Here is a 72,089-nt window from a genome sequence, read left to right on the forward strand (position 1 = left end):
GTTGTAGCGTAAGGAAAGTCATGTTCATCAAACGTGACGTGCCGAGACAAAATGATTTTACCTGTAGCAATATCAAGACACCGGTACCCTCGGTAATTGGGTGGATAGCCTAGGAAGACACATTTGGTGGATCGTTTTTGAAGTTTGTGGTCTCGGTTGGCGGAGAGGTTAGGATAGCAAAGACAACCGAACACGCGAAGATGGTCATATGTTGGTTGGCGAAGGAAGAGAGCGGAAGCAGGGGATCGATATTGTAGGAGATGGGAGGGTAAAATGTTGTGGAGATATGTAGCTGTATGGAGGGCTTCGACCCAGAAATGTGGAGGGAGTGACGCGTGGGCTAGGAGGGCAAGGACAATTTCGTTAAGGCACGATTCATTCTTTCGGCCTTCCCGTTTTGTGAGGACAGGAGAAACGGAGTATGAGTCCGTTTTCAGTGGACAGGCGGTGAAAAGAGGAGTTATCAAATTCTCGTCCCATATTGCATTGGAAGCTTTTATTTCTTTTTCGAATTGTGTGCGAACATAGTTACGAAATTGGAGAAATTTAGAGAACGCCTCTGATTTTAGCTTAAGAGGATAAATCCAGACATATTGAGAAAAATTATCGATTAAGATCATGTAGCATTTAAATCCACTTTTGCTTAAGACAGGAGAAGTCCACAAATCACAATGAATAATATCAAATAATGCTAAAGACATAGAATGCGACGAAAAAAATGGTAAACGTTTATGCTTGCCAATTTGACAAGCATGACATAATTTGGAGCGACGCTCCTTATTGCAACTGATAGTATTTTTATTTCTAAGACAATCTAAAATATTATGGCCTGGATGGCCTAAACGAGGGTGCCATAGGTCGGAGGATGACTCAGCAAGGAAGGCATGGGGCGGCTCATTCGATGATATAGGTGACACGGGATAGAGAGTACCGGTGCTATTGCTCCTCATTAGAATTTTCCCAGTCCGGATATCCTTCACAGAAAAACCATTAGGGTCAAACTCGACAGTCACGTTATTGTCTTTGGTGAATTGTCGAACAGAGATTAAATTTTTGATTATCTGTGGGGTATAAAGGACGTTTTTAAGTGTAAAGCTCCGGGTGGGAGTGGTTATGGTAGATTGGTAGTATTGTAAGATCCGTGAACCGAAATTGACTTGCCATTACCAACATAAATAGACCGAATTTTACTCTTATTAAACGGGGGAGAAAGCATATCTGACTCGGATGTCAAATGTGAAGAGCCTCCCATGTCCATATAATAATTGGTGTCCTCAGGTTGATAAAGTGCCATTGCCTGGAACGCCTGACCCAATTGCGTCGGGTCGAACCCGTCTTGCTCGCAACATACGCATGACCTTTCTGACCTTGTTGCGGAAATCGACTCTGCGCATGCTGCGGACCCCGAGGCTGAGGCTGCCATGGGCTAACCCAGCCTTGTTGAGCCGGATATGGGCATGGGGGGACAACCCACTGCATAGGCCAAAACTACGGCGGACCAGCGGCGACCCACGTCTGAGTCATGGGCGGGCGACCACCGGTGGAATTTCCACCCCCGCGCTGCTGGTTGTGCCAACCACCGCCGCCTCTGCCTTGTTTCCCTTTGTAACCCGACTACTTACCATTATTGCGATTGGACTGACCCGTATTCCCTGACCCATTCGGCCCTTCTGACCAACTGGAGTTATTAGGTGGAGCGACAGCAGGAGCGACCAAGGCAGTGGCGGCAGCATTACTGTCCTCGATGCGCGCAGACCGGCGGTGCTCCTCTAACTGCAGCATACTCCGAGCCGTTTCGAATTCGGGTAAGATTTGATTGATATATGCCCCGACAGTGTCATAGGAAGATGGAAGTCCACGAACCAATTGCAACACCAACCTCTGATCGGAAACAGTACTACCGACATCGGTTAATTGTGTGCCAAGGTCCTTCAATTTTTGGCAATAGTCATCCATGGAGTCGCATTTAACAAGCGTAAGATTGGTAAAGTCATGCTCCAACACTGCAGCCCTAACCCCTTTATTATTGTGGAAATGGTTCTTTAGACGGGTCCAGGCCTCGTAGGCGGTTGAATTCATCTCAAGAATTCGAAGGAGGAGATCTTCATAAACGGAGCCGTAGATCCACTGAAGAACGTGTGCATCAATTTCACACCATTCCACGTAATTGGGGTCGGTAGCAGCCGGAGGATGAGTCCCATCAATATGATGAGAGACCTTATAGCGTCTTGCGTGAAGGGTAAACAGTTTTACCCACGATGAGTACGTAATTTTAACGCCGTCAAGCATTCGCACTTTGTGAAGGATATTATTGACGGAGTAAACAGGGTGCAATCCAGGCTTGCCGGAGTTGCCACCGGAGGTTTCTGTGTCTTTGTTTTCTTCCACCATGGTCGAGAGGGAATGGGAGGAGATGATTAAAAAAAAATTTTTTTTCTTGATAGAAAACCTAGGTAACTGATACCATGTAAATGATTGAATCCCTGAGTAGGGTATTTCATTGATACGGTATATATAACATGTGTACATGTGTGAACGGAATACAAGATAAAACTATTTACGAGATAATACTAGCCTAGAATACAGGAGGATAATATCAACATAAAATACAATACATATTTACTGACTAATACTTCATTTTTCGATGAAGTGGTAATTAAACATTGCTTTCGTGAAGCCAACAAGGTTACTGACTTAATGGCTTCTATTGGACATTTATGTCCAACTTTTTCGAGTTGGTTTGAAAGCCGGTGGTTTCAACTTACCTCTCTCATTCAAAAGGATGAGATAATAGATCATATCCCAGATGATCAATCTAGTTTTCTTACCTTATCAAAAAAAAATCCAACAAGGCTCCAAGACTAACGGTCTAACACAACAAGAGATTTGATCGACTTTCTTAGTCTCTTACTGTGAAATACTCCGTATTACTAGTTAACAAGTCTAATCTCAACTTATAACATCAATTTGAACTCAATATGTGCAATCGGCTCTATAACGTCAAAAATAACGTGGCAGATCATCTACGTTTTTATTTTGGGTCTCGTTACTTATACAATATTTGTTACGACATAAGCAAGAAAGACGAATAAAAAACAATAAAGAAAGCAACGCACTGATTTACGTGCTCCACTAACGGTGTGTTAGCTACGTCCACAAGACAGAAGGGAGAGAGTTTACTAAATTCTAGTATATAGAATTCTAGATCAAATTGCAAAGAATTACTCAAGCTTAATGATGAACAACTTGAGTAAATAAAAGTGAAATTTTATTATATGATCAAAACTTAATTTACAGAGTATGTGTGTTTGTATATATAGATACAGTAAAGATCTATACAAAAATATTTGTAACTAACTCTTTGGCAGGTTGTTGTCAGCTGGAGTTTGTTACATTCAGACGAGGATCTGACTAGGAGGAGAGGATGGAGCTTCTGGAACTTGAATGGCAGCAGTTCAAACAAGCACCAGTGCAGGAACCAGCATCTAAATGATGAAGCCATAGCATGATATAATCAACAGAGTTTTATTGATATGTGAGGAGTTTTCAGATTACAGATACAGAAGGTATGATAAGCATGACTGCTAGGGGGAGGCTTAGAGAGTTTATATAATACTCTCTAAGACCTAGCTACTACAGAATGACCTAATAAGGCCCAAGACAGACCCCCCGCATAGTTGTTCAAAGTTGCGACTAACAGAATCAAGGCACAAACCCAACAATATTATTTTCTGTAATACAATATCCACTTAATACTTTTACTTAATAGGGTGTATGTTAATGTTAAAAAGAAAGGTAGCGGTAACATTGAGATATGGAAATAAGACTGATTTTCTTCATGGTTGAGCAAGTTCATTCATCCTTTGATAAGAAAAGTCTTTATGTATTGAAGACCCTAATACCATCATGTTTACGCTTCATGGAGCATAGATTCGAGTCAAAGTTGTCGGCCTACGATCATTGATAAGCAGCAAAGACGGTTATTAGGTATCTCAAGAAAAACATGGCTCTCAGTACATCTGAAATAACATGGCTTATGAACGTACTCAAAGACCTGGGACGACATGGGCTCGTGGGTGCGGGGTTGGTCTAGACGGCTTCTTGCTCCTAACCCCTTCGTTGGTGAGGTCTTAGCCATTAGAGAGGGTCTGAGGGCCGGTCTTGCGTCCATGAATCGTTTTATTATTGCCTCTGATTGCCTTAATGCGGTTACTACTATTTTGAGCAAGGCTCAGCCTTGTGGTCAATTTGCTAACGTTATACTTGAGTGTAGGCCGTATGGACCTCTTGGAAAGCTCTCCCCGTTTGAAGATTGTCTTTGAGAAAAGATCTGCCAATGCAGTTGCGGATGCTCTTGCCAAGGCCGGTCTAGTTGATAGTAGTTCTAGTAATGGATGTATTAATTGGGACGTTGCTCCACCTTTCGTTCTTCGTTTATGTACTAATGACTAGGGATGGCAACGGGCCGGATCTGGATCGGGTCCAATAGGATCCAGATCCAGATCTGCATGTTCCACACTAGATCCATATCCTATCCATATCCAACAGGTCCAGTTTTCCAGTTCCATATCCAACGGGTCCGGGTTGGATCTGGATCCCATGCGGGTCTAAGTTATGAGCCAAACCAAAAATTTAAAAAGCAAAATGATAAAAGCAAAAAGTTAATACACCAGTAGCAATTTCAATAGCCAAGTACGTAAACATTACTAGCATTCACAACCCCTAACTACAATGTCTATATAGCTCATTACCAAAAAAAAAAAAAAAAGTCATATGAAGCAAAAGAAGAAGGTCTGGTATGAAGAGGATGAACAACTATTGTGTGAAGTGAATGAAAGATTCAAGGCAGACTTTAGATGTAGGGCGAGGGTATAGAAATTAAGAGTTCGTAAAGTCATTATGGTGAATTGTTTTTTTTTTTTTTTTGAATGTATGAATTAAAGAAATCAGTAAGGTGATTAGGTGAGTAAACAAGCAAAAACAAATTTTTTTAATTGAAAACGGATCCGCGGATCGGGTCCGGGTCCAAGTGATGAGATTCATATCCATATCCGCTTTATAATTAATGGATCCATATCCGACCCGTATCCAACGGGTCCTAAAAAATAGGATCCATATCCGATCCATGCGGGTCGGATCTTGCGGATCCGGAGCAGATCCTGGATCCATTGCCATCCCTACTAATGACTTTGTAGCGGCTATCGAGCCGCTCCCCCAGACCCGCCCCCTTGATGTATCAGTACTCTCGGTTTGTTTAATTTATGCACTTCCCCTTTTCCAAAAAAAAAAAAAAAAAGACCTGGGACGTAAAAATTTGTCACCTTGCCTTGAAATGTGGCAAGAAGGCTACATTTGTATTTGTCTACACTATTAGTTATAGGATAAGGCCTATAATAATCAGGGGCGGCCAATGGAATATTGAGGCCTTGTTCCAAATATTAGATGAAGGCCCTTTCGATAAATATCTCGTATTTTTTTTATAGTTACAAGAACATATGAGATCTTTAATATATGAGGAGGCGCAGTATTCAAAATCTCGAATACTATGAATACAAAAAAGCACGTTATTTTGTTGATTTTAATCATAAACTTTAATCGTGCTTGTATTGTTCTATTTCTCGTAAAACATATATGATTATATTCCCTCCATTTTTTCACTTATTCCATTTAGATAATTTGTTTCTAAGACTAATTTAAAAAATAAGGATATATGGGAAAATTTGAGTAATGGTGTTGTTTTGAATTTATAAATGAGAAGCATTAGAGAGATTAAAAGAAAGAATGAAACCAAAATGTTTAATTTAAAGTAAGTAATAAAGAAGAGGAAAGATATTAAGTTAGAACAAAAAAAAAATGATGTAAAAAAGACAGCAAGGGGAATCGAACCGTGGACGTCAAGTGGAGGTTATGTAAGTGGCTACCACTATACCAAAGGAAGCCCAACTAATATTAATGAACAGTCAATTTTAATATAATGACTTGGGTATTAGATGTGGCCCCAACCATGTTGGGCCCCGGTTCCGCGGGCCGAATTGCTCTAGTTATGGGCCGCCCCTGATAATAATCTTCTTTGTAATCTTTTCTAGTTCAGGTAATCTTCTTTATAATCTTTTCTAGTTCAGGTTCGACTACTACTATGGCTGTCCGTTTTTGTTTTGATGAACCTTTAGTATTTGAGCTAAGTTAAATATAATTTTATCCCGACGGTCTTTATACTTTAATATTATTATGCACCTTAAATTAATATAAAACTTATAAAGATGGTCTCTTCTTTGTACCATCTTAATTTAATAGGGCTTTGATACCTTAGTAGTCGGGATTAAAATTATACTTTAAGTTGAAAAATACTATATAGGACCCCGATTTAAGTTTTTGCACAGGGCCCTGAAATCTCAGAGACGGCCCTGCTTTTCTTATTGTGATAAAAAAAAAAAAAAAAAAAAAAAAAAAAAAAAAAACTGCTATTTAATTTGCAATTCAACTATGCATTGAGTGCCATAGGCCATAGCATGCAGTATTGACCCAATAAATACTACGGGAGTATTTTAACATTCTCCTATTCGAGATATAACCTTGTACGTAAGTTCCTTTCAATTATACAATCAAGGGCAAAATGTAACGGCGTAATTAGTACCATTAGGACAGGTAAAATCCTACCTTTTAGCATATTTTATAAGCAATCCGTGATAAGCAAGATCCCGTCTTATAAAACCGTCTCATCCTACATAAATTACATAATAACCATCACAACACCTTCTATATAATTTTATTATGTAAAACCCTTTATTGTTACTGATAAGATTATAGATGGGGAAGTATTTCATAATAAGGGAATCGTATTATTGAATTGTGACTGATCATAATACATAGAGGATATATATATTAAACCACGATACTCTAAACCCTAGACGGTAGCCGTCATATCTCGTAACCTAACCCTAATGGGCCTCCTAATATCCTAATACCCTCCCGCAATCGTAAAGGTAGTACGTAGTACGAACTTTACGATTGGAGGAATACAAGAAAAAAATCATTCTTCGTCAACTTCTCCATCTTCATTTCCGAAAGGTTGGCAAGATAAACGAGTATAAACTCGTCAGAAAATTTCTTCGAACGAGAAATTTAAGTTTTTCGAACTTGTCGAATATCAAGTAATTTGTTAGGAACACTAATCGGACCTAAATAAATTTCAGTAAGACGGAAAATTATCCGTTAATTTTAAAGTTTGGAGAACGCTAAGTTTTTCGAACACCAACTAGATCTGAACCACCATCATGGTGATTAAAAGTGCGTAACTCGCCAGTAAATTTGTGCCACCTTGAACGAGAAATTGAAGATTTTAAAGATTCAAAGAAACAACAAATATGTTTTTTTTTTATTCAACGAGAGAACGAGGGAATTAGACCGGATCATTAAAAATGCAAATCCATAGGCAATCGACTCTCGCTCGTCGGTAGAAATTAGAGGATTGAAAATAGCTTTTGGCCATGATATCTCACGGCAAACTTCTTATTTTTCTTTTTAATGAAAATTAAAATTAAACTAATCTTTATTATTAGAACAACGGAGAAAATCTCGCCGGTGGGTGTTTTACATTATCGACCCACCGGCGAAGTAGCGGAAATTTGTTTTTAGGCCTCAAGAGCGTGAGGCTCTGATACCATGATAAGATTATAGATGGGGAAGTATTTCATAATAAGGGAATCGTATTATTGAATTGTGACTGATCATAATACATAGAGGATATATATATTAAACCACAATACTCTAAACCCTAGACGGTAGCCGTCATATCTCGTAACCTAACCCTAATGGGCCTCCTAATATCCTAATAGTTACCCATGAAACTCATAATAATTACTAATTAATAAATCCAACAAAAATTCCCAAAAGTTAGGGTTAACATGAAAGAAAGAGAAAAGGTAAATCCTAGCTTAAGGTGAACGGAAAAAGGGAAAAGGGTGTAGATCTTCAAACCCAAACTTAGTAGCATCCATGGAGAACGTTTAAGGAGAGTTTTAGAGAGAATGGAGAGGATTTGGAGGTTTAGAGAGAATGGGATAAATGATTTAGGGTTAAGTAGAAAGGGATCCTGACATAGGTTATATCGCGTCCTGACACAGTGCACTCGGTCAAGTGTTGTATCCATCCACTCGGCCGAGTACCACTCACTCGGTCGGGTATAGTATGTACTTGGCCGAGTGACACCTACTCAGTCCACTACACCTCTCACTCGGTCCACTGCACACTCAATAAGTGTAGTATAGGTTACACTTGGTCCATGGCATAACCATTTTTATCTAGCCTATAGTCCTATCACACATCCCAAAATTTCTTTACAAGTCTCCAAATATCCGGAAGAACTCACTTTTTGTAATTAACCCGAATCAAAATAACAATTATTTTTGTAATCACTTTTTCGAAAAAGAATTCGAAATGTGACCATCCACGTTCCACGACATTAACTTGTAACCTAAGCATTCCCAATAGAAGAACAAGAGAGAATTAAATTCAAAAATTGAGAGTCAACACTAGACATACAACTCACTATTTCTCATAATTTCCCGCTGTTTTTCAATCCCTAATCCAAAACCCTAAATCGCAGCCCTAATTAAAAAAAAATAATAATAATAATTACATCCACGAATTTTATTACTCTTTTTTTTTTCCTTAATTAATTTAATTTATTTAATCGTCTTTAGCCGTTACAAAATTCCACAAATTTATCCGCATAATAAAAAAGCTAGCGATTTGCGTATATTTGGAGGTTAGTTCATAAATCATAATAATTCTATATAATGCAATTAATTTTTAATGAAATGTTATGAGTTTAATTATGATATCTTGGAAGATTTTGATTTTATTTATTAATTCTTAGTTTTTGTAACGGTTGAAATTTTCCTGTCGGTTTCCGTGGAAACTGAATTAATTAGAACGATTTCAGTTCATAAATTTCTCTGATTTTCAACGTGGATTGTTTAGTCTTTAAATTCGATTCGATATTCTGTGTTGCGATGTTTTTGTAAAGTGGGTGCAATGGGATCATGAGTTTAGTGAACTAGTAATTATAATGTAAGTTGTCTCCTAGATTAAAATGATTCAGCTTGTGTGTAATGATTATTGAGGTTCGATATTGATGCAAATTAGTTAATTTGTTTTTAATTGTTTTTAATTGTGATCAGTTTATCTCGCGGGTGGTGTTGAAGATGAAGATGATCGAGGTAAAGGAGGAGAATGAATGGAGTTTACGATCCCCTGAAGTCGTTACGATATCTTCATCGAGTAATTCTTGTGACTATGTCACACCTAAATCGCCTTCTCCTTTGCTCGGGTAATTTTTTTGGCACTTGCCTTGTGTTTTTAACCTTCTCCCGGTGTAATTTTCGAGTATGTGGCCTTGTTTAATTTCTTAGAAAGATATCGGCTTTTTGACTCTTTAATCGTCTGTTGTTTGAGCAAATTTTGTTATTTTTTCATCCTGATGCTGTAAAATGGACGTCTAATGAATTTGAGAGGTCGTGTTCAACATATCAAGTTGAGGGTCCAAATTACAAGTAAATACGATATTCATTTCTTTCAAAGTAGGAGTCTAAAACGTTTTAGGGCCCCTGAATGCAAACCCGTTAATCTGAGGACATATTCGCCACTGTATTAGTCGCGACTGTGCTGCAAAATGAAGATTAGCTCTTGTAGTTTATGTTGTTGTTGGATGATGATGATTATAATGATTTGGAGCTGAACTTTGGTCGATTATACTGTTAATCAGGAGGTCTAGTGGTCATACAAGACGTTCATCAAAGGGAGGGTGGACGGAGGAAGAGGTCAGTAGTATACTTTCAAGACACTCTGGATTGCATTCCCTTGGGGGGCATTTACAAATGTAATATCTTTTGATGATTTCATGATATTGTAACAGGATAATAATCTCACAACTGTCGTGAGGAAATTCAACGCGAAGAACTGGAGGCAAATAGGTGGAACACAATATCATCTTCTTATGCATTCTTTAGTGCTACTAGTGTGGTTAACATTAAAGGATTCCGGTCTAATTTATAGAACATTATCATGAGAATTTACCTTACATCTAGACGCTAAAGTTTGTACGATGTGCTTTCTTTTGTTAATGCAGCTGAGCATTTTCCTGGAAGAACAGATGTTCAATGCCTACACCGCTGGCAAAAGGTTGTAAATCCTGAACTAATAAAGGGACCCTGGACAAAGGAGGTACGCATTGTAATCCTCTTCCATTAAGAGCTTCTGTTTCCGGGTATGAGGGTTTTGTGGCTGGTATTACTGCTGCAGTGGTCACGTTAAAACACAAAAACTTACAGAGTATATTAGATGGTCTTACATGTGAGTTCAACCCATTAACCTTACGGAGTACAGTATAATTTAAAGAAGAATGCAGAAGTTTTTGGATAGTCTAGCATTTGAGACCTCTCATATAGAAGCCACTGCTGTAAATAATACTGTGAGCCTCTATGTTGCTCGGTCTCTTCTGTATTACATCGCATACCCGTGTCAGACACTCGACCCTCCTACATGGGTAGGACACTTGGACATTTCATTTTAGACCAAAAACATGTATTTTTTTTCGTGAAATAGCCGAACATGAATTGATACTTTGAATTTACAGGAGGATGACTGTATCATTAAGTTGGTACAAAAGCATGGTTCCAAGAGATGGTCCATCATAGCAAAGTCTTTGCCTGGTCGGATAGGCAAACAATGTCGAGAAAGGTAATTTTTCTTTTTCTTCTCTTGCTGCACTGTGTTTTTGACGGTTGAAAGAATGTGCTACCACGAGTTTGTAGACATAGATTTCTTCATTGGCATGAATCTGCAGACTATCTGACTTTGTCCCTAAGTATACTTTTCATTATTTGTTTATGTGTGCTGCGAATAAATCTAAGTCGTGAGTTGTTAACTGAGGGGTTCTCTTCTAGGTGGCACAACCATTTAGACCCGGCGATAAGGAAAGATGCATGGACAAAAGAGGAAGAATCTCTTCTAGCTTATTACCACCATATATATGGAAACAAGTGGGCAGAGATAGCGAGATTTCTTCCAGGACGGTAGGACTATTAATCAGTTGCATTCCCTAATTGAATAAGAAATTTGATTGAAATTCTCTTGTTCTGATGGAAATATTTTAAAAATTCTACTCGCAGGACGGACAATGCGATTAAAAATCACTGGAACTGCTCTTTGAAGAAGAAGTTGGATGTAAAAGTGGAAGAATCGAGATTGAAAGATTATGCCATGGTTTCCAAAGAGATTTCCTTGGCATCAGATTCCAGTTCCGAGACTTGCCTTACAGAGTTGTCTCTCGGAAGTACTCCTACGCTTAGCTCAAATCCTAGAGTTGATAAATATGATGATGCCGTCAGTGGACTTAATCTTGAGTTGTCTACGAGGATAAACTACAAGGAGACTTCTCAAACAAGAATGTCACTGGAATCTCCCAAAAGGCCGCGGAGTAGTAGTTTCACTGATGATCTGGTTTTCCGAGACATAGACAAGTCATTCTTGAGTTTAGCAACGCCTGATTATTCCAGAGAGTATAATAATAGACAGGACAATAAGAAAAACAAAGTAGAAAGGGTACCTGGTGACTTGAATCAGGGCCGACAATGTTTCTCCACACCAACTAGATGTATGAGAAGTACCCCGACTAGTAATGGCAGTCCTGAATCTATGTTGAGGAATTCAGCAATGAGCTTTACCACACCTTCTATTATAAGGAGAAGTTCATTGAAATCGAACACTACTGTGGGAAAAGGGATTGACGGTGCTTATAAATCTATTGAACGGTGTCTAGAAGCCTCGTTTGACATGGAAGCGGACCTAGATCGAGTTCAATGCCACACTTCTTGTGCAACTGCAGTCAATGCTATTAACATGTTGCCTTAAAGATGTGCATATTGAAGATATCCTGACAGTCGCCTTTCAGGTAACTACAACTTTTATTTGCCAGTATCACGAATTCACGATTAATAAATTGGTGGCAACATTCCTTTAGGTGGTGAGTTAACTCAGGCTACGTTATATTCTTGTAGGACTTTGGAGGCGAACCTCGTGCTTGATATGTGACTTGTCTTATTCAAGAAAATATGACGAAAAATTCAACGTGGAAACAAATCAGCTTTCGTAAAGAAAAGAATCATCACCGTTCAGCTCAGGAGGTCAAGGGCAAGGCTGAATGTGTTGCTTCCTAATAACCAGGCAATAATCTCATAAAACTTGGGAAGGGGTAATGCAAGATCATGTAAAGATGTATCTCCCAATGTTTTTTTTACTGAATGGAAGAATGAACTAAGAAAGTTACATAAAGCATTTGTACATTTTGGCTTACAACAAACGATTCTTCCCTCAAAATAGACTTACTACCAATTTTAATGTTTTCGGATGTTGAAATGCTAATACATGGTTGTCCACTTTGTGACGATTGAACACGCTTTTGCTAACCTTTTATGCCGTCCTGACACGATATAACCATCTCATTTTCCTTTCCCGTTGTAGCGTAATTTTCATTTTTGTGGCTCTAATGTTGAAGATAAAGAAAGACAGCTTTGGTACCTATACTATTTCGATTCGATTTAATGCTGTTCTCTGTATTTTGCAGGGGGTGTTTACTGTTTTATATAAGGAAACTTGCAGGCTTCCCCTCTTAAGTCTTAACTACTGTGAACTTTTTAACTGATATTAGTAACTCAGAGAAACAGCCTGCATTATTGTTCTTGGTTTAAAATGGGCATCAGTTTATACCACGGTAAAGGACCACACAGGAAAAAAATGTGATCAATGCTCTGACATCAGGTTAATTGTTTTCAGCAAGGACTGCATCAAAATCTGTTTCATAAGTTTTTAAAAATTATCGTTGACCGAATTTTGTCGTGGTTACTCGAGGCCGTATTAAGTATGGAGTAACACTTAATCAGTCCAATATGACTGTTCTGGGATTGGAGCCGTATCACTGTATCAGCTTATAGTGACGTAAAACAGTCTCACGCAAGTATTTGTGTTCATATGTAAATGTTGTCCGACTTGTTTCCTTTAATTTCGTGGTTTTTTGTTTCTATGCACGTAATTTACCCCTTTTTCGACCCAAATTCAACTCAATCCGACCGATTATTTGACCTAAAATAACCCGATACAAACCGAATTCAATGTAACCCGACCAGACTTAACCTGGGCCAAACCCAATCCGGTTAACCCGATTACCCCTCTATAATAAACATAACTACACTTAGCCGGCACGTTCCTATGATCTTGGGAGGAAGCATCATTTCCTTGGTCAATACGCTGACTCGTAAATTCCATGTGCTCCATTGCATTCTCCATTTATGCATTCACCATTTATGCATTCACCAAGTACAACCTTCCCTCCTTTTTTGGAAAAGTAACCCGTCACACACTTGTTTTCCAACTTGTTCCCTTTCATTTTATTTTTATTTTTATTTTTATTTTTATTTTTTTATTTTTTTTTTAAGATAAGGAAACTAGGTTGATTTGATCCAACTTGTTCCCTTTCATTGACCCATTAATTCTCCCTTAATAAAACGGATTAAATATTATACACTTATACCGTGTAATTTTTTCTATACATTAAATTTAAGACGAATAATACGTCTTAAATCAAATATAGTAAATTATAATTATTGCATGAAACGGTCATATATATTATAAAACAGTCCTTTTAAATAAAAAGAACTCATTATAAATGGGTTTCTTTTACTTAAAAAGGTTATCTCAGTGTATGAGACGGCTGAACCCGTTCTATCTATATTTTGTGTAAAGTAAAATTTTAGTCAAAAAATTCTTGCATTCAATGTTTTTGAGTATATATTTTGTAGGGTGTATACTGACCATGTGATCGCTGACTATAGTAAGTATATATTTGTATTAAGAAAGTTAATATATTCACACCATCACTCAGGATATTTTTCTATATTTTGCACTACCCTACAAGATTTGTATATATACTATTTATTATATAAATGTGAAAGAATTGATTTCTTGCATATTATATTAAAATGGTATCTGACCCTGGTATTTCCATGGTATTTTGTGACGGTATCGCCAACATGAATGGTACAAGTGTACAACATTTCCGATTAGTCGGTTACGTTATCAAATCTTAAGGTGAGATCAGTACCTTGTACCAGTGTATATATCTATATTAGTTTAGTAATCACATGAATCACATCAATTTATTTCTACACTCCAACTTTTACTTCATTTTACAAGAAAACTTATTAAATAAAATATTATTTTATTTATGAAGTTTGGTGCTGTTTAAATTCAGGAAGTCATTCATATTGCTGGTAGCAAAGATGATAAATCTGCAATTTTTTCGAAACCTGCAACTCACTGACCGGATTTCTGAAGTCAGAAAACACTCAAGACTTACAACAATTTTATTTACATGTTTCACAGCTCTAGTTATCTTCAAGTTTACAACCTCGAAACAAATTCTATTTCAGCCTTCTTCAAATACAAAATCCTTGGAGAAAGTTGCTGGAAATATTACATCGTCACTGATTGCTGGTAAGCCCCTTCACTCGAATTATATTCTTTCTGAATTTTTCATATTTAGAGTCAAGTTGATGGTTCTTTATCAATTGTTCTTACACGAGGCGACTCAATCACAGGTGAGCGGAACAATACATCAAAAGGCGGTGTTAATAATACTAGCAACATTCCGGTGAAGCATGAACAAGGCCTATTTAAAGAGTTAGCCCCTTTATTTAACAAAGACTCATGCTTAAGTCGTTTCCAACATTCCTCATACCGAAAAAACAAACCTTACAACCCGTCTCCATACCTCATATCCAAACTTCGAGCCTATCAAGACCTTCATTCACGGTGTGGGCCCCTCACACTGTCGTATAAACGAGCCATAAGAAAGCTTTCGAGTCCATCGTCCAGCACTAGTAGTACTACTACTGACCCCACACAATGCAAGTACTTAGTTTGGACTCCGGCCAATGGATTAGGCAACCGAATTGTGAGCATCACTTCTGCTTTCCTTTACGCCCTTCTTCAATCCCGAGTACTCCTCGTTGAGTTTCGGCCTGAAATGGATGACTTATTTTGTGAACCATTTCCTAATTCCACTTGGCTTTTTCCCAACAGTTTCCCCCTCACACACAATTGGACTAATATAGCTTCAGGGGATTCTAGTCCTCTATACTTTCTTAATCTACAACACGGAAATGGCGATTTTACCATCCGACATTTCCACTGTAATGACACTCAATCTCTCCTACAAACTTTTCCTGTTCTAATCTTAAAAACAGACCAATACTTCGCGCCTTCGCTTTTTCTAATGCCTTCCTTCAAGCAAGAGCTAAATAGAATGTTCCCTTTAAAAGGTTCGGTTTTTCATCTATTAGGCCGCTACCTATTCAACCCGTCTAACAACGCTTGGGGGCTAATCACGAGATTCTATCAGGCGTACTTAGCCCATTCCGACATGAAAATCGGCCTCCAAGTAAGGGTTTTCGCGGTTAATAAAGTACCTTATGAACAAATTATGAAACAAATTTTATCCTGTATTCTTCCTAATAATATACTCCCTTCATTCGGTACAAATGTTGCAGTGTCACAAAACTCGACTCCAACTCCAATCTCAAAATCAGTTCTAGTTTCATCGTTATACCCCCAATTTTCAGAACAATTAAGGAACATGTATTGGGTAAGACCGACATTGACAGGAGAAGTGATCGGAGTTTATCAACCTAGTCATGAAGAATATCAGAAATTTGGTGATAATATGCATAATATGAAGGCATGGGCAGAAATGTATTTACTTAGTCTGTGTGATGTCTTGGTAACTAGTGGTCAGTCCACGTTTGGCTATGTTGCACAAGGTCTAGGGGGATTAAAACCATGGATTTTGGACAAGCTAGATGGTAGAAATGCTCGAGATTCTTCGTGTAAACGAGGAATTTCTTCTGAGCCTTGTTTTCATATCGCTCCCACGAATGATTGCAGTGGTAATAAGATTGGTAATATTACTGCTGTGAATTCTCATCTGAGGCAGTGTGAGGATATGTGGTGGGGAATTAAGTTAGTCAATGATTGATTAATTTTGTGGTTGAAGGCTCTGATGATGCAACTATTTTTGTCTATGTTGTTTGTTGTAGCATTAGAAGGTTATCATATACTGTATGTAGTTGCGAAGCCAAGATTGATGTTAGAGGGCGAGAAATTTCAGTGGGGGCCAGCTATTGTTGTAATAGAGTAAATTAGAAGAAAATCGAAAATTTCAACTAAAAGATTCAATTTTTTCATTGTTCAGCGTGGGTGACAGACCGTCCTGGCTGCCTCCTAGTGGCACCACTGCAAATATGTGCTACTCCCTTGGTTATTGTTTATCAAGTCATTTTGGCTCAATTCTTGATGAAACCCAAAACATATACGGATCAGTACGCAAGCTAGACAACCGTAGCAAGGATGCTTCTGTTAGAGTATAAAAACCGATCTTGGGACTCCAACCATCAGTTTAAGTTTTTAGTTGAAATGGTTTCTTGACATGGTATTAGAGTCAATGTGACCGCAAGTTCACCCGGTTCGAATCTCACCTCCTTCTATTCTAAAGTGGAATATTAGCACCAGGTTTGGGGAGGCCAGTTGCATCCACACTTCAAGCCCAAAGGGCGTTCGGGTGAGGCGGCGTGTTAAAGTATAAAACCGATCTTGGACTTTAAGGGTAAGATTATTGGTAGTCTTGAGACAAGACTTTGGTAAATCTTAAGACAAGGTTCACCCAAGACTACCAATAATCTACCAAAGTCTTAACAAAGTCTTAAGTTGAGTCTTGGAAATCCAAGACTCAATTTAAGACTTTGGATGAGTCTTGACCCCATCTTGAAATAAAATTATCCAATGAGTAGCTCTCATGTGTCATTTCTTTTTTGTTAAAAAAAGAAGTAAAGTGAAAAAGTAGAGTCTGAGGTGAGTCTGACGGATAATGTATAAAGTCTGAAGTGAGTCTGAACAATAAAAAAATAATAAAAGTTAGTGGAAAGCTGATGTGACAGAGTCTTAAGACTTGGGAGGGTCTTACTGATAATCTCAATCTAACCATCAATTTAAGCTTTTGATTGAGATAATTTTTTGAAATTTCGAGGATAATCATCCAGACCAAACTTCTCTAGCTAGATGCCAACGAGATGGCCCATGGGCTGTTGGGCTAATTATGGGGTTCAAAAAACCTGTCTGCTAAAGATCGTTGACAATTTACTAATTATCGTCGACAATTTTAATGAACTTCCAAAACTACCCCTCCCTCACACTCCCCCTTATATTTTTTCCATCTTGTTTTGTTTTCGTAAAAAAATAATTAATAATTACTAATAAATAGTTCGTTTTATTTTAATTTTTTAATTTATTGAAACTTATTTTAATTAGCGATTATCGAACCACGCACCCAAAACTAATTTAAGACGGAAATTAATAATTTTTTTTTTTAAAAAAAAAAATTGTTGAAAAAGGGCCTGGATGAAGAAATTTTTCGTCCAGACCAAGGTCCGGACAAAGAAATTTTTCGTCCAGACAAAAATATTTTTCATCCAGACCCAGGTCCAGACGAAAAATAATTTCGTCCGGAAAAAAAAAATATTTAAAAAAAAAATATTTTTTTAGAAAAAAAAAAAAATTCCGGACGAAAATATTTTTCGTCTGGACCTGGGTCTGGACGAAAATATTTTCCGTCTGGACCTGGGTCTGGACGAAAAATATTTTTGTCTGGACCATTGTCTGGACGAAAATTTTCTTTGTCCGGACCTTGGTCTGGACGAAAATGTTTTTCGTCCGGAAATTTTTTTTTTTATTTTCTTTATTTTTTTTTTGAAAAAAAAAATCATTTTCTAACTTGGGTTAATTTTTGGTGCGGTAGTCGATAATCGCTAAGTTCTCGTTCATGTTGTTAATTACAAATCCCGCTTTTTTTTTTTTTTTTTGAAAAACCGTCTTTTTTTTTTGTTTGAAAGATTTTAGTGAGATGTTAGTGAGACGGAAATTGACTTGTGTTTTAGTGAGACGGAAATTGCATTTTAGTGAGACGGAAATGGAGTTATGTTATGGAGGGCAAACTTGGAAATTTACATTAATTGTCGACGATAATTAGTAAATTGTCGACGACGTATAGCAGGACCCAAAAAAAATTGTGTCCATGTCCGGACCATTTAGTAATATGGGTCGGTTTTGTTGAGCCCGATACTTGTTTTTGAAATCCATGTTTTCTAAGCCCACCAATATCTGTCTAACGGCAAAACTGCAAAACTCATGAACAACTCTAAAAAGAAATATCAAGACGTCTTGTGTGTGAATTTCTTTAATGTAGACACTTCCTTACAACTTACAAGTTATTGTCCATAAATGAAATCTTGGATCTCAATCATGAAAAGTTTGAGCAAACCAAGTGGCTTTTAGTTATCGACTATTGAGCATATATAATACAAGCTCTCCTATCTAGTAAGAGATGAAAAAACATGGATTTTTTTTTTTTTTATTAGGTAAAAAAACTAGATTGATCATCTAGGGTAGGACCAACCTATCTCATCCTTTCGAATGATAGAGGTAAGTTGAAGTCACCGGCTTTCAAACCACCTCGAGAGGTTTGGACATGAGTGTAATACTCCGTATTTATGAGTCTTCGGGTACTCTATCGAGTAGGCCTTACTCTGTCGAGTAAGGGTGAGTTGCGTTTTAGAATAGTTTCTGACCTGTTGGGTACTCGATCGAGTAACTAGGATACTCGATCGAGTAATGGGGTACTCGATCGAGTACCTTGGGTACTCGATCAAGTAGCCGGTTTACGGGGAGTTTTTCTCGGGTTTTGTTAATTATGCGATTAAGATATATAACCTTCGTCGTCATTATTCTAAACACTTTTGCAAAACCTAATTTACTGTTAAAGAGAGAAAGCAAGTACGTTCTTAATCCTAATCGCATCGTTAGCAAATCGCGGAGTTTGGAAGGTCGGTTTTCATCGTTGGTGATACCGTTGAGATCCTTGCGTCGAGGGTAAGATCTATGTACCCTTTTAGTTGTCTTTCCTTTGTTTTGGTTAAACCCTAATATAGGGATTTGGGGGTTTTTGAGTAGTATGTGATTTGGTAGCATTTGTATGTTGTATGATAGGAGGAGGTTTCGTAGAGGAAGCTTTTGATACATTTGTAGAGACCGTCGATAGTGTGCTTTCCGGGTAGGATTTCCTACTCAGTATTAGTCCCATAATGGGATGATTGTTGATGTGTTGAGATTTATTGTTTGATATAGTAATTGTTTTGTGACGGTTGTGATTGTGATTGTGATTGTTGTCTATGGTTCTCGAGGCGTGTCCTCGTCTGAGTGAGGTCACTTGCGGGAGTGGCTTCACGCCCTAGTTTCTCCTTCTGTGGAACCCGCCACATAAGGGATGTGCACATTAATGGACAGGGTTATCACTCATTATGAGGAGCGGGGATTTGGTGGGGTGCATTGCGGTCCCCCATCGGGGAGTCCCGGGTCCAAAGTGGGACGATCGGTGATTGAGATTGTTGGAATTGGTGTGATTGTGTGTGACAGTTAAGCTGTCTGTTTATCTTGTTGTTAATATATATATTGAGTTGTGTGATTAGTACTAACCCCGGTTGTTGTTTTGTAAACCTGCGGTGATCCATTCGGGGATGGTGAGAGATATTGAGCGAGTATGAGATGAGTCTTGGGATATTTGGGATTGCCACGATATGATGATAGAAGTCTTCATTTGTAGCTTAGTAGTTTCTTTACATTTCGATTAGAACGAAGAAATGATCGGTTTGAGAACATGTATACACTTTTGGTTTTGGTTTCGAGATTGTAACCTTTTACTAAGTATTTCTATTTAAACGTTGTTTCTTTATTGTTTATTTGATTATCATTGACTCGGGTAACCGAGATGGTAATATCTTCATACCTGAGTGGTCCTGGTAAGGCACTTGGAGTATGGGGGTGTTACAAATGGTATCAGAGCGACGATCCTGAAACCTGTAACCAATGAACCTCATGAACATAGGGAGTCAATTAAAATGAACCCGGGGTAAAGGTTGTAGGAGCTAATGCAAAGGCTTGGGAGACGTCCTGAAGTCGCAAACTCGCCCTACAATTTTGAACCGGTCACATGGGGGGTGTATGTCAAGGTCGTATGTGTTGTTTAGTTAACTTGTGTGTGAATGTGATGAAGTGTGTGTAACCGTTGGGTGTTTGCGGTTGGAAGTTGAGAATGTGAAAGAAAGGTTGATGATATATGTAGAATCGATGTTGGAATGAAAACATGTTGAATGTTTACAATGTGGCGTTTAATAACATGATATAATGATTTCGTAGATCGTATGAAAAGATGCGTAGCATTATATGCTTAGTTATGATATAATGTTGGTTTTATAAAGTTTTTAGCATGTTAGCATATGATATAGCATGAGGGTAGCGTTTTTGAGTTAGCATGACTCGATCGAGTGGGACTGACTTGATCGGGTGGGTTTTTGACGATTTTGAGTCCAGAATCGTGTTTTTGGGCACTCGATCGAGTACCTCAGGCACTCGATCGAGTAGGGGGTCACTCGATCGAGTAGCCTAGCTACTCGGTCGAGTATGTTAGAGATCAGAAGGTCTGTTTGGGGTCTGATGTTGGGGCACTCGATCGAGTATGTTGGGCACACGATCGAGTAGCCTGTTACTCGATCGAGTGTGTTTGGGAACTCGATCGAGTAGGGTCTGGGCAGCTTGTTTTCGTGTTTTGAGGTTTAGCGCGTATGTTTATATCCACCCCTTTTCTGATATAGTTTCAAGATGCCGCCCAAGAAGACTGCTTTGTATGCGAGAGCTGAGCTTATGAACATAGATGACATCGTTAAGATGTTGGAGCATCAGGATGCTCTTACTGAGGCTTTAAACACTGTGGGGAAAGATAAAGATAAGGATAAGGAGAAAGAGGTTGATCACTCTAAAATCAGCCTCTATATAGCGAGGTTTAACCCAAAAGAGTACAAGGGGGTTGGGGAGCCGAACCTTCTTGATAGCTGGCTTAGAGAGATGGAGAACATATTAGTTTTGGTTCTTGTCCGATGAGATGAGAGTGGAGCAGGCGCATTCTATCCGAGGGAGGCGGTGGTAAGTGGTGGGATACGGTGAAAGTGAGTGCTAAGGAGTTGTATGTGAACCAAGGTTTACCTGCTATACCTTGGGAAGAGTTTCGTAGGGCTATGAGAAAAGAGTTTTTACCGGAGCATGTGAGGAGTAAGTTGAGAGAGGAGTTTGTGAGTTTTAAGATGACCGCCGAGATGTCGTGGCCGAGTACTACAGCGGTTCAATGACAAGTCTAGGTATGCCGAGGATATGGGTTTGAGTGAGGAGAATCTGGCGCCGAGGTTTGAGAGGGGGTTGACCCCTAAGATTATGGATAAGTTACCCGTGGGAGTCTTTGCGATGTTAAGGAAGCTTATGAGAGGGTTGGGGAGAGCCGAGAGGTTGGTGGAGATGGCTCGGGAGAGGTCGGGTGGTGAGAAAAGGAAGTCGAGAGCGAGGGTGGTGGCCAATCTAATCACAAGAAAGGCAACCACAATCGGTCTAAAGGGTTTTCTGGGTCGGGTCGGGGTTCAGTGTTGGGGCTTCCTTCGGGCGTGGCCGTGGAAGTGTTAGTGGTAGTTGGGGAGTGACCTGCTATAGCTGTGGTGGTGTAGGCCACAAGAGACATGAGTGCACAAGTGCACCGGGAACCTTCCGGAGAGACTGCGCGCAGAGCTATGCGAGCAATAGACAAGGCCGGGTCATGGCCAAACCGGGAAGTCGAGTTACCAGAGTGGAGGCAACCGCAACGGCGGTAATTCGTATCAGAAACCACCAACGAACAACAACAACAACCAAGGGTCGGGTGCTAAGCCGACCACATCGCCCAAGATCTTGTCCGGAAGGTGGACAGAAGACCAGTGGAAAGTTATTCATGATGGAGAAGAAAGCAGTTGAGGAGGATGCACACGTTATCACCGGTACTTTTCTTGTTAATGGTATTCATACCTTTGTTTTGTTTGATTCGGGGGCTTCTCAGTCGTTTGTATCTTCGAGTCATGTTAAACGGTTGGGCTTAAGGGTGTATGAGTCTGTCAGTGAGAAAGTTTTTATACCTTCGGGTGAGTCTGTATCTTGTGGGAGGTTATATAGGGATGTACCTATGATAGTTGGGCAAGTTGATTTCCCTGTAGACTTGCTAGAGTTTCCTTTTGACGGTTTTGAGATGATAGTTGGCTGGGAAAGTATAAAGCTAAGATAGACTGTCATCAAAAGAAAGTGTCTTTAAGAGGTCCTAAGGGCGTTAGTGTGTCTTATCGTGGCTTTCTAGTCAAATCCAAAGTTAAGTTGATTAAATTTATGTTACTTTGAAGTCATATACGAGGAAGGGATGTCCTTTGATATTGTGCCATGTGAGAGATGACCGGATAGAGGGTCCGACAGTTGATCAGATACCAGTGGTGGGAGAGTTTGAGGATGTGTTTCCAGAGGAGATTCCGGGGTTGCCGCCGGAAAGAGAGATAGATTTCACAGTAGAGTTGAAACCGGGGACGGAGCCAATCTCTAAGGCACCGTACCGTATGGGTCCTAAGGAGATGGAGGAGCTTAGGAAGCAGTTGGATGATCTGATAGAGAAGGGATACATTAGACCTGGTGTATCGACGTGGGGAGCACCAGTTCTTTTTGTAAAGAAGAAAGATGGGAGTCTGAGGTTGTGTATAGACTATAGAGAGTTGAACCGAGTGACGGTGAAGAATAAGTATCCTTTGCCAAGGATAGATGACTTTTTTGATCAGTTGAGTGGTGCATCAGTCTTTTCTAAGATTGATTTGAGGTCGGGGTACCATCAGGTGAAGATTAGAGAGGTGGACATACCAAAGACAGCTTTCACGTCGAGGTATGGTCATTCTGAGTATGTAGTGATGCCGTTTGGGTTGTCTAATGCACCGGCAGTGTTTATGGATTTGATGAATAGGATCTTTAGACAGTTTTTGGACAAGTTTGTAGTGGTGTTTATCGATGACATCCTAGTCTACTCTAAGACTAAGGAGGAGCATGAGGAACATCTGAGGATCGTGTTGCAAACTTTGAGGGAGCATGAGTTGTATGCTAAGCTAACCAAGTGTAAGTTCTGGTTAGAGAAAGTTGCTTTTCTGGGGCATGTGATCTCTAACGATGGGGTAGCTGTGGATCCGGCAAAGATAGAAGCAGTGACAAAGTGGGAAGCACCAAAGAATGTTGCTGAGATCAGGAGTTTTCTGGGTTTAGCTGGGTACTACAGACGGTTCGTGAAAGATTTCTCCAAGATAGCTAGACCTATGACCGCGTTGATGAGGAAAGAGAACATGTTTCGTTGGGATGAGAGTTGTGAGACGGCGTTCCAAACATTAAAGGAGCGTTTGACCACAGCTCCTGTCTTAGCATTGCCTGAAGGGATCGAGAACTTTGAGGTTTATACAGATGCCTCAAAGAATGGGTTGGGATGTGTGTTGATGCAGAACGGTAAAGTGATTGCCTATGTTTCTAGGCAATTGAAGCCTTATGAGGAGAACTACCCTACTCATGATCTGGAGTTGGGTGCAGTAGTGTTTGCTCTCAAGATTTGGAGACATTACCTTTATGGAGCAATCTTTAAGGTATTTTCTGATCACAAGAGTCTCAAGTATATTTTCACTCAAAAGGAGTTGAACATGAGACAGAGGAGGTGGATGGAGCTGATTGGCGATTATGACATGGAAATTATCTACCATGAAGGGAAGGCCAATGTAGTTGCTGATGCTTTGAGTAGGAAGAGTGTACATTCTCTGTGTACAGCTCTATCTTTGATGAGGTAGCAAGGTTTGGGATACATATGATGCAGAAAGGAGATGCCATGGGTGATATGACAGTGCAGCTTGAGTTTTATGATGACATTCGAGGTAAGCAGGCGTTGGATCCTAAGATAATTGAGTGGAGAGCTGGAGTAGAGAAAGGGACAGTGTCTCGATTCCCTATTCACACATATGGTAGTTTGAGGTTAGACGGTAGGTGGTGTGTTCCTAATGATGAGGAGTTGAAAAAGACTATCATGACAGAGGCGCATTGCACATCATATTCAGTTCATCCAGGTGGAGATAAGTTGTATAAGGATTTAAAGAACACGTTTTGGTGGCCTGGGATGAAGAAAGAGACAACTGAGTTTGTGTCCCGTTGTTTGACATGCCAGAGAGTTAAAGGGGAACAGCGACGACCACAAGGTAAGATTCAGTCTTTAACGGTACCTGAGTGGAAGTGGGAATCCATTTCCATGGATTTTATCGTGGGTTTGCCAAAGAGTCAACAAGGTAACAACATGATTTGGGTAATAGTGGATCGACTGACCAAGTCAGCTCACTTTGTTCCAATAAAAGATACATGGACTAAAACACAATTGGCTATGGCCTATCGAAAGAACGTTCTTAAGTTACATGGAGTCCGTAAGGACATAGTGTCTGACAGAGATGCGAGATTTATATCAAGGTTTTGGAAAGAGTTGCAGGAATCGTTGGGAACAACTTTGAAGATGAGTACAGCATTCCATCCTGCGACAGACAGATCGGGAGAACAATCAAGACTCTTGAGGATATGTTGCGAGCTTGTGTGATGGATTTTGGTGGTAGCTGGGAACAGAGGTTGGACTTGATAGAATTTTCTTACAATAACAGCTATCACACTAGTATTGGTATGGCACCGTTTGAGGCTTTGTATGGGAGGAGATGTAGGAGTCTAATTTGTTGGGACGATAGTGCTGAGGCTGTGGTTTTAGGACCAGAGATGGTGCATGAGATGGTGGAACAGATTAAGATGATCAGGGAACGGATGAGGGCAGCTCAGGATAGGCAAAAGAGTTATGCAGATCTACATCGCCGAGATATAGAGTTTCAGGTTGGGGACAAGGTTCTTTTGAAAGTGTCTCCTATGCATGGGGTTATGAGATTTGGGAAGAAAGGCAAGCTAAGTCAGAAGTTTATAGGGCCTTATGAGATCTTAGAGCGAGTTGGGGAAGTTGCATATCGTCTGGCTTTACCAGCTGCGTTAGAGAGAGTGCATAATGTGTTTCATGTATCGCAGCTGCGGAAGTATATGAGTGATCCGTCACATGTGTTAGAGGCAGAGAACTTAGAGCTAGATGAGTCCTTATCATATCTTGAGGTGCCTAAGCAGATTCTTGACCGAAAGGTTAGGAAGACTAGGAGTGGTGAGACAGTTTTGCTTAAGATCCTTTGGTCTAACCACGAGACTGAGGAAGCTACATGGGAGCCAGAGGAAGCTATGAAAGAGCGATACCCTTTTCTGTTTGATCAGGTATTTGTGGTTACGAGGACGTAACCTTATTTTTTTTAGGGGGGTAGGAGATGATCGTGACGAGTTTTTAAGAGTTTTATACCCTTTTTGTATGTTGTGTCGGTATGTGTGTCGGGATGAGTTGGGTTAGTAACATGTTTTATGTTGAGTTTTGTTTTGGTTGTTGAGTTGGAAGTGTTGAGGGAGTACCTTTGTTTAGTAGTGGTTTGAACTTCGGGGACGAAGTTCTTTTTAAGGAGGGAAGACTGTAATACTCCGTATTTATGAGTCTTCGGGTACTCTATTGAGTAGGCCTTACTCTGTCGAGTAAGGGTGAGTTGCGTTTTAGAATAGTTTCTGACCTGTTGGGTACTCGATCGAGTAACTAGGATACTCGATCGAGTAAGGGGTACTCGATCGAGTACCTTGGGTACTCGATCGAGTAAATAGGTTTACTGAGGAGTTTTTCTCGGGTTTTGTTAATTATGCGATTAAGATATATAACCTTCGTCGTCATTATTCTAAACACTTTTCCAAAACCTAATTTTTGTTAAAGAGAGAAAGCACGACGTTCTTAATCCTAATCGCATCGTTAGCAAATCCGGAGTTTGGAAGGTCGGTTTTCATCGTTGGTTATACCGTTGAGATCCTTGCGTCGAGGGTAAGATCTATGTACCCTTTTAGTTGTCTTTCCTTTGTTTTGGTTAAACCCTAATATAGGGATTTGGGGGTTTTTGAGTAGTATGTGATTTGGTAGCATTTGTATGTTGTATGATAGGAGGAGGTTTCGTAGAGGAAGCTTTTTGATCTCTTTGTAGAGAGACCGTCGATAGTGTGCTTTCCAGGTAGGATTTCCTACTCAGTATTAGTCCCATAATGGGATGATTGTTGATGTGTTGAGATTTATTGTTTGATATAGTAATTGTTTTGTGACGGTTGTGATTGTGATTGTGATTGTTGTCTATGGTTCTCGAGGCGTGTCCTCGGCTGAGTGAGGTCACTTGCGGGAGTGGCTTCACGCCCTAGTTTCTCCTTCTGTGGAACCCGCCACAGAAGGGATGTGCACATTAATGGACAGGGTTATCGCTCATTATGAGGAGCGGGGATTTGGTGGGTACGGCTGCGGTCCCCCATTGGCAGGACTGGTCCAGTGGACAGTCGGTGATTGAGATTTTTGGAATTGGTGTGATTGTGTGTGACAGTTAAGCTGTCTGTTTATCTTGTTGTTGATATATATATTGAGTTGTGTGATTAGTACTGACCCCGGTTGTTTTATAAACCTGCGATGATCCATTCGGGGATGGTGAGCAGATATTGAGCAGGTATGAGATGAGTACTGGGATAGCTGGGATTGCCACGATATGATGATAGAAGTCTTCCGCTGTAGCTTAGTAGTTTCTTTACATTTCAGTTAGAACAGTAAACAGTTAGTTTGAGAACATGTATTACACTTTTGGTTTTGGTTTCGAGATTGTAACCTTTTACTAAGTATTTCTATTTAAACGTTGTTTCTTTATTGTTTATCTGATTATCATTGCCTCGGGTAACCGAGATGGTAATATCTTCTTACCTGAGTGGTCCTGGTAAGGCACTTGGAATATGGGGGTGTTACAATGAGTGTCCAATAGAAGCCATAAAGTCGGCAACTTTGTTAGCTTCACGAAAGCAATGTTTAATTATTACTTCATCAAAGAACTGAAGATCTAATTTTACATCCTTGATAATACTAGAAATTTCCCAAGAAATTTGCCAAGTACTACGTATTGAGTTGATAACACATAAATTATCACCTTCTACAATTAATTTCGAGATTCCTGAGTATTTAGCTGCTAAAATGCCTTCTTGTAAAGCAAGAGCTTCAGCAACAAGAATACTATTAGATCCGCACTTTTTTGCCCCTAGCAAAACTACTTTTCCATTATGATCTCTTATAGAATATCCTGGAGCAGCTTTATTATCATCTATTTTTGATCCGTCAAAATTTAGCTTTAGAAACCCATTTTTAGGTTTCTCCCACCAAATTTCTTCTTTTCTAGTAGTATTTCTAACTGACACGTCTTTATGAGGATTGTTAAGTGATGGAGCTTGTGTCCTCCAGTTAGTGCGGATAACGTCATTGCACATACACTTGTACGGACAAGTGGGAGCTTGTTGGGGTTGGTGTCCTTAACAGTTAGTGCAAGGACTCATAAACCTCTAAAAGGATCAAAAGGGCATACTTTGGTATTATTATCAGTTGATCCACGTTTATCAATAACGGTTGGCTTGCTAGATAAGTTTGACGTTATTGTCATACAGATGGCGGTGATCAACTGGTCCCTAAAAGTCACACCTATAGGATACGTTCGAGAGATGTGACGGTATGAAAATACAGTCATGTAGATGCCAAAATTGACTAACCAGTTAGTCTGAGTTATTTGACTAATATTTAGTCAAATATGTGATGTTGAGATATTATATTTAATACGGATTAAATATTATGAGCTAAGGCGAATTAACCAGTTAATTCGTAAAAATTAAATATAAGCGTTTTATATTTAACTAAATGTATATTGAATATAATTATACAATACTGTTTTGTCGGACACGTATTAATAATTCAGCTAACCCGTATTATTAGCTGATGCCTTAATTTCAAAACCCTCGTGAAAACAGTTTGACAAAACAAAATCAATTGCAATTTTGATCAAAAACGCATCAAAACAAGTTAACAATTGACAAAACTTGACATATTGTTATAATCTCCGTATAAAATAACAATATGCATAAAACAAATTGATAAACAAGATGAATGAACCGTGTAAGACATGTCACGGTCTCAAAAAAAAATTTTAGCCGTGTAAACTGGACACGGTTTTCGAGACAAAGAAAAACGCAGCAACACAAAAAAAAAATTTTCGTGATTAAAAACCTGCTGCCTCACGGTTTTAAAGCAAAAACGCAACATCCGTGTATACAAGGCACGGATTTCGAGACAAACAATCGTTTCAGCAACGGTTTTATGAAAAACACATGGAAAAATTTACGTGGCCTCGCTCTGATACCACTTGTAGGTAAATATCCGTATACTACCCTTTAAATTTAGGACTATAACGTAAATTTAACATGCGAATATCGTCATAAAACATAAATACAATATAGAAACGATAAGGAATTAGAATCAACCTCGGGTCCTTATAGTGCGGCGTAAAGAACAGAAATCAAATGAGATTCCCTCCTAATTGTTGCACCCAAGACTTATCCGAGATATGCCCTTGTGCTAGAACGTGTTCTCCGATTGCCTTGCAATATTGGGAGAACTGATGTGAGTTTGCTTGAGATGTGAGATCTCGGTTTCTACAGAGAAGAATGCTCTTCGAAACCCTAGTTTTCTGTAAAATGAATTGTCTAGGTCAAACGGAGAGGGAGCCTCTCCTTTTGTGCAGTTCGGCCGAGAGCTTCAACAGAGGGAGTGGGCTTGTCCACTTCCTCCTTATTAAACTCGTGGTCCGGTCCAAAACTCGCTAAGTGTATATGACGCGGTTTCATTATAAACTGTTATCGGTTATCGGAAATTAAGGCATCAGCTAATAATACGGGTTAGCTGAATTATTAATACGTGTCCGACAAAACAGTATTGTATAATTATATTCAATATACATTTAGTTAAATATAAAACGCTTATATTTAATTTTTACGAATTAACTGGTTAATTCGCCTTAGCTCATAATATTTAATCCGTATTAAATATAATATCCCAACATCACATATTTGACTAAATATTAGTCAAATAACTCAGACTAACTGGTTAGTCAATTTTGGCATCTACATGACTGTATTTTCATACCGTCACATCTCTCGAACGTATCCTATAGGTGTGACTTTTAGGGACCAGTTGATCACCGCCATCTGTATGACAATAACGTCAAACTTATCTAGCAAGCCAACCGTTATTGATAAACGTGGATCAACTGATAATAATACCAAAGTATGCCCTTTTGATCCTTTTAGAGGTTTATGAGTCCTTGCACTAACTGTTAAGGACACCAACCCCAACATTAAGATCCTTATGTCTAGTCTCATTCCAAATCTTGATGCTATTATTACCTAAAAGAATAATTTTGCTAAGATTAAACTGAACATCATTAAAAATAATGTCATTTCTATGGAACCATGCATTCCACCAGATAAAAACAATCTTAATGAAGTTGGCTTTTGGAATTATAATTTTAAGCTGATTAAATTTGTCTATAAAGTTTTGGCTTGTAATATTATCATATATTGCCAAAAAATTAGTAAAGCTAATGATATTCATCTCTTGGATGACTGATGCAATCAAGGAACATTCGAAAAAGAAATGATCTTTATCTTCAATTGGATGATTGCACAAAACACATTGAGGTGGGAAAATTATATGATTTCTTAGAAGCCTACTTTTCGTAGGGAGACCGTCTACACAAGGTTTCCAAAGAAAAAATTTCAATTTTGGAGGAACATTTAGTTTCCAAATCCAGAAAAATTCACATTTGTCAATATTTCTATCGAAAAAGCCTTGTGCTAACCTTGTCGCTGTTTTGGTCGAGAAATTTCCATCCACAGACAACCCCCAGAGAAGGGTATCTGGAATGTCATTATGCGGCAATGGAATATTAGCTATCTGGTTAATAATATCATTATTTACTATATCTGATAACTTCCTTAAATCCCATTGTTTATCAGATGTTATGAAATCTCTAACCAAAAGATTTAAATCAAGGTTATTATGACCATCTATATTTCTAGTAAGAGGATAAGGAAAAACCCAATTGTAAGTCCAAAAATTGATTTGCTACCATTACCTACCTGTCATCTCAACCCCTTTCTAAACATGTCCCGAATACTCATGAGTTTACGCCATTGCCAGGGACAAACTGAATTAGGCTTATGTTCAAAGAGTGAACAGTTCTTCAAGTATTTCTTAGTTACCATTTTAACCCATATATTATCCTTTTCCATAAGTATTTTCCATAAAAGTTTCATTTGAAGGGCTTTATTAGCTATTTCCGAGGATTTTATCCCTAGTCCGCCAAAAGACTTTGGTAAACAAACTTTATGCCAACCAATTAAATTAGGAGAGCGCTGTGAAGGATTCTTATTCCATAAAAAATCTCTATTAATTTTGTCTAATCTGTTATGGATACTTGAGGGAAGGAGGAAACTTTGCATTTGAAAGGTTCCCTTCGCGGCAAGATTAGCATTAACAAGAACTAGTCTACCTGCTTGTGATAAGGAATTTGCTTTCCATTTCGATAATTGAGCGCATGAGGAAATAACAATACTTTCAAACATATTTTTAGTCACTCTCCCGTCAATCAAAGGACAACCTAAGTACTTACCCAAATGAGCTTCTTCGTTCATACCAAGAATACCTCTAAAAGACCCACGGAGTGAGCGGTCAATATTTCTAGTGCACTGGAAAGTCGATTTATCGAAATTAACACATTGTCCAGAAATGGTGCAAAATTTATCTAAAGTAGATTTAATAGTTCTACAACTCTGATTAGAAGCTTTAGCAAAAATGATCGTGTCATCCGCAAAGGTCAAGAATGGAATTTTTTCCAATCCCGGTCCAATTCTAATACCAATATCACTAGAACTAAGATCGCTATTTTCTTATAAAGATCTTGCTAAAATTTCAGCACACATAATAAAAATATATGGCGAAAGTGGGTCTCCTTGTCTAATACCTCGAGTTTGTGTGAATACGTCCCCCGGTCTTCCATTTACAAGGATCGAGAAAGAAACCGTTTTAATACATTCCATAATCCAAGAAATCCAAATAGGATTAAAACCCATTTGCAAAAAAGTCTCTTCAATAAAGTTCCATTCAAGTCGATCATATGCTTTCTCCATATCAAGTTTAATAGCAATCCACCCTCCTTTACCTTTTTTACACTTAAAGGAGTTAAAGATCTCATGTGCTAGAAGAATATTATCTTGAATAAAGCGATTAGGTGTAAAAGCTCCTTGATACGGATGTATAACTTTATGTAATACACTTCGGAGACGAGTTGCTAAGATTTTTGCAATAATTTTATAAATTGTTGAACAAAGACTAATAGGCCGAAAATGGTTTGCTGATTGAGGGTTATCAATTTTAGGGATTAATGCTATAAAAGTATGGTTGATTTCTTTAAGGAGTTTACTAGAATGAAAAAATGCTAAAACTGCTTTAGTAACCGAATTTCCCACTATATCCCAGTATTTTTGAAAAAATTCCACAGGATAGCCATCAGGGCCTGGACTTTTATCTGCAGCTAAATTGAAAACAGTTTCTTTAACCTCTTCCTTACTAATCTTACTTATAAGAAAATTGTTATCTTCATCTGTTATTATTCCAATAATAGATTTAAAGTCCTCATTTTTATCAAAGTGGCAATGTTGATTCTTTGTAAATCTCAACTTAAACTCATAAGATATTTCTCGCTCAATGAGATCTTGATCAATAAAAAGAGCACCATCCTTATTAATAAATTGTTTAATACCATTTCTATTGCGTCTAATTGTAGCATGATTTTGAAAGTACTTAGTATTATCATCTCCAAAATTAGCTTTGTCAATACGAGTTTTTTGTTACCAATAAATCCGTTTATAGTCAAGGAGGGCATCACGCTTTTTTAGCCATTTCATTTGTGCGACTTCTAAAACTGATGAATGGGATGAACCTAATTGGTTTTGTATATTTTCTAACTTGGTTTCAGCAATTGAAAGTTGTTTAAAAATATTTCCAAAAGTAGACTGATTCCATTTTTTAGCCTTCTGTTTTAGGAATTTGCCTTTTTGAGAGAGACAAAACATAAAGGACCCATGAAATTGATATTGCCAACATTTTTTGACGAGCTTACTAAAATCATCTCGCGGAGTCCACATAATTTCAAAACGAAAAGGGGGAGCTTTCCTATGAATATGGTTATGGAACTTTACGGAAATAGGACACTACAAAAAAAACGTTTAGATGCGACGGACACATTGCGACGGAATACTAATCCGTAGCAAATTTAAACCTGCGACGGACCTCATACTGTGCGACGGACTTGCGACGGATTTTCCGTTGCAGCCTATTTTCCCAGACCGCCAAATTTTCTGACATGGCGGGAAGGTCTGCGACGGAATTTCCGTCGCTATATTAAAATAATAATAAAATTTGCGACGGAATTTCCGTCACTATATTAAAATAATAATTTACCTGCGACGGAAATTTCGTCGCAGACATTTTTTAGTGTCCAGCTGTACATCTCTTAACACGCTGGAAAAATAATATTATTTTATGTCTGCGACGGAATTTCCGTCGCAGGATTTATTATTATTTTAATCTTGCGACGGAAATTCCGTCGCAGACTTTCTTTATATGGGCAGCAGCCGCTTCCTTCTCCTTCATTATCACTCTTCAATTATTTACCCCAAAACTCCCAAAAACCCGTCTCCCTCAATCCCACCACCACCACTCCCACCACCACCACTCCTACTACAACCCTACTCCCCAAATCACTCCTCTTATTTCTCCTTTCTCCTTTCCCTTTTCCCCTTTCTTCTCCTTTCCCCTTTCCTTTTTTTTTTCTGCCGCCGCCGTGCTCCCGCGCCGCTCCCTCCCTCCCCTTGTCTCCTTCTCTTAATTAATATAAGGTTTGTTTAATTTATTTTACTATTTTGATTAATTAGGGTTTATGGTTATTGTTTTGATTAATTATGTTTAGGATGCTTAGTATTATTAGGATTGTTTAGTTTAGTTGAAAGCCAATTTAGGATGTTTAGTATTATTAAGATTGTTTAGTTTAGTTGAAAGCCAATTTAGGATGTTTAGTATTATTAGGATAGTGAAATTTAGTTAAAAGCCAATTTAGTGTTCTGCGACGGAATTTTCGTCGCAATTATTGAATTTATGGTTGACCACTGTGCCTACGTGGCCTGTATGAACAGTGAACTGCGACGGATTTTCCGTCGCAGATATTGACTTTTTGGTTGAATATTATGTCCACGTGGCCTCCCATGAACAGTGGATGGCGACGGAATTTCCGTCGCAAGTCCCGCTTTTGCGACGGGTTTCTGCGACGCTTTGATCCGTCGCAGATATTTAGTTGCAACGGAATTCCCGTCGCAAAACCAAATTTTGCGACGAAATAAAGCGACGGGTTAATTCCGTCGCAAGTTCTATTTTTGCGACGGGATTGACATATTTGCGACGGAGTTTTCCGTCGCTATGGAACCTTTTCTTTGTAGTGGGACAGTGGTCTGAACTAGTGAAAGCATGGTGTGCAAATTGCATATTTGGATATATACTGATCCAATTAGGAGAGGCTAATGCTCTATCAAGGATTTCAAAAACATTTTCAGGGCCAGATTTCTTTTTTCTCCAAGTAAAGAAATTACCGGAGAACGAAGATCTACACAATTAGTATCACTCAAAAAATTAGTTAATCTTAAACAGCGCGCATTGCTAACCTTTGCACCCCCTTCTTTTTCTCTAGGGTTCTTAATTTCGTTAAGATCTCCTAGTAATAAGAAAGGCAAATAAAGATTAAGAATAAAACTTTGAAAAACATTCCAAAAATCCGTCTTCTCAGACGGTTGCGCTGGGGCATAAACAAAAATAAGGCAAAAAGAAACATTATTCGAGTGATCACATACTTCGCAAGCAATGAATCGATTCGATTTAAAAGTTACTTTTAACGAAAAAGTCATAGAGCTAGATTCTTTCCAAAATAACCAAATCCCACCTGATAGCCCAACACTAGGGATAAAGTCGCAATTATTAAAACCAAAGTTAGCTATCAGACAAGGGTCAGGCTTAGTAGACGACTTAGTGTCACATATAGCTAAGATTTTAATTCCATTTGACGAGCAAAAGAAATTTAGTTCTTGAGCGAATTTTTTTCTTTTGGTACCCCTAACATTCCAAAAAGCAATATTCATGGATAAAAAATATATAAATACGTAACCAATTTGCTAAGACAAAGGTGAAACCAACACAAAACTTGTGAAGATCCCAGGTCAGATGTCGAAGAAAATTTGTAACGAAACAGTAGCTAGGTTGCACTTTACTCCAAAAAAGTTGAAGTTGGCAAAAAATTCAACATCATTTGTTAGAGAATGATTCCCATTGTAATCACCAAGGCTGAGGGAAACAAGGCCATAGAAAATGAGGTAAAAAAGGTAAGATGATAAAACCATTTGACGAACTAAAGAATTTAATTCCTCCGTCAAAAATGTTTTTTTTGGCGCCCCTAACAGTCCAAAAATCAAAATTCAAATGGGACGAAAAAAATGGCTGACGGGAATTTGCTGAGAAAAAACGACCAGAAAGCACCCATAAAGCGTAAAACTGATAACGGTCGTAACAGAAGAATCAAAACAAAAGTTATTCATCACCTTTGAGGAATTGCCAAAGCAGTTTTCCCAAAAAGAGTAAAAGATGAAAAGGTAAAAATGATTGCTAATCAAGCAAGACTGACTAAGCTCTTCGACATAATCAGTGGTAAACCAAGAACTTGTTGAAAGCAAATAGCCTAAGAAAGATGCAGCATTTCCCTGTACAAAGTAAATTAAAAGTTAGTGAAGGGATTTGTATATATGGAATAATCTCATACTCTTTTCATCTCCTTAATATTATTTTTTTGATTAAAAATCTATAAATACTATTAAAAGGCTAGCCTAAAAATGCCACATAGACAATGCCACATTGGATGAAAAAAAGCCACGTATACAATAACATGTGACTTGGCAAACTAATATGACGTGGATTATCCAATTTATTATTATATTGCATTAATTTAATTCACTTATTTACTTTAAAAATCCATCCATGTTCCATTAGATTTAAATTTAATTAACTCAAAAAAAAAAACTACAATAAAAAAATACGCATTAACTATAAGTTAATAATTTCAAGATATTTCATATGGAGTACTATTATATGTATTCGAAATAAAAAAAATTGAATGCATAAGAAATTAAGAACGAAGAAGAATAAATGAAGTTGAAAACAAAAAAAATTGTATTGTCACTAATTCACTACTTTTTTTTAAAGGCATTAACTCACTATTATTGTTACTATAACTTTGTTGTATATAGAAGATGTTTTACAGAACTAATTAATCGGCAAATAAGTATTAAAGATCATATAAAATATTTTCTTAGGAAAATGTAAAATATATGAAAAGGAAAATATTTATTTAATTTAAGTAATTTACAAACAAATTTTGTAAATACTTAAACACTAATAATAGAATTTTAAAAGGGTAGAAATACCGTATTTAGTTCATGAAACTATTTCACGTAAAGGATAAGGTTTTGAAAAATATAAAATATATGGAAAAAAAAATATTTATTTAATTTAAGTAATTTACAAACAAATTCTGTAAATACTTAAGCAAATCTATACAATATAGTTAAAAGGCTAGATTAAAGCATTTAATTTAATTTCACATGGCATTAGCATTTAATATTTTATACCCCATTAATTTCCATTAATTTTTATTGACTGTTTAATTATTATTTATTAATTATTATTAGATTATTGGTTATTTGATATGATTCTTAAAAAAAATTGAATGATTACTAAAAGTCCTTACAAAAAAGTCATTACATATTGTGTAACATACAAATAAAGAAAATCAAAAGACATCATTAATATTCTTAAACTAAATGTATATATTAAAGATTTTATGAGCTAAAAAAACCAAAAAAAGATGTAATTTACCAAAATTCACATAAAAGTTTCATAATTTACAATTATATTTCACATTTTAATTGAAATTTTTGGAAGAGAACATAGATGTTAGTGAATCAGTTAAATTTTTTCATATTAACACAACTCATAAAATTAAAGTATATATTTATTTATTTCTTTAAAATCTATATAATAAATAGTATAAAAAGGCTAACATTGAGTACATTTTTAAATGACATTTGATATAACCACATGATTTCAAGAAACCATATTACAAGTCTCATCATATAATCATTATTGTCTTTTATGTCCCCTAATATTTATTCTTACAATTACAATATTAAAAAAAAATTAAAGAAGACAACAAACTTTTTATCTTCTTCCACTTCAATACTTTATTCAATTCACCACAAGCATTTAACCATACTTTTCATATTCTTTCTCCATAACTCATTTCTCAAGTTTCTTTATAATGATTCATATTTTTAGTTTACCTTAAATCTTTTGATGATATTATGACTTCTTAATTACTACTTTTTTTTCTTGAGATGATAATGTTTAATCCATGAGCACAACAATAGACATGCATTTTTATTATAAGTTTTTATCAGCCTACAGCTCATTCGTTTTTCTCATGTTCTCTTTTCCATTATAAGATTTTACTATATTGGTCAAACTTATTTGATAATATTTTAAATATACTCGGTATATCTTATGCAATTTTGTATTTCGTTTACAATTGATTTTGGCATAATACTAATTTGTACAATTGATTGAATTTTCAGGAGCATGACATACCTGGAGATCAATACGTGCAAATGACAATCGACAAGTATGTGGATTTTTTAAGAGGTAGCATAGTATTTCTCATTTTTTTTCTTGGAATTTCTTTTTTTGGGAGATTTTTCTATTTTAATTATTAATACAAAACTCATTTGATAATATTTTACATATACTCGGTATATCTTATGCAATTTTGTATTTTGTGTACAAATAATTTTCGCATAATACTAATTTGTACAATTGATTGAATTTTCAGGAGCATGACATACTTGAAGATCAATACGTGCAAATGACAATCGACAAGTATGTGGATTTTTTAAGAGGTAGCATGATGTTTCTCATTTTTTTCTTGGAATTTCTGTTTTTTTTTTTTTGGAGATTTTCCTATTTTAATTATTAATACATGGCAATCGGTGAGTACAGAACACAATTTAAGAATTATCAATTTTTTTTTAATTTTAGATATTAGTTCAATATCAGTTAACACGATATTTGATGTTGGAAGATGTGTTCATATGGATGATCAAATCGGAAGCTCGTGAATGGAGTAATCACCATATTGAGGATGTATTTATATGTCGTTGACATTTTAATTGATATTAGCCTATCTATTTTTGCTCCAATAATTATGCTAAGGTTTTTAGCCTATTAGTTATTCTTGGCCTTTTAGTTGTAGTGACAGTATCGACACAACATCGACGGATAATCTTACAAGAGAAAAAAAAACCATCAAATGATAATTAAATTTGAAATGGAGAGACACGTATTCAATGTATTCAATTACTATATTAGTCTTACTTCATTCACTTTGTTAGACTATTTTTCTTTTACCTATTGAAGGAGAAAAACTTGACCGCCTTTGGTAAATTGGCGGTTAAGAAAATCTTCAATCTCCGGAGCACCAATATCTTGAAGTTACATAATACATAACCCATGTATAAGTATTAATCATTGATTTCTATATAAACAACTTATCTCTATATACATGTAATTAGACTATTTAATTTGAGTATGATGAATTGAGAATGCAAATCATTACTGAATTTACGAGTTAACATAAATCATGAATCATCAGAGCAATGAGCAACGTCATTCGTTCAACATATACATTCAAAAAAAACTCTCTACTAAATGCTTAAATCCCATTAATTTACTAGGTTGTTAATAGAGGAGAAGAAGAGTTACTCATGATATGCCTCTATTCCCCACTAATCTCATATTATTATTGTTTATATTACCGTGTTATTATGTTCAATCTCATAATTTTCATCCTATTTTATCGTCTGCAATGTTTCCAAATCAAAATATGTTTTATACAAGTAGTATTAATAAAAAAAGAAAATTTGTATAGGACCCGTGATTTTTCACGGGTTTCAAAACTAGTTTATATTTAAAAAAGAATACTTGTTTTAGTTACTATATCGAGAACGTGGAAGATTAATACGAGTATAAATTTGTCAAAAATATAAAAAGCAATATAATTGAAATGTATATACTTCCGAATAATGTAATAATATTTAAGAAATGATATGGTGTCACCGGTCGGTATCAAATTTCAATTCCACCTTTTAACGTACAATATAAACAACCAACCATTGAAATAGTGGACTTTACATGAAGACTAGTTTTAATCCGTGCAAAAATTGCACGGGATTAATTGTTAAACAATTGTTTTTATTAAATTATGAATAGAGAAAATGTAGAAATATTGAAATTCAAATATACAAAATTAAGTAAGTAAGAATATAGTAAAGACAATAACATTAATACAGTCGTTATTACATGAGACGGTTTTACACGGTGAGACAATTTCGTTGTATATAAAAACAACTTACTTATTAATATTAGATAAATAGTTTATTTGTTGAAATGAACCGTCTCACACGGTGGTTCGTTTTACTCTATAATTCGTGTCAATCTAAATAGGCTCAATAACAAACTGTTGGCTCAAAATCTAAATATGATTAAAATAGGCTTAAACAACCTCAAACTAAGGCTCCGTTTGGCAGTACACTTCAGGTACCTGATTTGCCTCAAGTTTCTTTTTTGTCAAAAAAATCAGGTACCTTATTTTTTTTAGAGTGTTTGGCAACTACCTTTTTTGACCAAAAAAGGTACCTGAAATGAAATGCTACCTCATGTAGCATTTGCGAAATCAGGTACCTGATTCTTTTTTGTCTACCGATTTTACCCTTGTTTTTTAATGTTGTCAATTAAAATCTCATTCAATACCTTCTCCCAAATAACACAAACAACCGTTAAATAAAATTCTTCAATACACTTCATCGGAAAAAATCGTTTTTTTTATAGGAGTTTAATAGAGAACTAATTTTGTATTCATAGATACATTTTTCAATGATATATTGTTTGAATTTTTTTTTCTTTTACCTAATCGTGATATGTTAATTATTGTTCTCATTCTCTTTGAAACATGTTGGAGACTTGCGCAACTACATTGAAAAAACTACATTATGACTTTATTAATAACAACACCAATTAGCCCTGGCAAAACGGGTCAACGGGTCGGGTTCGGGTTCGGTCGAGCCAATTCGGGTCGGGTAAGTTCGGGTCTCTCATGATTTAGAGTTAATTCGGGTCGGAATGGGTCATTTCGGGTTTCGGATCTGTTTCGGGTTTGTTGGTCGAGTCTATTTCGGGTTAAGCAGGTCGGGTTGTTTCGGGTCGGGTAATTTTCGGGTCAACGAATAATAGAGAAATATCATTTTAAGTCTTTTTGGTTCAATTAGAGTTATATTTTGTCGGTCATTTTCGGATTTGATGGTTTCGGATCGGGTCTTTTTCGGGTCAAGAAAGCTCGGGTCATATTTGGGTCAGGTCGGGTCAATTTGGGTTTTCGGCTCACACTCGGGTGATGTAGTTCGGGTCACTTCGGATCTCGGGTCAACATTTTCGGGTCGGGTTAATCGGATCGGGTTGCTTTTGCCAGGTCTAACGCCAATGATAATAACACAAGAATAATAGCAAAAACATAAATGATAACAATAATAACCATGCCCTTTTACGTCATTTGATCAAATATCAGCTACCTTTTCAGCTACTTTCCAAACACTTTTAATAAAAATCAGCTACCTTATCAGCTCCTAATTTTCAGTTACCTTTTCAGCTACCTTATCAAGTTTCAGGTACCTTCTCAGATTTCAGGTACCTTTTCAGGTTTCAGATACCTTTTCAGCTAGTTTTGCCAAACAGAGCCTAACCCATTAAAATCTCAGTACATATCGCCAAAGGCCCCACCTTCACCTTATAGTAAATTAACAATGCTAACCTAACATACTTCCAAAACATACTTCACACGCCTCTTTCTCCCTCGCTCTCTCTCATCAAACACGCCCTCACCAGTCACCGTCATTATATCACTCCCTCAAACCTATAATTTCTCTCTATAATCCTCATTCATTAAACAATATATCATCTCCTTACTCGATAATGTTTACCCAGTTGATAATCTCTCTAACTATCAGCTATGTTTGTTTCATTTTTTGTTCTAATTTTTTTTTTCTATTCAATTTCTCAAGATCTGATTGAGGGCCGGTATGAGGCCGACGCGGCAAAGCAGCTCATCCTGAAGAATAATCTGAGTCGGGGGCACCCATCCCTTCTCAGCATCAAACAGCTGCATCGCCCGCTCCTCATCCGCACCAAGAGGAACCCTACTGGCATCCATCTTGAGCTTACTCTGGGAGACCCATTTTTCCCGCTCCCTCTTACTCTCGCACCGCAAGTTGACTTGGTGCTGGAAGGACCGGGGCAGCGGATAGTCATCCGGCACTTCGACATACACCCACCGCCGCTTCCAGTCCTTGCAGGAAGAAAGCTTATCAACGGAGAGGACACCCGGCTCCATCTGCACGCTGTACCACCCCGCTTTACCGGGGGTCGATGCCCGAAGATGATGAAGCCGGCGGAATAAGTTAACTGTAGGTACCTCCCCCTTAAAAAGACAGAGCCACACGAAGCCAACTATCGTCCTAATGGCCAACGGATGCAGTTGAGCCACGGCGACGTTCATAGCTTTGATGATGGCCGTGACGTATTTATTCAAAGGAAACCGGAGCCCATACTCCAGGTGCACGATATATCGCCGATATGACTCGGAGGAGGGCAACAGACCGCCCTGACCCTCCCGGGGATAACGATTTTGTACCCCTCACCGAAGGAGAAATGACCCTCGAAAGAGTTCGCCGGAACAATCGGCGAATTTATTGGTCCAGGCACGGTCGGGACCGTCGTGCGAGCCTCGCCGTGATCCAGGATATGCGGCCTCTCTTCACCAGAAGGAATCCTTTCCTCACCGTCATCATCAAAGTCATCATCAACATCATCATCCCCCCCAACCCTCCAAAGCTTTTGGATCGACTTCGGGAGACGGAGACCTAGGGCCCCCAGACCTTATCGGGATGGCGTCTAGTATCTCCTCCTCATCAAGATGCGACGGGGAACCCCCCAGCGCAGGTTTACTAGGTCCAGCACCAGCAGAAGACATGTTTACAACGAAACTTACAACTTAAAAAGAGAAAAATTTAGTTGTTTACCTTGAGGAAAAGTGCTAGCCGAAGTAACGACTCTGAAGACTAGAAGAGAAAGAAGCCCTTGAAAGTTTAGAGAGAAGAAAATTTTAGAGAAAATGAAATTGGTGCCCAATTTCAAGGACTAACTGTCCTATTTATAGGAGAAGGCCCGTGAAGAAGGACCAATCAGGGCACAGCCCATGAAACGTCAGCCAATCAGCGAACAGACACGTGTCAGACATGCAACCACGGAATGTCAATCGTTGCAACAGTTGAACGTCAATTAATGCAACAGTGACCAAGCGTCTTCAACACGCCCCTTCAAATCTCTCTGCCCATTCATCTTCCTCAACAAACTCCTAAGTATCTGTTCTCCGCCGGCCACATGATCAACCAAGCTTGTCAACACCGGCTGGGGGCAATCAAAAGCACACGGCGCTCACAACCTTGGTCTCGGCCAGCACCACTTTCTTTTCCACATTTGATGTCCATTACACATCCATGTGGAGGGGGGATATGGTACGGCCTAAGCAGAGCCACGCCGAGGTAGAAGAAGCCGGGGCAGAATTATTTTGTCTTACGCAGAATATACGCTCAACATACATCGGAGCCCATACCACGGCATAGACTACGCTGGGGGCAAATTGATGGGGCATATTCTGCACCCTCTGACCAAGTCAACATATTGAGCAAGGTCAAAGATATCCACAGCAAGTCAACGACTTAGACAGCCTAACCGACGCAACCTGTCGGCCTGTCTCTTGTGCCTCGGCTAGGACAACTAGCCAGACGGGGCACATATCCGCGAGCTTATATCCAAGACCCCTCGGCATGGAGTCATCAGGGCCCGCCGGCCTGCAATGGGTCCATCAGCCGAGGGTACATCAGTCTTTCCACCTGCTAGCCACTTGGCCACTACGAGACAAAAGGTGAAAGTCTATAAATACTCCTCAACCCTCATTGAGGAGAGGATCCACAATTTAACCTAAGAATCACTATTCATCTGGTAATATCTTCCTTATCTCTCTACAATACATACCTCGCCAAGTAACAACAACTTACCTCTCTAAGTTACTGACTTGAGCGTCGGAGTGAGTTCGCTCGGTCCAAAGCCGAGCCCTCAGTTTGTTCACTGTTTCAGGAGACCGAAAGGAGAAGCCAACCAAACACGTCATTCCGCAAGCGCGGGTGGTAACAAATAACTGCTCTGGAATTACACCCGGAACAATTTTTTATAAAATTATTAGTGAATATCATAGATCTAATGAGTATTATTTTTTTAAATAAAATTACTCAATATGAGTAAGTATGTGTTTTTAAATAATATTCTTTTTACTTTATTTGGTTGCCTATATTACGTTTAAATTATTTTTTCATTTATTTAAAACTTATTTTCGTTAATTTAAAAAAATCTTATATTTTGATTGTAATCTTCCCGTTTTTTGATTTTTTTTTTTGACAAAACAATAGAGTATTTCAAAGAACGAAAATTAAATCTATTAAATTTAAATGACTTGGATATTATCTGAAAATATTTATCAATTAAATTCCTAAATCTTATTTTTATATAAGTTTTTAATGGCATGTTTTTCCTATTATAGTTCCAGGATTTTTAAAGAGAATTTTTTGAAATAAATTGTTAAATTTAGCTTTCGGATTTTTTTTGAGAAAAGATCATTATCATTAATAAAAAGTCATACGACATCTACAACATATGCCAAGCTCAATCGGATACAAATCGATTACAACCATAGAAAATAAATTCTTGTTCAAAGAATGAAACACTCGTAATGTAGTCTCTATCATCGATTCGCCGCAAAAGGCTTTCATCCATAAGAGGGTCTCCGAATCTTCCTTGACGAGTATCCATTTCTTCTGACGTGATTGATTGTAGCCATGAATCGGACAAAATATGTAAAACCATATAACGATCTATAACAACGCTGATCTTCTGCAGACTTATTAGAAAACTGCAAACGAACCGAGAAAACGAAAACTCTCAAAGCGAGAGAAGGACACCACCGATAGACGGGGACAGAGCCCTCGGAAAGAGAGACGAAACAAAAACGAAAGCGGAAATTAAACAAAAACATAAAGGAAACAAAACGGAACACGGGAGAAAAAAAACGGAAGCCACCGCCTCCCTACCAACCCACAACACCGCGGATCAAGCACCACCTGCCACACCACCTCAACAAACTCGTCCAATAAGACCGAACGACCCACATACACCACGCAGGCCAGGGAGGAGGAAGGCGGACCGCACGATCCGAGGTGGGTGTGGGTAAGAAAGGGGAGGAGGGTTAATCGGAAGAGAGGAGACGGGTCGCCGGAGAAAGGTCTTGAGAGACTCCATCCCCGACGACAAGGTAGGGAGTTGATGGGTGGCGGTGGGAGGAAGGAGGAGAACGGCGGCAGCAAAGAGGGAGGATTTAGGGTTTTGTTTTTTTAGAGAGAAGGAGTTTCAGGCATTTCCCTTTGCAAATGTCTCAGTTTTATTGCAGTAGTGTAGCTAGCTTTCGGATTTTTTTTGAAGATTTTAAAATAATTTTTTCAAAAAAATAAGTAATTTTTAGATGTTAAATATTTGTAATCACTTACTTGAGATCATTTAAGAGATTAGATTATATTAATTCAAATTAGATTAGCGTAGATTATACTTAGTATTAATAAATTGATTTAACGCGCAAAATAAACTTAAAATCGTTTTCTTCGGAGTAATTTTTCAGATTTGAATTGGGTGGAGAGGAGAGGAGATGGAAGGAGAGAGGGTAATTAAATGGTGTATAGAAAGTGGTGGGTTCTATTTGTTGCCAAATTTCGGAAAATTTTCAGTCAATGGAAAGCCTTCAAAAAACCTGGCTTTTATACTAAGTAGATATGCAACTGGTACCGAGATTGGGTACCATAACGATCCATATGGCTAACGATCAGCAAAAGGAATTGCCCTCTAAAACCAGGAAAAGAACAGAAAACTCTTTAGGACACTCAAGCCAAATAAAGCAAAATAACATTGATCATTGGATCATGAATAAGAAAGGGGCCAAACTCACAATTCTCTTCTGTACCCTACCATCCTAATTCACATGCAATATATTTAGATTAAAATCCTAGTAGGTTTGAGTATGACGGATAATTCCATTAATTTTTTTGATATTATTGTTCAATGGAAATTTATTAGTATCTCTTTACCTTTTAATGTCATCCTAATTCAATTCGATTTTATGTCACCTTTAGCTTGTCGTATGCTTTTAAGTACTCTTCCATCATGGTCATTTGTTTATCTATTTTATTAATTAGTGGTGTTTCGTTCATTTGTTCACATTCCTATTATAAATATTTTTAAAACGTAATTTGATCATCCACATTAGCATGCAATTGTCCATTATCACTTAATTACAGCACCCATAAATGGTCATTTCCCCTTTCATTGTTCTTTGTTCTAAAACTAATGTAAACAAATTGACCGAAATGGAAAGAGTAAACCATTAGTCTTCTGCTGACGAGAGAAATATGAGATAAACATCGGTTTTCATCCGAGTTTTTACACTTTTCATGCCACAAGTCCTATAAAGTCCGCCTTTGGTAGCTCTTCTTCCATCATATATAGCAAATTCAGTTAAAAAAGCTTCAACATTAAACACGTACTCTCTCCATCTCAATCATTTAACAAAAAAAAAAAGAGAGAACACGTTAGACGGTCCCAAATAAATAGTACTACAGCTCACGTAGTGGGTACTAGAGGGTGTACTTAAAAATGTGCCGTAAGCACAAAGTCTCCACTCCAATAAAAGCTAATGTCGTAAGGTCTTCCCATTTAACAGAAAACCCCGCCAACCTCCTAAACGTTGCTTTCTGTTAAATACATAACGCCATTTTTCTATGATTTGTATTTAATTACAAACATTTGGTAATGCGCAATTCATGATTGTATTCACCAAACTATCTCATACTATCATTTTTAATTAACACCCAAGTAATGAAGCAACAATAATGCACCTCCTATTCACCATCTCAGCAAACTTAATGGGAAAAAAAAAAATCTCTATTTGTTTTTGAAACTCGATTTTTTTACACTTTATAGTTGTACATTAAAAAGTAATAATTGTTGGGAAAGTAATCCCAACATTAATCCAAGGCATAAGTTAAAGTCAAGGTTTTGAATATAGCATTTAGAGTCTTTAATGGTTACTAGTTTGTAGGTAGGTTACTCATGTTATTCTTAAGTAATATTATATGTTACTAAGTGTAAATGGTAGGAGTTAGATTAGTAAGACATTAAGGCTCTTAATGTGGCTATATTGGAGTTAGGACTTGGACCTTGTATATAAAGGTCATCACTAGTTATGTTGGAAAAGAAAGAGAGTGTATGCTTAATATCCCGAGTTAAGCATAGTTGGAAATCTTAGCTAGTAGCTAAGTGTTAGAGATTGAGATTGTATTATTGTTAAGGTTGAAGAATAATAATACAAAGTTGGGTTGTGGTTAAGTCCATAACAAAAATATTGTGTCTTTACCTTTTATATTATTTGTACCAAAAACCCCAACAAGTGGTATCAGAGCTACGGCTCGATGGAGAAAAGTTTTGGTACAAAGTTTGAGATGGAGTTGTTTAATGGCAAGAACAATTTCTCGTTATGGCAAAGCATGATAAAGGATGTTCTCATACAACAGGGGTTGTATGCGACTCTTGAAGACAAGAAGCCCGATGATGTTCAAGTTCTCAAATGGGAGGACATGAAGTTGCGTGCGGTTAGTACAATCCGGTTAGCCCTTTTTGAAATCAAGTATAGTGTGTTAGAGGAGACAAATCCTAAGGAGTTGTGGACCAAGTTATGTAGCATTTATAATGCGAAGTCCTTGGCTAACAAACTATTTTTGAAGAAAGATCTTTTCGAGCTCGAGATGGTAGATGACGGCGATTTGAGGGACCATCTAAACAAGTTCAATGGCTTGATCACCCAATTGGCGAGTTTGGATGAGACATTCAAAGAAGAAGATAAGGCAATAATGTTGTTGGCGTCTCTTCCCAAAAAGTACAACACGGTTATCACTAGTTTACTTGTGGGGAAGATAACATTAGCCTTAGATGAGACCGTTGTAGTATTGCTTGAGTCCGAAAAGTTGATGAAGCAAGGAAGTGGTGGCTCTTCAAGTGATGGAGGAGCTTTTGTGGGTGAATATCGTGGCAAGAAGAAGGGCGGTTGGAAAAAGCACAATCCTAATATCAAGTGCTTCTACTGCGATGAGTTAGGACATATACAAACCGTGTGTCCTAAGGCAAAAGAAGATTTGAAAGAGTTGAAAAAGTCTCGTGCTAGTGGGGTTGCAGCTATGGCAGAAGTTGATGATGGTGAGCTCTTAATGGTTCATGGTGAAAAGGAACCTAGTGAGAGTTGGGTATTAGATTCGGGAACTTCCTATCACATATGTGGGAGAAAAGATTGGTTTTCTTCTTATGAAGAATGTGAAGGGAAGATGGTTAGTTTGCCAAATGGTGATAAGGCAAAGATTGAAGGGATTGGCGAGGTGAAGGTAAGACTTCATGATGGCCAAGTTAGAAGGTTTGGTGATGTTAGATACATACCAAACATTACTAGAAATTTAATCTCATTGGGTAGATTAGATTCTATGGGTTGTACCATTCATGTTAAGAATGGTGTTTTGGAGGTCACTAAAAATGGTAAGGTGATTCTCAAAGGTAGAAAAGGAAAAACTAACTTATTCACATTTGATGGAAGATGTGTTGAAGATGGGTTAGTTCAAGGGGAGGTACTTTCAGGTGAAGGGGAGGTGCTTCCAAGTAAAGGTTTGGTCGCTCCGCTCGATGATTGACAAGTCCAAAGTAATGTTGGGCTTAAGGGGAGGTTTGTTGGGAAAGTAATCCCAACATTAATCCAAGGCATAAGTTAAAGTCAAGGTTTTGAATATAGCATTTAGAGTCTTTAATGGTTACTAGTTTGTAGGTAGGTTACTCATGTTATTCTTAAGTAATATTATATGTTACTAAGTGTAAATGGTAGGAGTTAGATTAGTAAGACATTAAGGCTCTTAATGTGGCTATATTGGAGTTAGGACTTGGACCTTGTATATAAAGGTCATCACTAGTTATGTTGGAAAAGAAAGAGAGTGTATGCTTAATATCCCGAGTTAAGCATAGTTGGAAATCTTAGCTAGTAGCTAAGTGTTAGAGATTGAGATTGTATTATTGTTAAGGTTGAAGAATAATAATACAAAGTTGGGTTGTGGTTAAGTCCATAACAAAAATATTGTGTCTTTACCTTTTATATTATTTGTACCAAAAACCCCAACAATAATATAGTAGAACTCTTAGAAAGTTCATTTTATGTTAATAACTACGAATAAACAGATGCTGACGACTATTTTTTGGAATTGTCATGCTTATTTAAAATATTACTCAAAAATCTTAAAAAGTGAGACAATTTCAAAGAATCAGATGAAGTAACAAAAATGAAACAATTGTTTATTAAGATATTGCGATCAATTTAGTCTCAACCATTGGCATAACCTTTTAGCATTTAAAATGGTCTTCTCACATAATACCAAAATCTGTTGTATACTTGTATCCATATCTTAAGTTTCCTTTTTCTTCAATTTTAAATTAAGCGGTATGCTCACATTTCTTATTAATAATAGAAGGAAGGTTCTGATCTATCAACCACCCCATCATCAAACATTTAAACTTATCTATAATCTCATCATCAATACAACCTTTAGCCAAATATTACTCCCTACAACACTTTTCCTTATCAACAATGAGTCATATTTTAACTTATACACTCCACACATACTAATATTAACCCTCTTTTTCTTCCCTTTTCCCTCCATTTTACCAAACTATACAACAATTAAATTAACAATCTTATCTTTATTAATTCAGAAGATAATACTCAATCCAGAACGTGTCACGTCATTAATACAATCTTTTTTTTTTTTGAAATTCATGTTATGGTGGGACCCGTTAGTGTGCAAAGTATTTATTTCTTCAGAATTCCGCCAATACAAACATGCGACAAATTCCGTCTTAGAACAAATACTATGAAATAATACTATGGAATAATTTTATATATTCCGAATAAATGAAATTAATGGTATATAAGCGGTGTGAATTACAAATCGGAATAAATGAAACTAATTACAAATTATATAATTTACATAATTTTACAAAAAAATTGAATAACAATAAAATTACATAATTACGAGAAGGATTTATATTTAATTACGGGATTGAATTACATATAATGCGAATAAATTACAGGCATAATTTTTTAAAACTAGATAGTACGATATATTTTAAAAAAAAATCATGACGGAGTATTTACTTACAGTTAAAAACTCGGCAACTTAACTACTAGCCGCGCACATCGAAAATGATAGGTGACAATGATAGGCTACCGAGTAAATTTACTCTTCAACAAACGTCGAGAATGTTCATTTTCAGTTAGATAACTGATCTACATTAAACATGTAGATCACTGATATATAGAACTATTAGATAATTACCATAGAAATGTAAAAATAAAATATTCATCAAAAAACATTCATACCGTCCTAAATACATACCCGTGCAATTTTGCACGGGTTTAAAACTAGTATCTTTTTATACCTCTTGTCCTTATCTAATATCTTTACTCTATTTTAGACATATTCAAAACGAAAACGTAAATTATTAACTGTATTCAGAAAAAAAGAAATTTAAACTATTAACCGAGGTGAAAGGAATATAAAAAAAATAAAAATAACAATATCCTTTTGTTTATAGTTTGTACTTATCTAATCTCTTTACACTACTTGAGACAACAAGCACATGATCATATAAATAAGCATCATCCATGTTTCTTTAATCATACTTCTCCTTCTCACATTTTCCTCTGTTTTTCTTCTTCATTTTCTCTCTAAAAATTAATTAATTACAAAAGAAAAAATGGGTTCAGAACAAAGAAACATATTGGTAACTGGAGGTGCTGGTTTCATTGGAACACACTGTGTTCTTTTGTTGCTTAATGAAGGTTTTAGAGTTGTTATTATTGATAATCTTGATAATTCTTGTGAAGAAGCTGTTAATCGTGTTCGAAAATTAGTTGGTCCTCATAAATCCCGCAATCTTGATTTTCATTTGGTAATTTTTATCCAATTTCCTTATTTTTTTTCTGAATTTTTATTGAAATTTATATTATAATTTCTCGGTATTCTAATATTCGTCAATATTTTTCTCTTCAGGGTGATCTTAGAAACAAAGACGATATTGAGAAGCTGTTTTCTGAGTACACGTAATTTTCTTCATCTCTTTTTGTATTATCAGTTAGTAGACTTTTAGCGATTTATGGGTGGTCCCGTCCATTGAACCCAACTAAAAAATTAAAAATAATTACAAAGGCTCAACCCATTAATCTTCCCCAAACCCGCTAACCCGCTTCTCTGTGGGTCAAAAATTAAGCGTGAGCAGTGAGCTCGGCCAAAGTCCGCATTTAATCACCTCTAATCTTACATTCTTTGTCTTACATTATCTCAATGTGAGACGGTTTCACATGAGACTTCCGATAATTATTACGAAGTTTCTAAATTTAATTGAATTATTATATGGTTTATGTTATAGATTTGATGCGGTGATACATTTTGCGGGGTTGAAGGCAGTGGGAGAAAGTGTTGCATATCCATTTCGTTATTTCGATAACAATTTGATCGGTTCAATCAATTTGTACCAAGTCATGGCAAAGTACAACTGTAAGAAGGTCTGTTTTTTTTTTTTTTCCTTTTTAATTTAATATACCATGTTGTAATTAATTTAGCTATGATTGAATATAATAGTCTTATCTGATATGTTATGCGATAGACATGCGTAGGATATAAAAATAAAATGACCAATAAATTTTGTTTTGTTATAAAGTTGAAGTTTGTTAGTGCTTGACTATTTTTTTTTATTGTCCTAGTGATCTTCAATTATTCTCTATTGACTGTAGGTTACTTGTTCAATTCATATTCGAACCACGATACAAGATTCTTAAATCATTGTATTACTTTAGTGTTAGCCTACTTACAATAATCACAAATTCTAGAATAAGACTGTCTAAGACGGTCCATTTTTTATAAAATAAATGTTAATTTAATGTTAATAAATGAGTTGTTTTTTTAATATAATGACCGTCTCATATTATTATTTTTTAATAAAAATTATGAAATATTTCTTTGTAACAAATGCAAATATCTTATTGTAATTTTTCATAACTTTTTAGATATCTTCGGTGTAAGTCTGCAAATTTTAACTTTAAAAAGTCAGGGAACATCATATAATTATGGACGGAGTATATAAAAATATTCATTTATTGATAGAAATAAACGAGTATTTAGTCGCTAAAATAATTGTCTTAGACTGTAAAAAAACTAATGTACTTATTCTATAACTAATATAGATCCCGCGCGAATGCACGGTTATTTTGATAGGAATATTAAAGAAAATAACAATTATACAACTAATATTTAACTCAATTTGGACTTTAATTGTAAAATTTATTATTATTATTTATATTTTGCATTAATCGGAGGAAATTAAACGGAAAAGTTCAGTATAATGAAAACCCAATTACAGATATGATATAATAAAAGCCCAATTACAGATATAATATAATGAAAGCCCAATTATAGTCAAATTCATTTAGACGGGAAAATTTGGGAGATCTCTTATTCTTTTAGTATAATGGATTTGTGTTGAAGTTGAGTTTTATTACCTTACACAATACTCAACTTTATTTCTATCAATAAATGAGCACGCCTCATTGTTAATTCTCCAAGTTTCAAAGGTCGTAAGCAAATAGATATGGTTAGTAAGCGTTTGATTTAAAAATACGGTACCACGTGCAAAGTGGCAAATCTTTATTGTTTTTGTGATCAAGTCAAAGGAACTTCAATGATTCTTGCCACATTCATTTCTTGCTAGACAACGTAGTTTTGCCTATATAGTTAGTTCATACTCCGTATTGGTTTGATAATAACATTTGGATCGTATTGTATGGGTTGTGTAGTTGGTTTTTTCATCATCAGCGACAGTTTACGGGCAGCCAAAAGAAATTCCATGTGTAGAAGACTTTGAATTGAGGGCCTTGAATCCGTATGGCCGCACCAAGGTGATTAATCGTTTAAAACTCTTATACGTTATCTTCTCTTTCTGTTTTTTCAAATGTTTCCTTGCTTAGTTTTTAAAATTCAATAGTCATTCAATAAGAGATTATTAAGTGGTTAATTCCTAAGCATGCATCTTATTCCGTATACAAATTCCAGCTTTACTTGGAGGAAATTGCTCGGGACATATCAAAAGCGGATAAAGAATGGAACATCATTCTTTTAAGGTATTTCAACCCTGTTGGAGCTCACGAGAGTGGGGAAATCGGTGAAGATCCTAAAGGTATTCCAAACAACCTTATGCCGTACATTGAACAAGTTGCTCTCGGAAGGCTACCTGAGCTTAATGTCTATGGCACTGACTATAACACAAACGATGGTACCGCGGTATGCAATTGTAATGATATTATTACGTGTGCTTATTTTCTTATCGTTTTATATATTGTTAATTAGACGACCTTAATTTTGGACAGGTTCGAGACTATATCCATGTGATGGACTTGGCAGATGGACATGTTGCTGCACTTAGGAAATTGTTCACAACAGAGGATATAGGTAATTAAGCGCTCCATTATTTTTTAACTTCATAATATCGCAATATACTTCAGTTGGTTACTCTTAATCGACAATTTTGATGCCGACTGGTATCTACCATGGAGTATCCTTGCGAAACCCCATTGATCTTTCGATGATTTTACCGGATAGTTTATTGATCATATAGGCTAAACTTTTTCATTTTGAATATCGTCTCACTTTGGATGTGTTAACCTTTTATTGTACAAAATATACACTCTTTCGTAGGTTGTACTGCTATAAATTTGGGAACGGGTTATGGTGCTTCAGTACTTGATATGGTCAAAGCATTTGAGAAGGCGTCTAATAAGGTACGGAATAGTTGAGTATTCCGTCTTCGCGTTTTTCTGACTCGTTAGCTAAATTAATGCGATTATTATAAAAGATACATTTCTTGTTTCAAATCCAGACAATCCCTATTAAAAACTGTCCTAGAAGACCAGGAGATGCTGAAAAGGTTTTTGCTTCAACAGAGAAAGCCGCTAAAGAACTCGGTTGGAAGTAAGTTTCGCGTAGTGGGAACGCTTTATAGTCATGCTTATCGCAATATATGATTATTACATGACATGAAATAAGGTCAAATTTGATAATGTGAATAGTTGAACTTATACGTGGTTTAATTTATACTCGATTGCAGGGCAAAATACAATATAGACGATATGTGTAGAGATCAATGGAAATGGGCGAGCAAGAATCCGATGGGTTATCGGAGCCAAAACTCCCCAAAATCAAATGGTGTCTAAGACTTGGTTATAGCTGGATCGTTGAAATAAAGTGTTGTATCCACCACATATTACCACTCTTACATTGTACACATTTCACGTGAAGAAGCTAAGTTAAAGTCCAACCCTACAAAAATGTTCATAGGTTGCCTAACGAAGTTTCAATGTTTCATATTTCCTGCAAAATTACAAACCCAAGTACTTGGTAATAATTATAAGATCAATCAATGTTTCATGATTCTTGCGGTTTATATTTTAAGCAAGTCGACTCCGTGTCAGTCCAATTGGGCTTCCGTATTAATCAATCGTACTTGCACCACGTGTGTGTGACTCTTAGCTGACTCACAATGTAATCTGATACGGGATGCATTTATAATTTTATACTCCGTATATACAAATGCAAAGTGTGTTGGAATAATCTCCCCAAATTTCTAATACTAAATGTTGAAATAAAGTATGTATATTTCAATTGCAAATGCGTAAATGAATTACGTTTTATAAGATGGAACATACAATGCACTATAAGTTATGAGATTGTTTTAATTAAAACAATCAATGACTTGTGGGAGGTTTTTTGAAATTAGTGTAGTATACACAAAATATAGAGAGACAAATTACATTATATTGGTGAGAATATTTCTTGTTCTAAAGAGAGAAAATAGAGTGTTAAATATCCATAGATAATAAGAGTGAGATAAAGTTTGTTACGGAGTCATAATACTACTGTGTGATTGTACTCTAAGAACCTTGTAATTTCTTATTAGTGAATTAATTTGTCGAGAGAGTCGTAGTTTTTCCCTTAATTAAGAAGGGTTTCCACGTGAAAAATTGTGGTGTCGTTTTTATTTGTTGTTACTTACGTTTGTTGTTTGTGTTCCATCTTAATATAATTGTTGGGTAAGACTCTTCGCACACCGGGTTTATTGGACGCTTCCCCAACAAAGTGCACTAGCCAAATCCATGCCAAAATAAGAATCCGAAGATCGGGTTTGTGAAGAGTATGTTAATTAAATAGGATAAATTTCAAAGAATCGATGGAGTATATAACATTCTCAGGGATGAGTATTTTAAGATCGGCAACAAAGGACAGTTAATTTAGATAAGAAATTTAACATTACATACTTGGGAGGGCAAAGATAACCATATCGTAGTAATTTGGGAATTGAGAATAAAACAGAAATATGGAGAGTATTAATTTTCTTTCATTTAAAATATTATATCTGTATGACCTTTTATTTCAGGAGCGAAGATTTTAAAATCTCCAAATAAACAACTCTATATGTTAGAACATGCAAACACCCAAACGGAAGAGAGGCGTACCACTTGACAATACAAGGGAATTGGTAATAGAATAAGTAGTTTACTTGATTATAAACTACACAAAATCTCATTGAAGACGGTACGTATCCGTCACTTTAAAGTGACAAAATTAATTCCAACACTATATAAAAAATGATTCTACAATAAAGTAACAAAATTGATTCTTATATGCAATAGTTTAATTATTTTGTGACTTCAACTAGTTCGTTCACAAATTATTGTTCACTTTTTTACTTTTTACAAGTAATATTTTAATTTTTCAATACAAAGGATCAAAGGGAAAATAATAATACTTTGTATATGTTGGAAACCAACATGGATCATGATTGATGAAGTGATTGTGATGATGTGATGATGATTTAATGTGGAGGAGGAAGAAGATGATTAACAGAATTGTATGCTTATGATTGAGAGAGAGAATTGATCTTTGTATTATGAAATCGTGTGTTTACAATATGTGAAATACAATGCCTTATATAGTGCTTGTCAACCGGCTTAGGGTATGACAGTTGTAACAAACTTTAACAGAAAACCAACTACCTTCTCAACTCTAGTCTAACTAACTTCCTAACTAATATTGAAAGTATCAATCTCCAACACCCCCCTCTCTCTCTCTCTCTCTCTCTCTCAAGTTGGAGGTTGTGTGAAACAAACCCAACTTGGATTGTAACAGATGATGTTGAGGACCTGATAATGCTTTGGTGAAGAGGTCTGCAGGCTGATGAATAGTTGGAATATAAGATAAACTGATCAAACCTTCTTGTAGCTTCTCACGAACAAAATGGCAATCCAAATCAATGTGTTTTGTTCTTTCGTGGAAGACTGGGTTCCTTGCAATATGAATTACTGCCTGACTGTCACATTTTACAGGTATGGGCAATATATCAGGTACTTCTAGCTCAAATAGTAGTCTGCTTAACCAGGCAAGTTCAGAGGTCAAACGTCTGAGAGACCTATACTCAACTTCTGCAGAGGATAAAGACACTGTTTGTTGCTTCTTTGACTTCCAGGAAATGAGGGATCCACCCAAGAATACTAAGAAACCACTGATAGATCTTCTGGTGTGCATACAGGCTGCCCAATCAGCATCACAATAGCCTTGCGGTGAATAATCTGAGCTGTTGTTGAGGAGAATACCTTGGGAAACATATCTTGCAATATACCTAAGGACATGTAAACCTGCTTGCCAGTGTGGCTCCCTTGGAGATGACATAAATTGGCTTAACAATTGTATAGAAAAAGCTATATCTGGTCTAGTATTGGTTAAGAAATTCAGTTTACCAATTAGCTTCCTGTATTTAGCAGGATCATGGTAGAGCTCACCTACTTCAGTAGTTACTCTTACATTAAGATCCAGTGGAGAATTGACAGTTCTACAATGTTCAACTTTAAATTCTTTCAGTAATTCTTGTGTATATTTCTTTTGTGTAATGGCTAAGCCATCTTTTGTTCGAATAAACTCCATGCCAAGGAAGTAATTAATGTTACCTAGGTCCTTGATTTTGAATGTGTGATCTAGAAATTGTTTTAGACTTGTCATTTCTTCAGTGTTATCTCCAATAAGGAGAATATCATCAACATATACAGCAATAAAAGTAACCTTATCACCTGATTTTTTAGAAAATGAAGAATAGTCATTCAATGACTGCTTGTAACCTCTGGATCTCAGTGCCTGGCATAGCTTGGCATTCCACTGCCTTGAAGCTTGCTTAAAGCCATATAATGACTTCTGCAACTTACAAACAATGTTAGTACCAGAAACTTTTAAACCAGGGGGAACCTTCATGTAGACCTCCTTATCCAGGTCTCCATGAAGGAAAGCATTGTTTACATCTAGTTGGGTCACGTGCCATCTTCTCTTAACTGCAACAGCCAATAAGGTCCTAATTGTAGTCATCTTAACTACAGGTGAGAAAGTCTCATTATAGTGTATACCTTCTTTTTGTGTATAGCCTTTAAAAACTAAGCGTGCTTTATACCTTTCAATGCTCCCATCAGACTTGTGTTTTACTTTAAAAACCCATTTACAAGAGATAGACTTCTTTCCTTTAGGCAATTGAACAAGAGACCAAGTTTTATTGGCTTCTAAAGCAGTGAACTCTGCTGCTATAGCATTCTGCCATTCTGGATAAATAGATGCCTCTTCATAAGTTTTAGGTTCTTGTATAGGGATAATAACAGCAGAATCCTCAACATAATTTGCAGAGAGACACACTGACTCTACACAATCATTGTTTGTACATAAAGATGTCAAGGTGTTTGAACAATAATCACTGTGTGCAAAATTGCTGGGCCTGGTGTGTCTGTTATGAACATAGTCTTTTAAATATGATGGAGTCCTGCTTTGTCTAGTAGACTGTCTTGGTTCTAAGACATTAAGAGTAGTGGTTCTGGATCTATTAGTAACACCAGTATTTGTTGCAGTACCTGTATCAGGTATAGTAGTATGATCTCTATTATCATTATGATCAGTATGTTGCCCAGAAACCACAGTAACATTATTATCATTAACAGGTACAGGAATATGTGATATGGCAGTACCTTGTACATAAGGAAATATAGTTTCATGGAATTATAACATCCCTAGACTCTATGATAGCATGATTATCAAGACTTGGCAATTTATAGGCTTTCTTCCCAAAGGGATAACCTAAGAAAACACAAGTGGTAGCTCTAGGAGAAAATTTGTCTCTTCCTGGCTTAGGTGTAGATGCATAAACAAGACACCCAAAAGGTGTAACACCCCCATACTCCAAGTGCCTTACCAGGACCACTCAGGTATAAGGATGCTACCATCTCGGTTACTCGAGGCAATGATAGTTAAATAGACAATAACGAAACAACATTTAAATAGAAATACTTTAGCGAAAGGTTACAATCTCAAAACCAAATCCAAAATACGAATACATGTTCTCAGAACCAACTGCCTACTGAGTTAACTGAAATGTTTATTAAACTACTAAGCTACAGTGGAAGACTTCTATCATCAGACGGTGGCACATCCCAGCTATCACAGTAACTCGACTCATACCTGCTCAATAACTACTCACCATCCCCGAATGGATCACCGCAGTTTTTAAAACATTAAACGGGGTCAGTACTAATCACACAATTTATATAAACCAACAATACAGTAAAACAAACAGCTCAATCATCACAGATATTCTCCGAACTCCAAACCCAACTCCACAATCCTGACTACACACTAAAGTGTGTAGCCCCGCTGAGTGCCCATCGCAACAGTCACTTCTCGCCTTGATGGGGACCATGATCGTTCCCACCTAAGCCCGCTTATCTCCATCGAGCGATAAACCCAAATCCATTAATGTGCACATCCCTTATGTGGCGGGTTCCACAGAAGGCGAATCATGGGCGTGAAGCCACTCCCGCAAGTGACTCCACTCAGCCAGGGACGCACCCCGAAGAATACAGACAGATACAATCAATCACAACTACTACTCAGCAATCACACCCAACAACTGTCACAATACGAGTATGATAATATTCAACAATCACAAACACCAATCAACACATCATGGGACTAATACTGAGTAGGGAAACCCTACCTGGAAAGCACAACACTATCAGACGATCTCACAGCTGATATCAAAACGCTTCCTCTACGAATCCTCCTCCTAACATACAAACATATAATCACTACCAAACACAAAATACAACAAAACCCCCAATTCCCAACATTAAGGTTTAACCAACTTTAATGAAATACTATAAAAACGGTACATAGATCTTACCCTCGACGCAAGGATCACAACGGTATAAAGAAAGGTAAAATCCGACCTTCCAAGCTCCGGGATTTGCCAACAATGCGATTGATGCGAAGAACGTAGTTTGCTTTCTCTCTTTGAAAGTAATTAGGTTTTAAAAGTGTTTAAAGAAAAGTGACGGAAGTTATTATATACATAATCGCATTATTAACAAAACCCGCAAATCATCCCCTCAGAACCGGCTACTCGATCGAGTAGCCGAGGTACTCGATCGAGTGCCCCTTACTCGATCGAGTATCTACGTTACTCGATCGAGTACCCAACAGGTCAGAAACTATTTTAAACTGCAACTCACCCTTACTCGACAGAGTAAGGCCTACTCGATAGAGTACCCAGAGACTCATAAATCCGTAGTATTGCAGTCTTCCCTCCTTAAAAAGAATTTCGTCCCCGAAGTTCAAACCACAACAAAACAAAGACTCACACTACAACACTCCCAACTCAGAAACCAAAACAAACTCAACATAAAACATGTTACTAACCCGAACTCAACCCAACTCAACGACAACCATACCGACACAACATAAAAAGGGTATAAAAACTCTTAAAAACTCTTTGCGATCATCTCCTACCCCCCCTAAAAGAAACAAGGTTACGTCCCCGTAACCATACATACCTGATAAAAAAGGAAAGGGTAACGCTCTCTCATGGCCTCCTCTGCCTCCCATGTAGCTTCCTCAGTCTCGTGGTTAGACCAAAGGATCTTAAGCAAAACTGTCTCACTACTCCTAGTCTTCCTAACCTTCCGGTCAAGAATATGCTTAGGTACCTCAAGATATGATAAGGACTCATCTAGCTCTAAGCTCTCTGCCTCTAACACATGTGATGGGTCACTCACATACTTCCGCAGCTGCGACACATGAAACACATTATGCACTCTCTCTAACACAGCTGGTAAAGCCAGACGATATGCAACCTCTCCAACCCGCTCTAAGATCTCATAAGGCCCGATGAACTTCTGACTTAGCTTGCCCTTATTTCCAAATCTCATAACCCCACGCATATGAGACACTTTCAGAAGAACCTTATCCCCAACCTGAAACTCTATATCCCGGCGATGTAGATCTGCATAACTCTTTTGCCTATCTGATTTTGCTCTCATCCGTTCCCTGATTATCTTAATCTGTTCAACCATCTCATGTACCATCTCTGGTCCTAGAACCACTGCCTCAGCACTGTCGTCCCAACAAATCGGACTCCTGCATCTCCTCCCATATAAAGACTCGAACGGTGTTATGCCAATACTAGTGTGATAGCTGTAGTTGTAAGAAAACTCTATCAAATCCAACCTCTGTTCCCAGCTACCACCAAAGTCCATCACACAAGCTCGTAACATATCCTCAAGTGTTTTGATTGTTCTCTCAGTCTGACCGTCTGTCGCAGGATGAAAAGCTGTACTCATCTTCAAAGTTGTTCCCAAAGATTCCTGCAACTCTTTCCAAAACCTTGAGATAAATCTCGCATCTCTGTCAGACACTATGTCCTTAGGGACTCCATGTAACTTTAGAACATTCTTTCGATAAGCCATAGCTAATTGTGCTTTAGTCCATGTATCTTTCATTGGCACAAAGTGAGCTGACTTGGTCAGTCGATCCACTATTACCCATATCATGTTGTTACCCTGTTCACTCTTTGGCAAACCCACGATGAAATCCATAGAAATGGATTCCCACTTCCACTCAGGTACCTCTAAAGATTGAATCTTACCTTGTGGTCGTCGTTGTTCCCCTTTAACTCTCTGGCATGTCAAACAACGGGCCACAAACTCAGCTGTTTCTTTCTTCATCCCAGGCCACCAAAACGTGTTCTTCAAGTCCTTGTACAGTTTGTCACCACCTGGATGTACTGAATAAGGTGTACAATGTGCCTCTGTCATGATAGTCTTTTTCAGCTTCTCATCATTAGGGACACACCACCTACCATCGAACCTCAAACTACCATCTGTATGAATAGAAAATCGAGACATTGTCCCTTTCTCTACTCCAGCTCTCCACTCAACCATCTTAGGATCTAAAGCCTGTTTATCTCGAATATCATCATAAAGATCAGGCTGTACTGTCAAATCTCCCACAACATCCCTTCTCTGCATCATATGTATCCCAAACTTCCTCACCTCATCTCTCAACCTCATCAAAGATAAAGCTGTACACAGGGAATGTACACTCTTCCTACTCAAAGCATCTGCAACAACATTGGCTTTCCCTTCATGGTAGATAATATCCATGTCATAATCGCCAATCAGCTCCATCTACCTCCTCTGTCTCATGTTCAACTCCTTTTGAATGAAGATATACTTGAGACTCTTGTGATCCGAAAATACCTTAAAGGTCGCTCCATAAAGGTAATGTCTCCAAATCTTGAGAGCAAACACCACTGCACCCAACTCTAGATCATGTGTAGGGTAGTTCTCCTCATACGGCTTCAATTGCCTAGAAGCATAGGCAATCACCTTACCGTTCTGCATCAACACACATCCCAACCCATTCTTTGAGGCATCTGTATAAACCTCAAAGTTCTCGATCCTTTCAGACAATGCTAAGATAGGAGCTGTGGTCAAACGCTCCTTTAATGTTTCGAACGCCTTCTCACAACTCTCATCCCAACAAAACCTGTTCTCTTTCCTCATCAAAGCTGTCATAGGTCTAGCTATCTTGGATAAATCTTTCACGAACCGTCTGTAGTATCCAGCTAAACCCAAGAAACTCCTGATCTCAGCAACATTCTTTGGTGCTTCCCACTTTGTCACCGCCTCAATCTTTGCGGATCCACGCCTACTCCCTCCTTAGAGATCACATGCCCCAGAAAAGGAACTTTCTCTAACCAGAACTCACACTTGGATAGCTTAGCATATAACTCATGCTCCCTCAAAGTCTGCAACACAATCCTCAGATGCTCCTCATGCTCCTCCTTAGTCTTAGAGTAGACTAAGATGTCATCGATAAACACCACCACAAACTTGTCCAAAAACTGTCTGAAGATTTTGTTCATCAAATCCATAAACACAGCCGGTGCATTTGATAACCCAAACGGCATCACCACATACTCATAATGGCCATACCTCGACGTGAAAGTTGTCTTTGGTATGTCCACCTCTCTAATCTTCACCCGATGGTACCCCGACCTCAAATCAATCTTAGAAAAGACTTATGCACCACTCAACTGATCAAACAGGTCATCTATCCTTGGCAAAGGATACTTGTTCTTCACCATCACTCTGTTCAGCTCCTTGTAGTCTATGCACAACCTCAAACTCCCATCTTTCTTCTTCACGAAAAGAATTGGTTCTCCCCACGGCGATACACTGGGTCTAATGTATCCCTTCTCTATCAGATCATCTAACTGTTTCTTGAGCTCCTCCATCTCTTTAGGACCCATCCGGTACGGTGCCTTAGAGATTGGCCCCGTCCCCGGTTTCAACTCAACTGTGAAATCTATCTCCCTCTTCGGTGGTAACCCCGGAATCTCCTCTGGAAAAACATCTTCAAACGCTCCCACCACTGGTATCTGATCAACTGTCGGACTCTCTATCCGGTCATCTCTCACATGGCATAAGATCAAAGGGCATCCCTTCCTCAGATAAGACTTCAAGGTGACAGCTGCAATCAACTTAACTTTGGGTTTGACTAGAAACCCACGATAAGACACACTAACACCCTTAGGCCCTCTGAAAGACACTTTCTTTTGATGACAGTCTATCCTAGCTTTATACTTTCCCAACCAATCCATCCCGACTATCATCTCAAAACCGTCAAACGGAAACTCTAACAAGTCTACAGGTAGATCAACTTGCCCAACTATCATAGACACATCTCAAACAACCTCCCACATGATACAGACTCACCCGAAGGTATAAAAACTTTCTCACTTACAGACTCATATACCCTCAAACCCAACCGTCTAACATGACTCGAAGATACAAACGACTGAGACGCCCCCGAATCAAACAAAACAAAGGTATGAATACCGTTAACAAGAAAAGTACCAGTGATAACATGTGCATCATCCTCAGCTGCTTTCTTGTCCATCATGAACACCTTTCCACTGGTCTTCTGTCCACCTCCCTGGACAGTACTGGCTGATGTGGTCGGCTTAGCACTCGACCCCTGATTGTTGTTGTTGTTCGTAGCTGGTTTCTGATAAGAATTACCGCCATTGCGGTTACCCAACCCTGATAGCTCTGACTTCCCCGGTTAGACCATGACCCAGACGGTCTATTGCTCGCATAACTCTGTGCAGGTCCCTGAGAATAGTTCCCCCGAGCCGATCCCTGAAAAGCTCCTGGTGCACTCGTACACTCATGTCTCTTGTGGCCTACACCGTCACAGCCAAAGCAAGTCATCCCCCAACTACCACTACTACTCACACGGCCACGCCCAAAGGAAGCCCCTGAAAGATCGAACCACGACCCAATGAGAAAACCCTCTAGCTTGATTGTGGTTGCCTTTCTTGTGACTAGATTGGCCACCACCCTCACTCTCAGCCTTTCTTTTCTCAACACCCACTCTCTCCTGAGCCATCTCCACCAACCTCTCAGCTCTCCCAGGCCTTTATAAGCTTCCTTAACATCAGTAAGGACTCCCACAGGTAGCTTATCCATGATCTTAGGGGTCAACCCCCTCTCAAACCTCGGCGCGGGTTCTCCTCACTCAAACCCATATCCTCATACCTAGACTTCTCATTAAACTGCTTGTAGTACTCAGCAACTGACATATCAGATGTCATCTTAAACCCATCAAACTCCTCTCTCAGCTTACTCCTCACATGTTCCAGTACAAACTCTTTCCTCATAGCCCTCCGAAACTCTTCCCAAGATATAGCAGGTAAGCCCTGGTTCACATACATCTCCCTAGCACTCACCTTCACCTTATCCCACCACTCGTCAGCTACTTCCCTCAGGTAGAACGCAGCTTGTTCTACTCTCATCTCATAAGGACAGTGAACCAGGTCTAGTATGTTCTCCATCTCACGATGCCAGTTGTCAAGAAGGTTTGGTTCCCCGGTCCCCTTGTACTCTTTTGGGTTAAACCTCGCTATATAGAGACTGATCTTAGAGTGATATACCTCCTTATCCTTATCTTTTCCCACTTTCTTTAAGGCCTCTGTAAGAGCATCCTGATGCTCCAACATCTTAACGATATCATCTATGTTCATGGTCTCAGCTCTCGCATAAAAAGTGTTTCTCTTGGGCGGCATCTTGAAACTATATAAGAAAGGGTAGACATAAACATACTCACTAAAACCTCAAAACACGAAAGCAGGCTGCCCAGAACACACTCGATCGAGTGCCTAAACCTACTCGATCGAGTAAGAGGCTACTCGATCGAGTGCCCCCCATACTCGATCGAGTGCCTCGACATCAGACCCCAAACAATCCTTCTGATCTCTAACATACTCGACCGAGTAGCCAGGCTACTCGATCGAGTGACCCCCTACTCGATCGAGTGCCCGAGGTACTCGATCGAGTGCCCAAAAACACGACTCTGGTTGCAAAATCGTCAAATACCCACTCGATCGAGTCAGACCCACTCGATCGAGTCATGCTAACTCGAATATGCTACCCGCATGCTATATCATATCCCAACATACTACACGACTTTATAAACTCAACATTATACTATAGTTAAGCATGCGATTCTACCAAGCTTTTCATATGATCAGCAAAACAATTATATCATGTTATCAAACGCCACATAGTAAACATCCAACATGCATCTTGTTCAAACAACAGTTCTATATACTTCACCAACCTTTCATGCACAAACTCAACCTTCTACTCCAAACATCCAACAATTACAGCATACATCACCACATTCACATGCAAACTAACAAACATCACATACGACCTTGACATATACCCCCCATGTGACCGGTTCAAAATTGTAGGGCGAGTTCGCGACTTTAGAACGTCTCCCAAGCCTTTCATTAGCTCCTACAACCTTTACCCCGAGTTCATTTTAATTGACTCCCTATATTCATTGGATTCATTGGTTACAGGTTTCAGGATCGTCGCTCTGATACCATTTTGTAACACCCCCATACTCCAAGTGCCTTACCAGGACCACTCAGGTATAAGGATGCTACCATCTTGGTTACCCGAGGCAATGATAGTCAAATAGACAATAACGAAACAACATTTAAATAGAAATACTTTAGCGAAAGTTTACAATCTCAAAACCAAATCCAAAATACGAATACATGTTCTCAGAACCAACTGTCTACTGAGTTAACTGAAATGTTTATTAAACTACTAAGCTACAGTGGAAGACTTCTATCATCAGACGGTGGCACATCCCAGCTATCCCAGTAACTTGACTCATACCTGCTCAATAACTACTCACCATCCCCGAATGGATCACCACAGTTTTTAAAACATTAAACGGGGTTAGTACTAATCACACAATTTATATAAACCAACAATACAGTAAAACAAACAGCTCAATCATCATAGATATTCTCCGAACTCCAAACCCAACTCCACAATCCAGACTACACACTAAAGTGTGTAGCCCTGCCAGAGTGCCCATCGCAACAGGTCACTCCTCGCCGCAAGTGGGGGACCGCAGCCGTTCCCACCTAAGCCCCGCTCATCTCCATCGAGCGATAAACCCAAATCCATTAATGTGCACATCCCTTATGTGGCGGGTTCCACAGAAGGTGAATAATGGGCGTGAAGCCACCCAAGAGACTCCACTCGGCCGGGGACGCACCGAAGAACACACAGACAGTCTGATACAATCAATCACAACTACTACTCAAAGCAATCACACCCAACAACTGTCACAATACGAGTATGATAATATTCAACAATCACAAACACCAATCAACACATCATGGGACTAATACTGAGTAGGGAAACCCTACCTGGAAAGCACAACACAATCAGACAATCTCACAGCTGATATCAAAACGCTCTGTACGAATCCTTCTCCTAACATACAAACATATAATCACTACCAAAAACAAAATACAACAAAACCCCCAATTCCCAACATTAAGGCTTAACCAACTTTAATGAAATACTATACATAGATCTTACCCTCGACGCAAGGATCACAACGGTATAAAGAAAGGTAAAATCCGACCTTCCAAGCTCCGGAATTTGCCAACAATGCGATTGATGCGAAGAACGTAGTTTGATTTCTCTCTTTGAAAGTAATTAGGTTTTAAAAGTGTTTAAAGAAAAGTGACGGAAGTTATTATATACTTAATCGCATTATTAACAAAACCCGACAAATCATCCCCCGTAAACCGGCTACTCGATCGAGTACCCAACAGGTCAGAAACTATTTTAAACTGCAACTCACCCTTACTCGACAGAGTAAGGCCTACTCGGTAGAGTACCCAGAGACTCATAAATCCGTAGTATTACAAAAGGTCTCATATGAGAAAGATCAGGCAATTTACAAAAAAGAATTTGATAAGGGGATAAATTTTGTAAAACTTTAGAAGGTAATCTATTTTTGATGTAAGTAGCAATCAAAACACAATCTCCCCAATACTTAGTAGGCAAGTTTGCCTGAAATTTTAGAGCTCTTGCTGTTTCCAAAAGATGCTTGTGTTTTCTCTCCACTGTGCCATTCTGTTGTGGGTTATGAAAACATGATTTTTGATGAATTATACCATTATCAGTAAGAAACTGTGATGTAGAATGACTAGTGCCTAATTCAAATGCATTATCTGATCTCAGAATTTTAACTTTCTTGCCAAATTGTGTATCAACCATTTTAATGAAAGTCTTAATAAAATCAAAAGCATTACTCTTGCAACTTAGCAAGTGAGTCCAAGTGCACCTTGTGAAATCATCTACAATAGTAAGAAAATACTTATAACCATTGTATGTAGTAGTATGATAGGGACCCCAAAGATCAATATGAAGCAATTCAAAAGCACTTTGTGAAGAAGATGAACTAGATACAAATGACAATCTATGTTGTCTAGCTTTGGCACAAGTGGAACAAGAAAGCAACTCAATCTCATTATTAGAATTGACATTACAAATCTGGAGTTGTTTCATTTTATACAATGGTAGATGACCCAATCTTTGATGCCAAACCTTAAAAGAAACATTACTATGTACAGAATTGGAATTACTAGCAGAATTCAAATGTAAACTCTTATTCAAATGAGCATTGTTCTCAGCCTGAGTTTTATTAGCAGCAATAGCAGAATTTAGCAGATAAAGATCATGGTAATTCCTACCAAGGATCAAAGGCCTCTTGGAACAATCCTGCAAATAACAAATGGTAGGGGTAAAAGTTACTGTGGATCCTAGGTGCTTACTTAGTTTGCTTATGGACAAAAGATTATATTGAAAACATGGCACATAAAGCACATCTTTCAGGCAGATATCAGGTGTCACTTGCACATCACCAACAACATCAATTTTCACAATATTTCCATTAGGCAAAGAAACTGAATGACACACAGACAGTTTTCTAAACACAGCAAAAAGATCTTTATTGGGGCTCATGTGGTCACTTGCTTCTGTATCCAGGATCCAAACACTAGAACATGAATTAAAAGGAGAAAGATATGTTGTACCTGCAAAATTTGCAGAGGAAGTAGTAACACCAGACTGCATTGAAGAAGTATTAGAAAAATCTTGACCTGGATTACCAGTGCTATCAGTCATACCAGCTCCTTGAAGAAAATCGGCAGGAACATTCCCATGATCATTAAAAGCATTGGCAGCAAATCTCCTGTTCTTGTTTATCAGATGACGACAGTTCTCTATCTTATGGCCTGGCTTCTTACAGTAGTTGCAGAACCAAACTTGTTGTTGAGCTGGTTGCTGTACAAATTGATGCACTGATGGATCCTCGTCTGTGACCTTGCCTTTATAATTCCCATTTACAGTGGTGTGATTGAAACTTCCAGAACTTTGATTTCCAAAATTTCCAGACCTATAATTGTTCCCTTGATTTCTATTATTCTGAAAATTTCCACTAGGCTTGTAATTATTTGTTTTCTGAAAGTTTCCATGATAATTGTTCTTGTAAACATTGTTCTTGGCATATAATGCAGCAGAATCAAACTGAATTTGTCCATTGTTATGGATGTCTCTTTGACCTTCTTCTTGTAGCAAATTATTGTAAATGAAAGAAATCTTAGGCAAAGGATTTTGCATAAGAATAGTGCCTCTAACAACTCCATAGGAATCATTCAATCCCATCAAAAACTGCACAATCCTTTGATCTTCTTGAAACTTGACTTGTTTTTCCCGTGAACCACAAGAGTATCTGCAGGAACACATAGGATTCATGTTCATTCCATCAATCTCATCCCATATTGCTTTCATTTTGGTAAAATATACAGCAATACTATCATTTCCTTGACTGAAATCATTGAGTTTCTTGTGAACACCATATAACTGAGCACCATTTGACTGACCAAATCTTTCCTCCAACTCTCTCCAAGCAATCTCAGCAGTAGAACTGTACAAGATGGACTTCGCAATATCAAGAGACACTGAGTTCAGAATCCAACTGAAAACAATGTCATTACAGCGTTGCCAGTTCTTTGTTGTTGATGCAGTTGCAGCAGGCTTGGGAATTGAACCATCTATAAACCCAATCTTATTCTTTGCGGATAGTGCAATCAGCATAGCCCTTTTCCATCCTCCATATCCAGAACCTTCAAACAGACTACCCACGAGTTTAACTCCTGGAATATCAGAGTGATGAATGTACAAAGGATCATCCATACCAATAGTTGTGGAACTTACTTCTTGATCACCCATTTTTCTGATGATTATGTGTTTTCTTGATTAAAAACAAATGAAAGTAAAGAAAAGAATAAAAGAAATACAAATTGAAGCGAGAAAAGAAAATCAACGGAAGCAAGTAAGATAAATGGCAGAAACAGGCTCAAATAGCAGAACCTGCTCTGATACCATGTTAGAAACCAACATGGATCATGATTGATGAAGTGATTGTGATGATGTGATGATGATTTAATGTGGAGGAGGAAGAAGATGATTAACAGAATTGTATGCTTATGATTAAGAGAGAGAATTGATCTTGTATTATGAAATCGTGTGTTTACAATATGTGAAATACAATGCCTTATATAGTGCTTGTCAACCGACTTAGGGTATGACATCTGTAACAAACTTTAACAGAAAACCAACTACCTTCTCAACTCTAGTCTAACTAACTTCCTAACTAATATTGAAAGTATCAATCTCCAACAGTATAACCTTTTTAAGAAACGTGTGAATATATATATATATATATATATATATAAGAGAGTTTTTTCGAGCGATCTGAGAGCGTCCACATCATCAAAAATCAATTTAGGAAAGTATAATTTTTGATGTAAAAAATAAAGTGGAAAATCTTTTAATTATTATAATATGTATCTTTCCTAAATTATATTTAAGTGATATTTCCAATTTTTATATCAAACTTTTACATTTCATTTGGCAAAAAAAATATCGTTAAAAAAATTATGAAAATAATATAATTAACTTTGTGGTAAAAAATGTTATCATTAGAGTATAGATTTCATATTATTTGCACATATTAAAGATGGTGTACTTCTTAATACGTAAAATTGTGTACTTTTTAGTATGTTTTGTCCCACATTGGAAAATTAGTAGGTGTGGTGAATATACTACATATAAATAATAGAATTGTCTCACATCAAAAGATTAGTATAAGGTGGTGTGATCCTATGATTATAAATAGGAGGCATATTTGGAACTTATGTATCCACCCAAAAAAAATTTGAGTCTCATAAATATTGTTTTAAAGAGCTCTTAAGAATTTCTAACATTATCTACGATATGACATAAAAAATAAAGTGGAAATCGTTGGGAACTACCCGGGAAAGAGTTAAGAACATGAACAAGAAAATCAAAAAATACTAAACTAAAGGTTTTACTAATGGTAGTCTCCTGACACAGTACAAAACTAAAGATGATTTTACTAATAGTTGTCTTTTGAATGCAGTAATAGAGCGTTAATGAGTCGTTATATGTACGATGTAGAGATCTCTATCCAATGATCGAGACTAAGTGGTTTTACCTTCAAAAAAAATAATATGTATACAATAGTGTTTTTTTAAGAAGAGACATGTATTTATTGGTATGTTATATCTTTCACATTGAAAAATAATGTAGGCATGATGAACATACTACGTCTAAATAAGTAAATTATGTATCTCACATTGAAATAATAGTATACGATAGGGTGATTCTATAAATATAAATATGAGGCATCCTTGAAACTTAGGTATTAACCCAAATTTTTTTGATATAAAAGATATGTACTTTTTAGTATGTTATATATCTCACATTGAAAAATTATGTAGGTGTGGTGATTATATTATGTATAAATAATAGAACAGTCCATATATATACATTTTCTATATTATATTAAAGTGATGTTTATAATTTTGATATAAAAACTTTATATTTCATTTGACAAAAAAGTATCGTATGAAAATTATATAATTAGATTGTGACAAAAAAAATGCTATCATTAGAGTGTAGATTATATTGTATTGTATTTTCTCATTATTAAATCGGGTTGATGTCAAAGTAGGTGCAAACAAAAATGGTGTACTTAGTATGTTATTTGTCTACATTGAAAAGTAATGTAAGTGTGGTGAATATACTATGTATAAATATTGAATTGACCCACATCGGAAGTGATGGGGCATATTCTGCACCCACTGACCGAGTCAACATATTGAGCAAGGTCAAAGATATCCACAGCAAGTCAACGTATTAGATGACCTAAGCGCGACTGTCGGCTGTCACTGGGTCTCTACTGGGCAACTAGCCGACCCGGGAGGCATATCCGCGTACTCATATTCAAGACCCCTCGGCATGGAGTCAAGCAGGTCCGCCGGCCTGCCATGGGTCCCTCGGCGAGGGTAGATCGATCTTTCCACTGCTCTGCCACTTGGCCACTACGTGACAAAAGGTGAAAGTCTATAAATACTCCTCAACCCTCATTGAGAAAACTATCAAAATAATCCACAATTCACCCTAATACTCACCATAAATCTGGTATAAACTCCCTTATCTCTCTACAATATACTTTGCCAAGTAACACACAACTTAATCTCTTTAAGTTTACTGACTTGAGCGTCGGAGTGAGTTCGCTCGGTACCAAGCCGAGCCCTCAGTTTGTTCATTGTTTCAGGAGAGGCCGAAAGGAAGAGTCAAGCAAAGTCATCATTCTACGAGCTTACGTGGTAACAAATCCTGCTCCGGAATTACACCCGGAACAGGAAGATTACCATAAGGCAAGGTGATCTTATGATTATAAATAGAAGTCATAACCCAAAATCTTTTTATTCTCTTATGTATTGTCAGAGAGAGCTCTTAAAAGAGTTTGTATTACTGTCTCTACAACATAAGTTAATCTTTGGAAAATCTTTTAGTTATTATAATATATACTCTGTATTTTTTATTTTTTTATTCAAGTGATATTTCTAATTTTTATATAAAAACTTTTACAATTCATTTGGCAAAATAACGTCGGTAAAAAAATAATGAAAATAATATTATTAGATTCATGGTAGGAAATGCTATCATTAGAGTATATATAGATTTCATATAATTTACACATATTAAAGATGGTGTATTTCATAGTATGTTATATGTCCCACATTGAAAAATAATATAAGTGTGATAAATATACTACATATAAAAAATAGAATTTTCCCACATCGAAATATAGTATAAGGTGGGTGACTCTATGATTATAAATAGGAGGCATCCTTGGAACTTAGGCATCAACCCAAAATCTTTTGAGTCTCTTAAGTATTGTCTTGGAGAGCTCTTAAAAGATTATATCATTATATTTTCTACCTATAGATTTTATATGTCTCATATTGAAAAATAATGTAGGTGTGGTAAATAAACTACGTTTAAATAATATAATTAGAATTATGTTAAAAATATTCTATCATTAGAGTATAGGTTCCTATCATTTGCACATATTTTTATTATGATAAAAAAAAAATAGAAAACAAACGTCCATGGTAGCATGTGTAATCTATCAAAGTTCAAGGTTACCATGAGAAATTTCCAATATTATAATGATATAATTAATTAAATTTTCATTTTAAAAGAGAGAGATATCCGTACCAATAAAATAATAAAGGGGGTATTATTTTTTAATTGTTATTTTATTGTCACGTCATCAAACTTAACGTCCATTTAACAGCCTTTACATTTGGGGGTACCATAGGCAGATTCTTAAAAGTAGGGGTAACATGGAAAATCTGACAAAATTAAGGAGTACCACGGAAAATTTTCGTATCTCAATTATGTTAAATTTTTTTTTGAAGAAAAACAACGTACAAATATTAATGGAGAGTACTTGATCATATTATTAAATTTAAATATAACTATTTGATATAATGAGTAGCAATTGTTTGTATTCGGTATTCGAGATCTGTTTGGATATCGAACTAAGTGCAAAAAAATATAGTGTAATTCTGAGTATGTTATTTGTCCCACATTGAAAAACAGGCAGGTTTGATGAATATATATCACGTATAAATATTAGAATTGTCCCACATCAGAAAAAAAATCCAAGTTTGGTAAATATATTACTTATAAATAGTAGAATTGTCCCACATCAGAAAAAAAATCCAAGTTTGGTGAATATATTACTTATAAATAGTAGAATTGTCTCACATCGAAAGATTAGTATAAGATGGAGTGATTATATGATTATAAATAAGAGTTAACTCACGTATATATTAATCTTTTATTTTTTTTAAATGAGATATTTTAATAATATGTAAATCATAAAACATAGAATGTAAACATTAAACTCTTATAACGTTTTTTTTTTTTTTTCATTTTGCATTATAAATAAGTTAATTATCCCGTTGCAATGCACGGGCATTCAAACTAGTAGTTATAGTAAATACGACTATATCCTAAAAAATATTAGTGCAACAATTGACAATTTGGTAATTGGTGTATAGGTTTGGATAGATTTAAGCTAAAAATAAAAACCAGTTTGGATAGATGGTGCCGTTACTCAACTAGCTGTCTGATTGATGTGTATCCCGCATTATCATTATCATCTTATCTAGAGCAACATTCAAAGCCCATTGCATCATCCACTTTAGATGCCCACATAGTATTATATATCCACCAAACTTGTCGTTTTTTTAATTGGGTTACTGTCTCAATCGGGCCTTGATTAGTTGTTCACAAGTTCTCGTTTGAGACAACATTATTCATCCT

At 37.2% G+C, this 72,089-nt stretch overlaps 4 protein-coding genes across 4 annotated transcripts; 3 read left to right on the forward strand and 1 right to left on the reverse strand.

Annotated features, from left to right (window-relative positions):
- Positions 1-1,614: 1,614 nt before the first annotated feature.
- On the reverse strand, positions 1,615-2,391 carry LOC141588676 (uncharacterized). The gene has a single exon (XM_074410105.1). It carries the CDS (start codon positions 2,389-2,391, stop codon positions 1,615-1,617), a length of 777 nt encoding a protein of 258 aa, XP_074266206.1.
- Positions 2,392-4,003: 1,612 nt separating this feature from the next.
- On the forward strand, positions 4,004-11,913 carry LOC141588677 (transcription factor MYB3R-5-like). The gene is made up of 9 exons (XM_074410106.1): positions 4,004-4,013; positions 4,274-4,425; positions 9,183-9,331; positions 9,767-9,821; positions 9,917-9,974; positions 10,130-10,224; positions 10,637-10,740; positions 10,947-11,075; positions 11,172-11,913. The coding sequence occupies exons 1-9, from the start codon at positions 4,004-4,006 to the stop codon at positions 11,911-11,913; spliced, it is 1,494 nt and encodes a 497-aa protein (XP_074266207.1).
- Positions 11,914-12,113: 200 nt separating this feature from the next.
- LOC141588678 (galactoside 2-alpha-L-fucosyltransferase-like) lies at positions 12,114-16,243 on the forward strand. Its single transcript, XM_074410107.1, has 5 exons — positions 12,114-12,206; positions 12,557-12,614; positions 12,726-12,819; positions 14,309-14,550; positions 14,640-16,243. The coding sequence occupies exons 1-5, from the start codon at positions 12,114-12,116 to the stop codon at positions 16,088-16,090; spliced, it is 1,938 nt and encodes a 645-aa protein (XP_074266208.1). The 3' UTR covers positions 16,091-16,243.
- Positions 16,244-49,135: 32,892 nt separating this feature from the next.
- On the forward strand, positions 49,136-53,017 carry LOC141587285 (bifunctional UDP-glucose 4-epimerase and UDP-xylose 4-epimerase 1-like). The gene is made up of 9 exons (XM_074408729.1): positions 49,136-49,474; positions 49,576-49,625; positions 49,952-50,087; positions 51,375-51,476; positions 51,631-51,858; positions 51,945-52,026; positions 52,273-52,355; positions 52,454-52,545; positions 52,682-53,017. Exons 1-9 carry the CDS (start codon positions 49,280-49,282, stop codon positions 52,785-52,787), a joined length of 1,074 nt encoding a protein of 357 aa, XP_074264830.1. The 5' UTR covers positions 49,136-49,279; the 3' UTR covers positions 52,788-53,017.
- The last annotated feature ends 19,072 nt before the right edge of the window (positions 53,018-72,089 follow it).

This window comes from Silene latifolia, chromosome 6 (genome assembly GCF_048544455.1).
Source record: "Silene latifolia isolate original U9 population chromosome 6, ASM4854445v1, whole genome shotgun sequence".
Lineage (NCBI taxonomy): Eukaryota > Viridiplantae > Streptophyta > Magnoliopsida > Caryophyllales > Caryophyllaceae > Silene > Silene latifolia.

Coding starts and splice junctions, on each gene's coding strand:
- LOC141588677 (XM_074410106.1), top strand. Junction 9,332..9,766: donor TCGCCTTCTCCTTTGCTCGG/GTAATTTTTTTG, acceptor ACTGTTAATCAG/GAGGTCTAGTGGTCATACAA. Junction 9,822..9,916: donor GAGGGTGGACGGAGGAAGAG/GTCAGTAGTATA, acceptor ATATTGTAACAG/GATAATAATCTCACAACTGT.
- LOC141588676 (XM_074410105.1), bottom strand. CDS start 2,391: ATGGTGGAAGAAAACAAAGACACAGAAACCTCCGGTGGCAACTCCGGC.
- LOC141587285 (XM_074408729.1), top strand. CDS start 49,280: ATGGGTTCAGAACAAAGAAACATATTGGTAACTGGAGGTGCTGGTTTC. Junction 50,088..51,374: donor CAAAGTACAACTGTAAGAAG/GTCTGTTTTTTT, acceptor TGGGTTGTGTAG/TTGGTTTTTTCATCATCAGC. Junction 51,477..51,630: donor ATCCGTATGGCCGCACCAAG/GTGATTAATCGT, acceptor TACAAATTCCAG/CTTTACTTGGAGGAAATTGC.
- LOC141588678 (XM_074410107.1), top strand. CDS start 12,114: ATGACGAAAAATTCAACGTGGAAACAAATCAGCTTTCGTAAAGAAAAG. Junction 12,207..12,556: donor TCAAGGGCAAGGCTGAATGT/GTTGCTTCCTAA, acceptor CTAATGTTGAAG/ATAAAGAAAGACAGCTTTGG. Junction 12,820..14,308: donor GATCAATGCTCTGACATCAG/GTTAATTGTTTT, acceptor GTTTAAATTCAG/GAAGTCATTCATATTGCTGG.